Source organism: Henckelia pumila, chromosome 3 (genome assembly GCF_033568475.1).
Source record: "Henckelia pumila isolate YLH828 chromosome 3, ASM3356847v2, whole genome shotgun sequence".
Lineage (NCBI taxonomy): Eukaryota > Viridiplantae > Streptophyta > Magnoliopsida > Lamiales > Gesneriaceae > Henckelia > Henckelia pumila.
The window spans coordinates 22,806,873-22,878,961 of record NC_133122.1 but is presented as its reverse complement, the minus strand read 5'-3'; the positions used below and the strand labels follow the sequence as shown (position 1 = coordinate 22,878,961).

At 33.0% G+C, this 72,089-nt stretch overlaps 6 protein-coding genes across 11 annotated transcripts; 3 read left to right on the top strand and 3 right to left on the bottom strand.

Moving 5' to 3' along the window:
* Positions 1 to 601: 601 nt before the first annotated feature.
* On the bottom strand, positions 602 to 10,204 carry LOC140892192 (protein STRICTOSIDINE SYNTHASE-LIKE 4-like). The gene is made up of 6 exons (XM_073300999.1): positions 9,975 to 10,204; positions 2,797 to 3,009; positions 2,613 to 2,680; positions 1,863 to 2,099; positions 1,637 to 1,769; positions 602 to 1,043 (listed from the first exon to the last, which is right to left on the bottom strand). The coding sequence occupies exons 1-6, from the start codon at positions 10,152 to 10,154 to the stop codon at positions 768 to 770; spliced, it is 1,107 nt and encodes a 368-aa protein (XP_073157100.1). The 5' UTR covers positions 10,155 to 10,204; the 3' UTR covers positions 602 to 767.
* A 2,025-nt stretch (positions 10,205 to 12,229) lies between these two features.
* LOC140890945 (purple acid phosphatase 5-like) lies at positions 12,230 to 14,530 on the bottom strand. Its single transcript, XM_073299122.1, has 8 exons — positions 14,355 to 14,530; positions 14,056 to 14,262; positions 13,863 to 13,974; positions 13,549 to 13,775; positions 13,271 to 13,409; positions 12,935 to 13,155; positions 12,692 to 12,813; positions 12,230 to 12,594 (listed from the first exon to the last, which is right to left on the bottom strand). The coding sequence occupies exons 1-8, from the start codon at positions 14,517 to 14,519 to the stop codon at positions 12,390 to 12,392; spliced, it is 1,398 nt and encodes a 465-aa protein (XP_073155223.1). The 5' UTR covers positions 14,520 to 14,530; the 3' UTR covers positions 12,230 to 12,389.
* A 16,520-nt stretch (positions 14,531 to 31,050) lies between these two features.
* LOC140892418 (guanine nucleotide-binding protein subunit gamma 3-like) lies at positions 31,051 to 34,170 on the top strand. Of its 2 annotated transcripts, XM_073301295.1 has the most exons (6): positions 31,051 to 31,491; positions 31,764 to 32,013; positions 33,178 to 33,230; positions 33,398 to 33,442; positions 33,625 to 33,675; positions 33,757 to 34,170. In XM_073301295.1, the coding sequence occupies exons 2-6, from the start codon at positions 31,882 to 31,884 to the stop codon at positions 34,061 to 34,063; spliced, it is 588 nt and encodes a 195-aa protein (XP_073157396.1). In that variant the 5' UTR covers positions 31,051 to 31,491; positions 31,764 to 31,881; the 3' UTR covers positions 34,064 to 34,170. The 2 variants fall into 2 exon arrangements, with proteins under 2 accessions (XP_073157396.1, XP_073157397.1); XM_073301296.1 differs by lacking the exons at positions 31,051 to 31,491; positions 33,398 to 33,442 and having other exon boundaries at positions 31,720 to 32,013.
* Positions 34,171 to 34,268: 98 nt separating this feature from the next.
* LOC140887016 (subtilisin-like protease SBT1.8) lies at positions 34,269 to 38,017 on the bottom strand. The gene is made up of 2 exons (XM_073294010.1): positions 36,299 to 38,017; positions 34,269 to 35,162 (listed from the first exon to the last, which is right to left on the bottom strand). The coding sequence occupies exons 1-2, from the start codon at positions 37,911 to 37,913 to the stop codon at positions 34,498 to 34,500; spliced, it is 2,280 nt and encodes a 759-aa protein (XP_073150111.1). The 5' UTR covers positions 37,914 to 38,017; the 3' UTR covers positions 34,269 to 34,497.
* Positions 38,018 to 54,369: 16,352 nt separating this feature from the next.
* LOC140890549 (uncharacterized) lies at positions 54,370 to 59,447 on the top strand. Its single transcript, XM_073298418.1, has 5 exons — positions 54,370 to 54,548; positions 55,406 to 58,026; positions 58,119 to 58,227; positions 58,338 to 59,027; positions 59,234 to 59,447. The coding sequence occupies exons 2-4, from the start codon at positions 56,696 to 56,698 to the stop codon at positions 58,878 to 58,880; spliced, it is 1,983 nt and encodes a 660-aa protein (XP_073154519.1). The 5' UTR covers positions 54,370 to 54,548; positions 55,406 to 56,695; the 3' UTR covers positions 58,881 to 59,027; positions 59,234 to 59,447.
* Positions 59,448 to 62,187: 2,740 nt separating this feature from the next.
* Positions 62,188 to 65,120, top strand: LOC140892755 (uncharacterized). Of its 5 annotated transcripts, XM_073301736.1 has the most exons (9): positions 62,282 to 62,303; positions 62,684 to 62,750; positions 63,011 to 63,153; positions 63,251 to 63,495; positions 63,562 to 63,765; positions 63,837 to 63,929; positions 64,259 to 64,344; positions 64,411 to 64,819; positions 64,894 to 65,120. In XM_073301736.1, exons 5-9 carry the CDS (start codon positions 63,601 to 63,603, stop codon positions 64,978 to 64,980), a joined length of 840 nt encoding a protein of 279 aa, XP_073157837.1. In that variant the 5' UTR covers positions 62,282 to 62,303; positions 62,684 to 62,750; positions 63,011 to 63,153; positions 63,251 to 63,495; positions 63,562 to 63,600; the 3' UTR covers positions 64,981 to 65,120. The 5 variants fall into 5 exon arrangements, with proteins under 5 accessions (XP_073157839.1, XP_073157838.1, XP_073157837.1 ...); XM_073301737.1 differs by lacking the exon at positions 63,011 to 63,153 and having other exon boundaries at positions 62,252 to 62,303; XM_073301735.1 differs by lacking the exon at positions 62,282 to 62,303 and having other exon boundaries at positions 62,336 to 62,750.
* Positions 65,121 to 72,089: the final 6,969 nt, after the last annotated feature.

The window sequence follows — 72,089 nt, the reverse complement described above, 5'->3', positions numbered from 1 at the left end:
AATTTGGCTGCAAGTTTTTGTTCAAATTCGACAATTCCGTGGACAGGCACAAAGACATATTAGCTATAGTGGTTGATCGTTCCAAAAACCATGCAAACAATTGAAGAAAGAAATAAGCGTTGCAAAAAAGAAAAAATAGAAAAATGCAAAACCATTATTATAACAAAAAAGAGACAGTGTAGAGCCTCCTCCAAAAATCCCCAGCAACAAAGACGTACGAGGGAAAAATGAAGATGATGGATATCAAAGACAATGAATTATTGGGATATTACACAACGAGAATAAAAAAATAACACTGCATCAAAAGATTATATTGTATTTGTCCAAATCAATATCAAGAGAAGACGTGAATAGAAATCTTCTCACGAGAAGAATGTGATATATTTACGTAATATATACGTAGGTTTCATATATTCCTCAATACATTGGAACAACTATTTCAGATTGTATATATGAATCTTGACATATTGATTTTAACTCCATATTATCTCAGTTTGCTTCAATATTAAATGGGTTACACTTAACAAACAATTCAAATTATTTTGAAGTAATTATATTAGATAAAATGTTAGTAAAGAAGATCACTTGTTATTGACAATTTCATGTGCAATGCACGTACATCTTGCTAATATATATAATAAAATACATGCTAACCCCACTCAATTAGTTTGAAACAGAAAGTTTAAATGTAAATTAATTTGTTTTTTCAATGTATATATTTGAGACGATGACATATGGAAATAGAGGAATAATATTTTTTTATAATATCATAGGGAATTTAATGGTAATTTCCCTATGAAATTGGTTTGCAGACTTCCTAAGTAGAGATGGTCTTCAAACTCCAACACAGATGTTACAAAACCCATCACTTTTGCACTTGGATCATCAAAACTCCTCTTCAACTCCTTCCCATTACTTGCTACATTCACCACCGTTGCTTTCTTGTGCACACCAAACACCCACAAATTCCTCACTTTCAGAGAATAAATCACGCGTTTTACGACTCTCGAACCGTGCAGGAATTTCAGCCCAGGAGGAGCTAACTGCATCATGACCAACATATATAAATTTTTTCAACAAAAGAAAAAGAAAAATGGTTTCACTCCGGTGAAAGTTAGCGAAATCGATTCAAAACTAACATAGAAAATCATGGTGAGATTCTATGCAACACCAGAGTATTGTGATCTCATTTAAAAACAAGCATGTGAATTGTGATGATGTGAAGACCCATCAGTAAATTTTTTTTTTTCAAGTGAGATATTCGTTTGGACATTTCGTTTAAGCTGTGTTTCTCCTTACATAACATAAAATCATCCGAAAATCACATACATTTCATGTCATAATCTTTTATTGAAAACTAACATTGAAAATCATGGTGAGATTCTACGCTACACCTGGGAGGAAAAATAACTCCCAGTGTTTATGCAAATGTTTAGGCAAATATCTCATTTAAAAACAAGTACTGCGCGCATGAGTGAGGCCCATCAGTACTTCTTTTGGTTTCCAAGTGAGATACTAGATGTCTAGAACAATATCTTGTATGAATACACCGGGAGTGTTTCTCCTGATGTAGCATATATAAAATCATCCGAAAATCACATATATTTCATGTCATAATTTATTGCAAGATGTGTACCTGTAACAAGGCAATCCAAAACGAGCCATCCGGAGAAAGATTAATGTTGTCAGGAGCACCGGGAAGATTATCAATGAAAATCTCTGTTTCTCCTTTTAGATCTCCCTCCAACCAATATTTCAAGCACCTAAATCTGATCCAATAATAATCACATCAACTCACTCGAATCAACCATGGCACGTAAAAGAACGAAATGAACTATAATTTCTAAGAATTTCATACTTACTTCCATGTTTCGCATACGACCAAGAAATCTTGATCTGCAGAGAGGGCAACACCGTTTGCAAAGGCGAGCTTGTCCAGCACGATGGATGTTTCATTCAACTGAGGATCATATTTTAGAACCCTGCCATGAGGCCTTGCTTCAAGCACGTCGAGATGCCACTCGTGAAGGCCGAATTTGGTGCTTGCGTCGCTGAAGTACAGCATGCCGTCGGATGATTCGATCACATCATCTGCCAGCCTTACATGATCAATTGTAGAATCTTGATCAACAATGGTGAATATTATGTTCTTTAGAACAAAGAAAACGACGAAACATATATCTAATTAGGGCCGGTGTGTGTGTTGAGTGCACGTTCAATCCACACAACAAAGATCACTACTATATAATCGGAGTGTATAAATTACATATCCCTATCAAATTCTCATCTCTCATAGCTCGCATCATATATCAGTACAACACTTCCATTATTCATCAATTAATTACATCTCGCAGAAGATTTAATTTATATGGAATTCATGCATATTACATAATCCAATGACTTAAGCTACAACCTAGAAAGATATCAAAATCATGCATAGACTATCAAAAGATATCAAAATTATTGTGCCAAGAAAAACATTATACCGTGCATTAAAAAAAAGACTAAAATCACCAAATCCTTTTAATTTCAAGACAAAATAAAAAGAAGAATAGATCAAACTTTGCTGATCAACAACGAATCAGCCTTCTATGATTTAACATTAATGTTACCTCAACTTGGAACCGTTAAAATGGGACACAAGAACCTTGACACCCTCTTCATTAACCTTAAGCAAACCCTGCATGCATGCCCAAAAACATGCATCATCCCAAGTTTTAATCCGCAAAACAAATTCACAACATAACTAATTATGATATGATACTATCTCTATATATATATATATATTTCACTTACATTCTGTGCATCGCAAACGATAACATCACCGGCCTGCGTTACGGTTAGGCCGAGTAAACCTTCACTCTCAACATGCCACCAATTCTCCCATGTTCCATTCTTGTGCAACCTTTTGATCCAACCATCTCTTGTAGCTGTATAGAGCACACCATCTTTGCCTATCGCGACGTCTTCGGGTTTATCTAGCAATCCTTCTCCTAATTTAATCACTTCCTGTATCAATATCATAACAGTGAGTTAACGATTAATACATGTTCTTGTTCATCGGGTTGATTCACTGGACAGCATGTAGTAGCCCTTGGAAGGTCTAGGAGGGCGATCCTTGAAAATATTTCAATTTCAGCAATTTTACTTCTATATATATGCCTTTGTTTCTTTGCAATTTTGTATTTTCATGTTGTCTATACTCATAATCTTAGTAACGTGTCCTCCGATATTTTACAATTTTAATCTCTTTAATTTATATCGAAATAAGTGCCACATTACAATTGTGCTGAAAAAGAAAAAGAAGTAAAATTACCAAAATAACAATAATGACTGCGGACAATATCATTCCCCTGTTTTGCCCATACGTGATTAACCTAAAAGGGTGCTACAATAATAGTCAATAGTAATCCACATGTAAATATAATAATGGATACTAGAAAAAAGCACGTGCGTAGTGATATCAAGATGCTTTTGGTCAATTCAATCAAACATCATGTTAATGTTTGAATATTTACATTTCAATATTAATATACTATGAAATTTATTATACTCTCGTCAAATATGAATAAAATTTGTAATATTTAGCAAGAGCTTTCTACGATATAATGTGATGAAATCATATTTTATTATAAATAAAAATTATATAATACATATAATTTGTAATTAATCGCTATTTTTTCCACCAAATTTAAATACTAATGATAGTTTCAAGTTATAAAATTGGGGTCATAGAGAGGTATGAGTAATAATTAATATTTTTATAATTTAAAAGTGGTTAAAAATAATCAATATTACATTTGATACATCTATTTCTTAATTGAGGGCAAAAAAAAGACAACGAAACATGTATTTCATTAAAATGATAAATTTTAGAATGATGATATAATAAGAATTTAATATGTTAGTGACCATAATTAAAGTTAGATGTATGATAAGCCAAAAAATCAAATATCTTGTAAAAACATTTAACATCTTGAGTACAAAAATGATATAAAGACCTAATTATAAAGAAGCGAAAATAGATATTCTAAAATATTGATTCAATATTAAATGACAAAATACAATGAGAAATCAAAGCATATGATATAATTGTAATAATTAATATTTAGATATAATAATATATGAAATTAGTGTTTATAATTAACATAATTTTTTTAATATAGTTAGTTTTTTTATCTATGTAATTATCATTATTTCATTACATATATTCAACTTCACCTATCTGTTTTCTGTTTTTGTTTTTAATTAAAATTTTTTTTTTCTTTTCATATCACCTACATGTATATAGATTAGGAGGATATTAAAAAAATTATCCTCAATAAATTTGTTTATATTTTGTTCAATTTATTTATTTTTAAAAGATATTATTTTATATTAATTAGTAGTTTCATCGTCACCATCATCCATCATCGTAAGAGTTTTTTTATTATTAATTTAAAAAAATAAATAAATTTCAAAAATACCCTAAACAATGGAAGATTGCAAAACTACTGCAATCCTCAGTTGCAAAGAGAGCACCTTTGACTTGGGGACCTGCAAAAATGCAAGTCCCCAAGTCACTTTCTTTTCTTTTTTTTTAATTTTTTAATTAATTATATAATTAATAAATATTTTTATAAAATCATTATTTAGATAATCTTTATATTTTATATAAATTTTGTACAAGTTTGATTTATGTTCGGATCGAGTTCGGTTTGAAATTTTTTTTAATAGTATTTACGTCAATCCGATTTGAATATAATCGGTTTAATTTTTTTAATTATTAAATTTTTTATTTCTGTTTTTTTAATAATTTTTTTAATTGGACATCAAATCCAAAATTTAAAATTAAAATTTAGAATTTTTTAGAAACAAAATTATATATTAAAAATAAATAAATAATGATTTAATAAAAATATTTATCAATTATATAATTAATTTTAAAAAAAAAGACCCGAATATATATATTCTAATTAACTCATCTATGTTTGTTAATAGAGCTGAAAGACCTCCATAAATCCAAAAAAATTAAAATAAGTCAACAACTGCACTAACCAACTTTGTAATTAAAAGTATAATATAATAAAAAATAATCAAAAATCTGTGTTAACCAATATTTCAATAAATATAACTGATCACAAATAAATTTATTTAATCGGTTTAATTATTTTAACTGCTAATTTTTGTAAAATTAATTATATAATTAATAAATATTTTTATAAAATCATTATTTATTTATAATTGATATAGAATTTTGTTTTTCAAAAAATCTAAATTTTAATTTTAAATTTTGAATTTGATGTTCAACTAAAAAAATTATTAAAGAACAAAAAATAAAAAATTTAACGGCTATAAAAATTAAACCAATTAAATGAATTAATTTGTGATCATTTATATTTATAAAAATATTGGTTAAAACATATTTTTTATTATTTTTTATTTTATATTATATTTTAATTATAAAGTTGGTTAGCATATTTGTTGGTTTATTTTAATTTGTTTGGATTTATGGAGGTCTTTCAGTTCTATTAACAAACTAAAGGAGTTAATTCGGATATATATATTCGGGTCTTCTTTTTTTAATTAATTATATAATTGATAAATATTTTTATTAAATCATTATTTATTTATTATTAATATATAATTTTGTTTCTAAAAAATTCTAAATTTTAATTTTAAATTTTGGATTTGATGTCCAACTAAAAAAATTATTAAGGAAACGAAAATAAAAAAATTAATGGTTAAAAAAATTAAACCAATTATATTCGGATCTGATTGACGTAAAATACTATTAAAATTTTTTTCAAACCGAACTCGATCCGAACATAAATCAAACTTTTACAAAATTTATATTAAATATAAAGATTATCTAAATAATGATTTTATAAAAATATTTATTAAATATATAATTAATTGAAAAATTTTAAAAAAAAGAAAAAACAGTGACTTGGGGACTTGCAAGGTCCCCAAATCAAAGGTGCTAGCAGCAGCGGACGCTGCATTTCTCTGCATCGTACGCTCTTTGTAACGGAGGATTGTAGTAGTTTTTATTTTTTTAAATTAATAATAAAAAAAACCCTCATCGTAAATAATTTTTTTAAGCTTTAATATATATCAAAGTCATGATCATAAATTGGGTTTTTTTATTTTTAATTTGTAACGGAGGATTGTAGTAGTTTTTATTTTTTTAAATTAATAATAAAAAAAAACCCTTATCGTAAATAATTTTTTTAAGCTTTATAATATATCAAAGTCATGATCATAAGTTGGGTTTTTTTTATTTTTAATAAAAAAAAATAAAACAAATTCAAAAATAATGCATCTCACAGCGGATTGCAGCTGCAAATATTTGCAGCGTCCGCTTATGCTGCCAGCGAACGCTGCCAGCATAAGCACATGGGGACTTGCAATTTTTGCACGTCCCCATTTGCAACCCCCTCCCCCTTTTTTTGTTTTTTTGTTTTCTGTTAAATTAATTATATAATTAATTATATTTTGTAAAATTATTATTTATTTAGTATCATTATGATAAATTTTTTTTCAAAAATCTGAATTTTAGTTCTAATTTTCGAATTTGATGATCGGGCTAAAAAATTATTAAGAAAACAAAACAAAAAATTTACGGTTAAAAAAATTAAATTGATTAAATAATTTTTTGATCAGATATATTTATAAAAAAATTATTTAATCTAAATAAAAATATTTTCATTAATTTTATTTTATTTTTAAAATATAAATTTTATTTTTAACTTAAATTTGGGTAGCAAAGTTATATATTTATTTTAATTTATTTTTTTATTTGTAAATGTCTCTCGGTTCTGTGGATAAATTTAGAGGAGTTGATTCAAATTTATTTGAGACAAATTTATGCAAAAATGCTAATAAAAAAATTTCAACCCAAATTCGAGCCGAAAAGAAATCATATCAAAAATTGTAAACTTCAACCGATCCGAACATATCCGAATTAATCCTTTAGATTTATCCATAGAACTAAAAAGACTTGCAGAGATCCAAACAAATTAAAATAAATAAATAACTCCGCTAATAAATTTTTTAATATAACAATAAAATTTATATTAAAAATATGATATAAAATAAATTTATCTAAATATGTTTATTTAGGTTAACTAATTTTTCTAATCACAAAGTCCTCATATACAACATTTTCTTTTTTTTTTTTTAGTTTTTAGTTTTTTAAATAAATTATATAATTAATAATATTTTGTAAAACCATTATTTATTTATTATTGATATAATAATTTTTTTTATCAAACCTAGAGGATTAATTCGGATATATTCGGGTCGGTTGGATTTTACAATTTTTTATATGATTTCTTTTCGGCTCGAATTCGGGTTGAAATTTTTTTATTAGCATTTTTGCATAAATTTGTCTCAAATAAATTTGAATCAACTCCTCTAAATTTATCCACAGAACCGAGAGACATTTACAAATCCAAACAAATTAAAATAAATATATAACTTTGCTACCCAAATTTAAGTTAAAAATAAAATTTATATTTTAAAAATAAAATAAATTTAATGAAAATATGTTTATTTAGATTAAATATTTTTTTATAAATATATCTGATCAAAAAAATTATTTAATTAATTTAATTTTTTTAACCGTAAATTTTTTATTTTATTTTCTTAATAATTTTTTAGCCTGATCATCAAATTCGAAAATTAGAACTAAAATTAAGATTTTTTAAAAATAATTATCATAATGATACTAAATAAATAATAATTTTACAAAATATAATTAATTATATAATTAATTTAAAAGCAAAAAAAAAAACAAAAAAAAAGGGGGGAGGGTCTTATGCTGGCAGCGTCCGCATGCTCTATTAACCACAGTGGATTGCAGTAGTTTTGCAATCCACTGTGGCATGCATTATTTTTGAATTTGTTTTATTTTTTAAAATTAAAAATAAAAAAAAACCCTCATAAGTTCTATTCTCATTCATTGAAATTAGTGCAATTATTGGGAAGGAGATTATTGGAATGCAATAATTGTCCTTATTTGATAGAGCGATCGAATCATGACGTTTGGGCTGCTGTGCGATTTAAAATATTTGAATTGCACAATTACTATCAACTATAGCTTTCGGTACTACAACAAGTACTCGGTCCTACAATTTTTTTAATTAAATTTATTTAAATTAATTTAGCCTATTTGTAAACAAATAAACACTAAAAAATAAATAATAAATTAAAGTCAGTGAAATATTAAGATGTAAAACATCTATCAATTAAATAATTAATTATATATATATATATATATATTTGATATTATGAGCACTCATGATATGCACTTATGTGTGCACCGCTGACGTAGCTTTCTCTACATTTAATAGGTGAACGCTACATCAGCAGGTGCTCACAATATCAAATGTGTAAGGAGGTATGCGTAAAATCATTTTTACATTTTTCCATCCAATTTAAAATGTGTAAAACAATTAAAAGAAAATAAGCTAATGAAAAAATTAATTAAAACTACTCTTATTTAATTTCATTATTAATTTAAATAAAAAATTATATTTAATTTTTAGCATATCATTGCTCAAAATTTTTATGTTGTGTAACAGTCAGCCATCAGATTTGATTCATTTAGTAGTCAATGATCATTTGGGTTTTTTTCACCTTTCAAAAGTAAAACTATTTATACATTAAAATTTTTTTTTATCTAACTTAAATTTTAATAATAATTTAAATCAATTGAATAATTAATTATATACATATAACATAGTAAAAAGGTATGTGGAAAATCATTTTTATATTAAATTTTTTCATTAAATTTAAAATGTGAAAAAAGTAAATGAAAATAGGCTAATGAAAAAAATAATTAAAAAAATCTCTTAATTAATCTCATTAAATATTTAATTTTTAGCATTATTGCTTCTCAAATTTTGTTATGTGTGCAACGTCCATACATCCAGTTTGTGTCATTTAGTAGTCAATGATCTTTTGAAAAAATTTTCACCTTATAAAAATATTAGTCAAATGTTATGTGTGAAATTTTATATTATATAATATATATAATTTATCAATAATTAATTTTGATGTAATAATTTAATATAAATGAGAAGTTAAATCCATCTTCATTACTCATCATGCAATAAATCACTTCTTAAGGTTTGACTAAATTTTTAATCTTTTTTTGCCCTTGTTTTTTTACATCATTTTTTCATAATTGCCCATAGATATTTTTTGATTCCTACACAATTTGAGGGCAAAGTAATAAATTCACAATGAAAAAACTTTGCTCCTCATTCATACTTTTATAATAGAAATAGATTATTAGAAATTAAAATTATTTTTAAATTTGTGTCTAATTATAAATTTTATTTCCATATTAGGATAATGAAAAGTGTTTGAGAGATCTTCTAAGAAGCACTTTTCATTTTTTTTTTTTACAAAATTTTGAAATTTTGTAAATTTTGTTAAGAAAAAACGGAGAAGTACTTCCTAAAGATCTTTCAAACACTACTTTAGAATTAAAGGATAGTGAGAAGTTTTTAGCGACAAGTTTTTTCAAGAACTTGAATTAATAAATATATTGGAAGGACTATAAATCTGGACATTCATTAAAATTATCAAATATAATTTTTCTAAGAGATTTAGCTATGATAATACGGTGAAGATAGTAATAGTATTGGTGCACAGAAATCATGCGTCGTTGTATGTGGATATAATATATATTATTCGAAATTAAAATTGTTTTCGTAAATTTGAATTTAATAATAAATTTTATTTCCGTGTTAGGACTTTAGGATAATGAGACATCGATTGGAATAATGAGACATGAGAAGTTTTTAAATGAAAAAAATCACTTTTTTGGACTTTAATTAATAAATAAATATATTGAAAGAATGGTAAGAATAAAGTTGAATTACCAAATATAGTTTGTTTTAGGTGATTTAACTATTATTATTATATATAATATATATCGTAAATATGTTGCATAATGAAAAAGTAGTGGATGCTTAAATTACCTGTAATTTGCTATTGGATTGAACTGGTAAAACAGAAGACTCTGGAGGAAATTCAAGAACTTGAGGAGATATCGGGGAGAAGAAGATAACTTGAAGGGAAACTGCCATTAAACAACCTAGTACGATGCTTGAGCATGTTTTCCAGTGATTTCTTGGGGCTCTGGCCTCATCAGAATCCATTCGATTTCTGGGTTTTGTGTAATTTCTTGCGAGCACTCGAAGAGCTTAACTGATTTGAGAAGATAAGAAAATTAATTATGGGACGAGAAAATAACTTGGAAAGATTACATTTGGTCACGGGTCATTGTCATACTTAAATTTTGTCTGTTTTCATAAAGTCTTGGAAACAGTGCCATGGTAAGGTAGTGTTTGGAAGGGCTTCTAGGAAGCGGTTCTCAGCTTTTTCTTAACAAAATTTTGAAAAATGGTAGTGTTTGGAAGGGCTTTTAGGAAGCGGTTCTCAGCTTTTCCTTAACAAAATTTTGAAAAATTGAAAATTTTGATAAGAAAAAGCTGAAAAGTACTTTCTAAAAGCTCTCCCAAACACTACCTAAATCTGTATTATCCCATTTTACAAAAGTCTTGCATCGAATTAATCTGTGGCCTGATTGAGTTAGAATGACGGGTTAAGTAAACTCTTCTCTTATGATGATTTGGTGAGAAATTAATATTGGGATTTATCTTATGCCGAATGCTGAATTAACGTTTTATTTGTATCTATGTGTGTGTAACCATCTCGAAAAATTATATGTAAGCTCTATTGTATGTCAATGAATCGATGCTTTGATGTCATTTTCTTGGATATAATTGTTGGAAATTTATTTAAATTAAATTTTTGAATAAAAATTATGGTTCATAAATGTGAGAGTGTCCTTTGGCTTTCCACATTCTTGAATTAATTTGAAACGTTTGGCTCTTCACATTCTTGAGTTAATTACAAAATTAATTGAGTTAATTAATTTTATGACTCTTTGTATAAATAGTGTGCTCATTTTTCAATACACACACAATATTCAAGATCTCACTCAAGTACTATTCTCTTGCATTTCATATTGTTAGCTTTTTATTTGGCATCCGTTAAGTTTTGATGATAAAGTGAAGGTACGATTCAAGTTCGTCGGAGTTGTGAATTTGTGCCTAATTTGCTACTGGTTTTTTCGTTGTATCCTGGGAAAAATTTGTTTTAAGAAAACTGTACTTAGCTACACGCCTCGATTTGCTTTACAGTTTTCTTATTATTTATCATTTGTTTTACTCTTTCTTTGCTGCTTAATCAGTTGTTTATTATTGTTTATTATCTAAGTACTCGTTATACTGTTGTATTGTACTACAATTATAATTGTTCTTAGGCTACGTTTACTTTGAATGATGGGATTGAACAATGATAGATTAAAGTATGATTATTAATATAATTTGATATGATAGGATGAATTAATTTTGGGATTGAAATGATAATTAAGAACAAATTACGATTTCACCCTTTAGCTATCATAATAATCATATGTTCGGCAAAGAAGGTGGAAGATAAAAAAGAAGGACATAATTGATTTTTTTCATTCTCTCACTCCATAATATTTATAATCTCATTAAAAATTTAGGACTAAAAATCATCTCTCAATCCTATCATTACCTAAAGATTTATACCATTTTTCAATTTTGCAAGTAAACATAGGATTAGTTGGTATTATCTATATTATCCTTCATTTATCAAGGCAAGTAAACGCAGCCTTAGTATATTATTTCTGTTCAAGGCAAGTAAACGCAGTCTTAGTATATTATTTCTGTTCAATTCACGTTTAGCATTTTGACAAAGAATAAGTTGGAAACCAATCATTCAAATATTGGATGGTTATTGCTAACAAACTCTTTTTTTAGCTAGACACTATTTTATGGGACGATGATCACCGAATCATCTCACTTGAAAACAATATATGTATGGTACATCGGTACGTTTTTTGTTTTCAAATGAGGTGATCGATCGGTAATTTCATACGAATATATCGAAGATATTTCTTTTGGTGTAGCATACATTTTAGCGATTTCTCGACCCAATTTCATTTTCTACCCCCAAATTTGACCTTGGGATTATCACCTATGTGCTTAAATTCACAGCGTAACATTATCATATCAAAAATTTCATAAGTCTATGCGGTATTTTGTAATAAGAGAAACACAGGAGATCAAATAGATGAAAAAAGAGAATATATAACTCTAATAGCAATACTAAGTTCCAAATTTTTAGACATGCATGAACACTGTAATTTTGCCCGATAAAGTACTCATTGAAACGAAAGTATATAACGCATCCCATAATATTGCAGAAACTTCAAGTTTAGCTAGAAAACTTGGCTGAAATAAATGACAGCAAAAAAGAAAGAAAACAGCTATACAATTCCATAAAGTTTTATTTCTTCCTTAAACCAAGCTTGAGCTGGAGCTAGGCTCATCGTGTGGGTACCAATATCTATTGTAAAACCACGTCGAATCCGCTACGGTAGGCTCGTTATCTTGGTTACGATGCCAAGTATAGAACGCATGAGTCCGGTTCTTTAATTCAAGAATCGCGTGTCCGAAACTTGCTTCGCGGAAGGCTGAGTAACTCGGCTGTGGATCCCCGAAGCTGCATATTGTATAGCGAATGTTAACAAAAAAAAAAAAAGAGCAAGTTAAAGAAAGAGGAGCTAATTATAAAAAGAACATATGTAAGATAGTCTCACTCATCGGCTACGCCTTCGATGTTTCCACCATCACCAATGGTTATATACACTGGAGCAGAAGAGTCCTTAACTGGTGCACTTAGTCCATTTGTTATGTTGTATTGAACATTCGATATCCGTTCCTTTTAAGCACGAAAAAAAAAACGACATGTATAGATCAAGAAAATGGCATGTACTGTTTAATTGGAAGTGTACACATATATATGTTGAATCTTTATTAAAGTTTGTAACTCTAAACCTTACCGAGCGTTCATAGGAGTGGACATGTCCAGAAAACACGAGATCGACTTTGTTTTCGACGAACCATGACTCGAACATAACTCTGATGCTCTCTCCTTCCATATAGTGATAGTTATTACTATTGTACATGGGGGAGTGAAGCAGCACAATCAGCCATGGAGTTTCTGATCTGTTAACTTTTGGGAATTCTCGTTCGAGCCAATTGTATTGAGGGGTATATTTACCTTATAAAATCAATAAACGAACAATAATTCAGCTAGTATCTAAATTATTTCCAAAAGGGTTTTCTATAGGAGCTTAAGATGATACACTATAAACAGAGAAGGCGAATTTTCTTACCGTAAGCCGAGTAAGAAGATAAGACAATTATGTATGCTGATGCACGTTTTATCGAGTACCAAAGGGGAGACGTGCTTTTGGATGCCTTGTAAGGAACGTGATACCTGTGCATATAAGGCTTGAATGGAGTATTTTCCTCCTGCAAAACATAGCCAAATCACATTAAAAGACGTTGCGAATTTATAAATCGACAGAGCTTGATCTTGAAGAAATAGCCTCCAATACAAGTCACGTTATGTTAAAAGTGATTACTCGGAGCATAAAAACAGAAGCCTCACAATCTCAGGGGCGTGGTCGATTTCGTGATTGCCTGCAGTCCATATCCACGGCTGGTAGGCGGTACTCTTCTCCACGAAACGGCCCCATATATCCCACTTGACATTGTCGTGGAAGGGATAATGATCTGCATATGAAAGATCACCAACAAAGAGCACTGCTTTCCCTTTTGGATTGGATACATAATGCTCAAACGTCTGATTCGAGTCGTAAGTTTGTCCCAAATCCCCTAAGTTGATATAAACAAACAGAGTGAATCTTGGACAATTGTGCATTTAATTTACTAGTTAGAATTGAATTCTTGAACGATTCTCACCCATAACACCGAATGTGTAAGGGACATCAGGCCCTACTTTAGGAGGAGTTGTGAATGAAAATTTCCGGGCCGCGTTGTGCTTACCGAGTTCATAGATATACCTCGTGTCATACTACACATTGGGACGAAAAAAATCACGCGAAAAAGCATCACGAAATTAAACGAAAACAACAAATGAAGATAATTATCTCACCTTAAGCTTTCGAAGAGTGGCATGATGAATGAAACCAGAAGTGTAGTTATAGTATCGATAACTCGTGACCGCAGCATGAACCTTGTGCCTGTGCCTCTCTTCCCCCTCTGCCTCCCAATACGTGACCACATTCGGATCCTTGTGCAAAGGCGTAACCCAAGAAATGATCACCCCTCTCCCCTCATGATCCCCCTGTGTTATATGAACCTGCAACATATCCACCAACACCGCGAATCGACGTCGAAATTTCCCCAAAAAAAAAACCAAATATTTTCGGCATATCAACTGCAACAGCTAACCTGTTCGGGTGCATTGAATATTGCAGGTGAAGGGAAGTGCTCCGGCGGCATATCAACGGATGCGTGCGGTTTTCGCACGTACTTGCTGGTGATTCCGGCGTTGCATGTTGCGGAAAAATGGAGCCATATACAAAGAATTGAGAGTATCCATGTTGCAGAAGCCATTGGAGTTGAGAAGTGGCTTGTTACAGTGCTAGTAGATTTTATAGGAGATGGGAGGATTTATAGAGTCTAGTTTGTTAACTGTTGGGATTCGGATAACAAGCCAATCTCGAATATTCCTAGATCCCTTCTCTTATTATTATCATTATTTTTTTAGATTTAGTTTACTCTTCGAATGATTTGATTGATTAACATTAATTTATTTCGATAATGGGATTGTTTTAATACATTTTGAATACCATATGGATGCATATAAAAAAAAAACTCATATCTAAAGTATGACATCAAGTAGAAAATAATCTAAAGTATGAAATCAAGTAGAAAATAAATAACTATAATAAGATTGTTCCATTAAATGTAATCTTTTCGACGGGTAAAGGGGACAGATTTTTTAATAGAAAAATGTTAAATATACGTCTGTACATATTTGTTAAGGAAAGTTTTTAATTAATAATAAAATATATAAATCAAAGTGTGCATTTAGGTGTACAAAATTATACAATGTACATGCTAGTGCTACTGCTGATTAAAGAAAATGTTTTTTTTTCACTCTATTAAGTTTTAAAGTTTGGATTTTGTATATTAAATTTTAATTTTCAAATATTGTAGTCTTATTGTTGACTTGATATATATATAACTTTACTTGTTATATTTATGCGTTTTTCGCATTCAATTTACTCTTCGGTAAGTTTCTAACAAACAAGAGGAACATAATTTGGTTCAACGGAAATAACCAACATTACAATAGGAACATGTATATAAAAAAAACTATTCATACTTTTTGGAATATATATATAGGTATCAAAATTATCATGTATTGAACAAATTATAAATTTCAAGGCTTTTAATTCAATAAATCTTATCCCATAGCTCCGTATGCAACTTCAGCATATATCTGTGTTACACAAACTACGTAAATTAACTCTTACATAAGTAATTAATTATTGTATTGAAAACAAAATAAAGGATTAAAACAAAATAATCGAACATAACTTCATTCCAAATATTTAAATTTATACTAGCTTTTCTTGCACATGATATAGATATATACATATCTCTCTCTCTTTTTTTTTCAAAACGTAATTTTTTTATTTTAGTTAATCTCCATAGTGTTTTGAGTACTGACATGATAAATTAAATATTTAAAATTTAAAATTAAGATAAAAAAATATTTAGTAATTAAAAAATTTTTAAATATTATTTTAAGGACTGACATAATTTTAATGAATTAAGTATTCAAAAATTTAGATTAAGATAAAATAATATTAATTACAAATTTTAAAACATATAAGATATGATAATTACATATAAATTACAAATAAGTTAGTAAATATTTACTCCTTAATATTATTAACATTATATAGATGAAGACATAATTGGTATTTTATTTAGGATTGATCGAATTAATTGAAAATTATTTATTATATAGTACGGATTTTTAATTAAATAGTAAGATTCTTCAAAATCTCATATAAAGAATCAAATATGGAATGTAGAGAATAAATACATGCATCTACAAATCCATCCGCATCATAATTTTTAAAATAGAAAATCAAATTATTAATAAATCCTAAGACGAATTGTGCAATATTTTCCATGACAACCAATAGATCTGTAGTGACCCTGCATGGAATCGCCTATTAACTGGCAACTAATAACATGCATTAAATTTAATACAGCAAAATACTTAACAGAGTAAAACATTCGGAAACATAATCCATAAATTATGTATCAGCTTAGTAAAATATATTCAGGCTTAATACTGTAGTGATACAACTATATCGAAAAACTTAAAAGTAAACATTATACAACTATATCGAATCCTGCTGTATAATTAACTCTTCAAGGCTCCTGCTCCCTAGTTCTGCCTTGAACTACCAGCTTCGTCCATCCTGCGACCTGCCCCGTCGAATAGAGTGTCCAAGATAACAACTCGGACGTGAGCGCTAACGCCCAATACATAAACATGAGTAAACATATGTATATAATGCATGCAACATGATGACATGTAAAGGGTCATCTGAAAAGTTATGCTCAGTACCAACTCACTGCCTGCATGCGAGACACGTCGAGTTCGGACCGTTCGATCGTCACTTCGGGTCGTCCGAAGTGTCCTAAATCCGACACTTGTCAAAATTCATGGCTGAGTAATCCTGTCTGCTTGGCATAGGCGAAGTTCGGGCCGTCCGATCCTAGTTCGGATATATCGTCCGAACTTGCCTTAAGTCCGAAGTCAACAAGCCATCTTTGGAGCTCCCGAGTTGCTGAGTTCGGATCGTCCGAATCCTCTTCGGACCGTCCGAACTGCCTCAAATAATGACAATCAAATTCTTAGTTTTGAAGTCCGATTAAGCCTCGAAATTGGTTAATTACTAACTCTTAATCATGTTTAACATATTATTATCTTAAAATAAATTCTGGGTTACTACATCCTCCCCACCTTTAAACATTTCGTCCGCGAAATAAAATCTAAAGACAAATTAAGATAATAATATGAAACATACAACCATGTTTTATTACAACAACTGTAATTACATCTGTACATGGTAATCAAAAGTACAAAGCAAACAACTCAGGATATTCCGCTCGCATATGACTCTCGGTTTCCCAAGTTGCTTCTTCAACGCCTCGACGTTGCCACTGTACCATCACAAGTGGTATAGTCTTGTTCTGAAGAACTTTCTCCTTCCTGTCTAGGATACGGAGTGGTCGTTCAACCAAAGACAGATCTGGCTCTAGCTGAACATCAGTAGACTGAATAACATGAGATTCATCAGCTATATACTGTCGAAGTAACGACACATGAAAAACATCATGTATATTGGAAAGATAAGGCGGTAACGCCAAACGATAAGCAACATCTCCGATCTTCTCCAGTATCTGAAAAGACCCAATAAAACGAGGTGACAACTTGCCTTTCACACCGAATCTCATCACCTTCCTGAAAGGTGATACTCGTAGGAACACATATTCATCAGGCTCGAACTGAAGTGGCCTGCGGTGAATATTAGCGTAACTGGCTTGCCGATCTTGAGCAGCTTTGATCCTCCGCTTGATCAAATCTACCTTGTCTACAATCTGCTGCACCAACTCAGGACCCTCGACTTGTCGTTCCCCGACTTCATCCCAGAATAACGGAGTAAGACATCGTCGACCATATAATGCCTCGAAAGGTGTCATATCAATACTACGATGATAACTGTTATTGTAGGCAAATTCGATCAAAGGTAACTGATCCTGCCAAGATAAGCCAAAATCCATGACAAAAGAACGTAGCATATCCTCCAACGTACAAATTGTCCGCTCTGACTGCCTGTCAGTCTCCGGATGATATGCAGTGCTCAAACTCAGAGTGGTACCCAACGCCTGCTGAAAACTATCCCAAAAACGTGAGGTAAATTGCGGGTCTCTATCACTAACTATGCTCACTGGAATCCCATGTAATCGCACTATCTCCTGGATGTATAAGCGTGTTATGCGATCATAAGAATACTCCCGGTTGTAAGGAATGAAATATGCTGATTTCGTCAAACGGTCAACGACAACCCAGATAGCATCACTCTGACGTGAAGTCATAGGCAAGTGGGTGACAAAATCCATAATCACGTTCTCCCACTTCCATTTGGGAATCTCAAGATTCTGCAGTAATTCACCTGGTCGTCGGTGTTCAGCCTTGACCTGTTGACAAACCAAATATCTTGAAACAAATTGATATACACTCCGCTTCATCCCTTTCCACCAGAATCTGGTTCGCAAGTCCTTATGCATTTTCATTCTTCCAGGATGAACTGACAATCGACTCCTGTGAGCTTGAAAAAGAATATCATTCCTGAGCTCCGCAACATCAGGCACAACCACTCGATTCGATAAGCACAATAAACCATCTGCCTGATAATGGAATCCAGATGTATTAACCCCATTGGCTAGACGTGCCAAACGCTGAGTCTTAATATCAGACATCTGAGCATCTCTGATCCGAGAATACAATGCTGGCTTAGATAGAATAGTATACAACCGAATCTCATTCCCCCCTTTCTTGTGCTTGAGCGTAAAACTCAATGAACAGCACTCTTGAACCAAATGAGATATTTAACTAGTCTGAAGTGCAAAAAGTCTCACCTGCCGACTCAAGGCATCAGCAGTAAGATTAGCAGAACCTGGATGATATTTGATTTCACAATCATAATCCTTCAAGAGATCCATCCAGCGTCTCTGTCGCATATTCAACTCCTCCTGAGTGAATAAATATTTCAGACTCTTGTGATCCGTGAATATATAAAATTTCTCGCCATAAAGATAATGTCTCCAAATCTTGAGCGCAAATACAATTGCGGCAAACTCGAGATCATGCACTGGATAATTATTCTCATGCGTCTTTAATTGTCGAGAAGCATAGACAATAACATGTCCATGTTGTGTCAGAACACATCCTAACCCCTGACCAGAGGCATCAGTATAGACCACATAACCTCCCGATCCAGAAGGTAGAGCTAGCACAGGTGCAGTAGTAAGACGTCTACGCAGCTCGTGAAATGACTCCTCACAATCCGAGGACCAAATGAAGGTAATATCTTTACGAGTAAGCTGAGTCAAAGGCCTGGCCAACTGTGCAAAATTTTTGATGAACCGATGGTAATAACCCGTTAGACCCAATAAACTTCGAATCTCAGCAACTGTCGTCGGACGAGACCAGTTCAGCACTGCCTCTATATTACTAGGATCAACAGATATTCCTTCACTAGAAATCACATGACCAAGAAATACTACCTGATCAAGCCAAAATTCACACTTGCTCAATTTTTCATACAGCTGCTTCTCTCGCAACGTCTGCAAAACAATCCTCAGATGTTGTGCATGCTCATCCTTGTCACGAGAATAGACAAGAATATCATCAATGAAGACGATGACAAATCTATCCAGATATTCTTGAAATACCTGATTTATCAGATTCATAAAGACTGCCGGTGCATTCATCAAACCGAATGGCATAACCAGAAATTCATAATGCCCGTATCTGGTCCTAAAAGCAGTCGTAGAAATATCTGAGTCTCGTACCCGCATCTGGTGGTATCCAGATCTCATATCTATCTTAGAGTAGACAGAATTACCCTGTAATTGATCGAACATATCATCAATTCGCGGCAAAGGATACTTATTCTTGATGGTGACACGATTCAGCTGTCTGTAATCAATACATAATTGCATCGATCCATCCTTCTTCTTGACAAATAACACAGGTGCTCCCCATGGAGAAACACTCGGACGAATATATCCCTTATAAAGCAGGTCCTGCAACTGCTGTTTCAATTCCCTCATCTCTGACGGTGCCAGACGATAAGGTGCTCTGGATATAGGCGTAGTTCCTGGTACTAGATCAATACCAAATTCAACCTCTCGAACCGAAGGAAAACCAGGAATCTCATCAAGGAATACATCAGGAAACTCGCTGACAACCGATAGCAGATCAATACCCGGACTACTCGTGGACATATCAACTACATAAATGAGGTAGCCCTCCCCACCTGACTCTAAGACATGACATACCTTCAGATCCGATACAAGTGGCATCGGAGGTCGCGCACCCTCACCATAAAAGTACCAGCTATCACCCTCAACAGGATGAAACTGTACCATACGCTGATAACAATCCACAGTAGCGTGATACAAAGTCAGCATATCTATTCCCAAAATACAATCAAAATCTGCCATTGCTAGAATCATTAGATTAGCAGACAACACGTGACCCTCAAACTCTAGAAAGCAACCCATCACTAGACGCTTAGTTACTACCTCCTGCTCCAGGGGAGTAGATACAACTAAATCCATATCTAATGATATATAAGGTAATCTATGTCTCTTAACAAAACGGCTAGAAATAAAGGAATGTGATGCTCCAGTATCAATTAAAACAAGTGCAGGAATACCACATAATGAAAAGGTACCTGCCAACATGCGATCGCTTCCCTCAGTAGCCTGATCCTGAGACAGAGCAAACACCTGCCCTTGAGTCTGTGGACGGTAACCAGAAGAACTCTGTGGTGCTGGCTGCTGATGTGAAAAAGTATAAGCCTGAGATCCAACCTGTGATTCCGATCCACTAGCAGAACCCATACGCTGAGGACAATCTCTCCGCAAATGTCCCTGCTCACCAAAAATATAACAAGCACCAGTAGCCTTCCGACATGAAGCTGCAGGATGCTTCCCATCACAGTGACTACAAAACTCCTCCTTCTTCTTCTTCTTCCCGAAATGGAATGTACCTCGTGATCCACAAGAACTAGACGAAGTAGTAGTAGTAGAAGAAGAAGACATAGGTCCATATTGCACAACAGATTGAGCCCTAGGCCCAAGAGATCCACTAGGCTGTCCTGGATTCATCAACTGTGCCCGCCTATTGCTGTTCTCCACTTGACGACAACGGTTCACCAAAGTCTCATAAGATGTCGGATCATCACAGACAACAACTTGTGAGTATATATCTTGATTCAGGCCTTGCAAAAAGATATCATACTTCGATGCATCACTGTCACTGATATGAGGACTGAAAGGTAGCAGATCAAGAAATCGTTTTTGATATTGATCAATAGTCATTGATCCTTGCCTCAGAGTCAACAACTCCATAGATCGTGCTTGAAAAACAACTAGAAGAAAATACAGTTTTTGAAACTGCTGACAGAAATCCTCCCAAGTCACTTGTCATCTCTCAGTACGTGCCTGAGTAGCTTTGGCATCCCACCATAAGCGTGCTCGACCCTCTAGAACAAATTCTAGAACTTCCAGTTTCTGCTCTTCAGTGCACTCGAAAGCTCGAAAAGCACTCTCGAGTTTGGACATCCAACCTCTCGCTTGTTTAGGATTTTTGCCACCCAATAAAGCTTTCGGTCTTACTTGCATAAACTTATTGATAGAGTAACGACGTCTACCCTCATGAGGACGATGTCGATCCTCATGATGATGGCAATGGTGACGATGATGACCACCTCCCTGGCCAACACTACTGTGACTCTCGTCGGCCATATCCTGAAAATAATTGCACATTAATATCCCAAATGCGCAATAATTACTTAAGACTAAACTAAATTCCAAGTATTAATCCCAAAATCTAAGCATGCTCTGATACCAAAAATGTAGTGATCCTGCATGGAATCACCTACTAACTGACAACTAATAGCATGCATTAAATTTAATACAGCAAAATACTTAACAGAGTAAAACGTGCGGAAACATAATCCATAAATTATGTATCATCTTAGTAAAATATATCCAGACTTAATACTTGTAGTGATACAACCATATCGAAAAACTTAAAAGTAAACATTATACAGCTATATCGAATCCTGCTGTATAATTAACTCCTCAAGGCTCCTGCTCCCTAGTCCTGCCTTGAACTACCAGCTCCGTCCATCCTGCGACTTGTCCCGTGGAATAGGGTGTCCAAGATAACAACTAGGACGTGAGCGCTAATGCCCAGTACATAAACATGAGTAAACATATGTATATAATGCATGCAACATGATGATTGATAAAGGATCATCTGAAAATTCATGCTCAGTACCGGCGCCACATGAGTGCTGCCACCGCGCGGATCAACCTCTGGGTGCAACCACACTCGTCTGGTACACCAGAGTAGTCAGACATATATGTTCCCGCCGTCGCGGTACTCTCAGTGACAGACTATCGAGTATAGAACTGAGCGGCTCTATAATCAGGTATATCAAGGTATAGGCTCAACGTGTACATGCACATGACATATGAATATGGAAAACGGTAAATCATATATCATGCCATATAATAATTCCAAATAAATGCAACATATAAACATGTATACTCGCTGGCAATCTCAGTCAATGTGTACGTACCTCTAGGCTAGTTCAAATAAAGTAGGATCCTCGGTTCCAAGCCTATATTCAAAAGTTCACCGTATCACTACACAAATTCTATAAGCCTTAACTAAGCTAATAAGTACTCCCAAAACTTAAATAGATTCTCGGATCATACCTTCGTCCATAGATAGCCCTTTGGAGTCGCTAGTCCCAGATGACTATAACCACACCTTGGTTATTCCAGAACCTCTATTATAACCGATAGGGCCCTCAAGTGTATAAATCATACTATATAACTGAAGAAGGAAACTCGGGAATTCGTAATTCAAAATGAACTCCGGAGACCCCTATTTATAGGCCAAGACCCGACCTAGGTTCGGATCCTCCGAACTCGAGTTCGGATCGTTCGATCCAACTCACTGCCTGCATGCGAGACACGTTGAGTTCGGACCGTCCGATCGTCACTTCGGGCCATCCGAAGTGTCCTAAATCCGACACTTGTCAAAATTCATGGCTGAGTAATCCTGCCTGCTTGGCATAGGCGAAGTTCGGGCCGTCCGATCCTAGTTCGGATATATCGTCCGAACTTGCCTTAACTCCGAAGTCAACAAGCCATCTTCGGAGCTCCCGAGTTGCTGAGTTCGGATCGTCCGAAGTCCTCTTCGGACCGTTCGAACTGGCTCAAATAATGACAATCAAATTCTTAGTTTTGAAGTCCGAATAAGCATCGAAATTGATTAATTAATAACCCTTAATCATGTTTAATATATTATTATCTTAAAATAAATTCTGAGTTACTACAAAATCTTACCATCACAATAACAAAATATGATATGCATGAAATAAATTTATCTATGAATCCAACCGCATCCTTGGTATAATAGAAAATCCAATTATTATTAAATACTAAGATGAATTGTTCATTTTTCAAAAATCAAATTATTATTAAATACTAAGATGAATTGTTCATTTTTCACGACAACCAACATAGACAATTGTCATGCACAAGTCCCAAGAAAAAAATCAATTGCAATTGGATTTGATACATACAATCATTTGCTGCAAAAACAAAAAATTTGATCCAATTCATCCAGATTTTTCGATTCAGTGTATTCTTAGTAATGACATTTTACTTTGTTCATTGAAATAGTTCACTTTATCAATTTACGATATTGTGGCATCCAAATTATCAAGTCTCTCATTGAGGTCAATAGATTTTAATAATTTTTCTTCTCACCTCAGTGGATGATGGATGATGGATGATGAATGATGAATAGAGGTTTATTGAAAGTTCTTCTTCCCGAAATCATCCAAACTTTTTAAACATATCTCATTATCAGCTATTAAATTCACGTCGATCTCTTCTATTCTTGAATCTTGTAGGGGGTGGATTTTTGGTATACCGTATCAAAAATATTAGTATGAAAAAAATTCATACTGATACCGATATCAAAATTCTGAAATTTTGGTATGGAAAAAATCCCTTTTGATACCGTATATAAATACCGAAAAAAAATTCGATATACCAAAAAAATGTTTATATGTCAAAAAAATTTCGGTACGATATCCCAAAAAATCGATATTTTGGCTCGGTATCCCAGTCCTTTCACCACTTGATTCTCTTCATTCTCTCGCACATCGACATGTCTTACCCTTGAACTTTAAACCGTCTTACTATTTGCAAGCAGAAAATAGCAACAATCGGAAGAGAGAGAGGCTTACGTGTAGCAAAACTTGGAAGCTTAAAATCAAATCAAAGAAAAGTATAAGTTCTTCCTTTAGAGATGTCTTCATGATATTCTTGCCACCAAATATGTAATCTGTTCAAGAAACATATCATTGTTGATCCTATTTGCTAATGTTGTGGGGAGGACATTGATAATTTGGAACACCTGTTATTTGATTGCATTAGAGCCAAGAGGGTGTAGAAACTTGCTCCATTGCATTGGGATGGTCTCCATGCAATTTCAAACATTCATTCATGGTGGAAAATGGTTAGCTCTATCTAAAATGCACATCACTATGCTGATATATTACATGCTCCAGTTTATATTTTATGGTGGCTTTGGAAAACTCGAAATTTATGGCTATTTGAAAAACAGTGGAACTCCAAACTCGATATTGTTTCCAAATATATCGTTGAATGGATTGAATTTTCTGAACAATCATTAAATGTTGAAGGTTCTAACTGCCATGCTTCATTTCTTAAGCTCTATCTATTTTGCCTTGTGATGTTCTTTGGAGGCTGCTCAGGTAGGATAAGTTTGTTTTTATTAGTATCATACAGTTGCATCTGCTTGTGTTGGTCTCCTTCTGGGGACTAGCCTTAGTTCAGTAGAAGGGTTTTCTCTTAGGCCGGCCAGTAATATTTGATTTTGTCCAATGATCTATTGTTTAGTTTTAGTCAGAGTTGTAGTTTTGTATATTTTCGGGATTATTCTGATATCCCTTTTTCTCCCTTGGTTTTGTTATAAATCAGATGGGACTCTGGGTCAGTCGACCTTGTACATTGCTCTCCTTTTGATTTATGATATTGAACTATAGTTCTTGAAAAAAAAAACTCCCCTTAACCCCTATAAATACCCCTCAAATACTCAAAAATAAATAATTTTATTATAGCATTATCATATATATTAAAACTATTTTATCATTTTAAATTTTTGTTTATAACTGTTGGAATTGGACCATATATATAGTAGGGTGATGTTACATGTACACGTTGGGTTACACGTTACACTTGACATTACATAAATATCCTTGATGTATTTTGGAAAGAATTTTTTCAAATAAATCAGAGGGATAATTTTGTAATGTCAAGTGTAACGTGTAACCCAACGTGTAACCTTGCATATACATGTAGCATTTCCCTATATAGTAACTGATAAACCACTCATGTTATAACGTTTCTTTCCTTATTTAATATCAACGTTAAAGAGTAAATTGAGTTTTGTTTTTCGAAACAAGATCAAGTAGTAAAAAACAAAAAAAACAAAAAAATAAAAAAATAAAGCTAGTAATGTTCATATAATATATATCACAACCACCACATCACATTCATCATCACAAAAATTATTGTACTACGTACATACATACTCTTCATTTGAATAATTTATTAGTACGACGATTCGGAATCTCTGCGTCACCTCTTCCACCTGCGGTGGTGATGGTGGTTGGCGGCGGGAGGGTTGTCGGAGAATTCGCCTTAGTACATTGACCTATACACACCACGAGACAAGCGAATTTGTTACCACCACATTTCTTCAAGCAATCCGAATAACAGCTCGCGTTAGCTGAAACGATGAGTACCATCACGATGGCTATCACGACTTCAATTCTTGTGCCTATCTTCATTGCCATTTCAAGTGTGTGGATTTGGAGTATGCCTTTGATCAATGAGTATTGGGATTATATTAATAAGAAAAAGGGTCAACGTATTTAAGATTACACGCGTCCAAATGAAATATGATTGTTTGTGATATCAAAATCTCAAATACAATAATTGTGTATTTATAAGTGATAGTACACACCTGATAAAAGAGAATAAGATTGCATCGTTTGATGTTTGGATTTTTCGTTCTATCAGTTCATGTATTTGGATTTTGATATTTATTATAAAGGTAGATCTCCTTTTAAGACAGGTCAACTGATACATACCTTGAGTGAAAGAATACCTTTGATATAAAAGTAATATTTTTTATTGAGTTTTTTCGCATCAAACTTGCACCCTGTGAAGTATTGAAAATAACATTTCTCTCATGTGAAAATTTAATAGACATATCCACCCCTAATCTTTTATAAAATTTGCATGGTTTACCCTTTAATTGTGATTTGGTGAATACGCGTATTTCTTGCATGCATTTTCTTGACAATATAAAGCATGTAATACAAATATACCCCTATATTATTATAATAATTTTTAGATTTGTTAAACTACAAACTTATATCATAATAAATTTAATTATAAAAACTTTATTAAACATTTTTCACTTTATTATTATTTTTAATTTTTTCACATTATTAAATTTTTAATTTTCAATATTATTTTTATTTATTAATTTTTATTGCTAGTAATATTATTAATTTATTTCGATATCATTTTTTATTTCAAAAAGGAAAAAAATATCTAAAAAAATTAATTATCAAGTGGTTTAAGTAAATGTTTCAAATAAATATCTAAAAAATTAAAGAATAATTATAAAGCCGATGGTAATTCTCTCGTTCTATATTTTTATGATATTTTAAATTTTAAAAAATAATCTTATATAAATCCAATATTAAATTTAGGAGCAAAAAAGAAAGATACTCAGTCAGATAATCATTTTATCTAAGCAATGTTAATCTAGTAAAATGACAACTAATTTGATCATTCTTTGTTTTTGAGACAAGTGTGCAAATATTATAAAAGGTTAAGTATGTGTATGTTTATTAAATTTTCACATGGAAAAATCTTGTATTTTCAATAATTTATATGGTTGTTTGGTGTAAAAAAATTTCTTTTTTTTTAAATCGACACCTCTCACAAAATTAACTTGTGAGACGATCACACAACAATTTTCATATTATTACAATCATATGCTACTGAATTTATAATATTATCTATTACTATTTAATAAATCAATAGGGCGGTACATTGGTATAGTAATTACATTTTGGTATTTTTATGTGAACTTTCAAAAATAACTATATCCAATAAATAAATAAATAAACTATTTAGCAATTTTAATTTATTTTCATACAACTTTTTCACTATTTCATACTTCATGTCTGACATGTTTTAATTTCAAAATTCAAAAACTAACTCTCACATATGTTATGCTTGAGATTAGTTTCTTATTTTTTTTAAAAAAAATTTAATAACTTTTATACATAAATTATTTGTTAATACGATAATTTGATAAACACACATATTGCGTGTGCAAGATACTAGTATGTATAATGCATTAATCTCATTTGGATTAATGGTTTATTTCTCGAGTGTCATCAAAACTAGAGGTGTCAAAACAGGCAAGCAGGGCAGGCCGATCCACAACCCGTCGCAACCCACCATTAGGCGGGTCGGTCCACTTTTTAGGCGAATTGGGAAAACACCAATCCAAACCACATATTTTAATTGGCGGGACGGGTCAACCTGATGGGCCCACGTGTAAATTGACAGGTTTTTGCGGGCCAACCCGCAACCCACCACTAGGGGAGGCCCTGAGGTAGGGCGCGTCGGGCGACCGCTCAGGGCCCCACCTTGAGACGGGCCCTCAATTATTTTTAAATTAATATTTATATTAATACTTATATAATTTTAGTTATAAATAAAAAAATTATATGACAAAATAAAAAAATTGATTTTATGTTTTTATAGCAAAATTTTTGCTTTATCAGTTATATCACCACAAACTGTCGTACACATTAATTTTTTTAATTTTATCTTCTCTCCTCCTGCGGTCCTGCAAACAATTTACTCTAAATACGAAATTTATCACAAACCTCCATTTGTTTATAGGTAGGCATATCGTTAATTTTTTTTACTTATTATACAATTAATGATAATTACTCAGATTGCAACTTTGAAATTGTAACATTTTTTTACATTTTATTCATTTACTAATTACTAATTGATTGTTGCATAGTTATTTTATTAATTCAAATTACACTAATTTATTATTCTCCTATATATGTTTATTTTGTTCGTTTTCGAGTTCATTATTTAGTATTATTTTTGTATTGCATATGAGTTTAGTTAACATAGTTTTATTCTTGCACAATTATTCATCGTACGTATGACTTTAAGTCAAAAAATGCGAGAAGGATGCATTTTAAATATTATTGATTGTTGAATAAGTTATTTTAAAAATTTATGTAGAACGTCTGTGGCGTGTAACTTCTTTAATTACATATTATCGTTTACTTTGCAGCCGTATGTGTTAAAGAAAGATAAAAATTTATCGATGATAAATATTACTCTTTATGTAAAAAAAAATTATTTTCATCGCAACCGTATCATTTTTTGACTTTTTGTTATTTATGTTATGAACAAATATTGTTTAATATATGTAGGAAGGATCGAACTTTCGTCTTTTTACCAAAAATTATAACTAGTGTAACATTGAAATTCAAATCTTTTAAACCGCATAGTAGCGCAAGTGTCATGGTTCGATCGCTCTACCCAACAGAGATAATTATTGTGTATTAACAATCTATCTCCCAATAATTGTAATCCTTGTAATCAAGGAGAATCGAACTCATAACCTTGGCTCTGATATCAATTGTAAGATCGAGCGTTTACCGTTTTATCAAAAGCTTTAGTTGATGATAATTGTGCAACTCAAATCTTTTAAATCGCATAACAACTCAATTGTCATGGTTCGATCGCTCTATCCAGTAGGAAAAATTATTGGACACCAACAATATATATACATGAAAACCTGCAACCGCTACTCTTCCATGCGATCTAGGTTTAAGATAGACTGTAATTCTTTAAATTATGCTAACCAGGTAAATCGTACTGAACAAACCTATGCGATAGACTCGCTCAAGAAGGTGTTAATAGGAGAAAACAAACGCCTAACTATTTGTCATGAGATCATTTACTTCGTCAACTTGGACGTCACTCCGTAGAGGCTTAAGGAGTTTTATAATTGTTTAACTTTAGATGTCTCATTATAAATAAGAAAGTAATACTTTTATATACTAATCGAAAACGCATAAGCTTTGCGTAAACATACTATATATGGTACAAAAAATTTAAGGATATATATTTATAAATATTTATATTATATTAAAAATTAAATAGTTTATATATTATTTGCATAGTTTTTAAACAATTAAAGAGACAAGTATAGTACAGAAATCAAGGTGAGAGAAATGAGGGATAAGTTAAAGAGATATTTGTGCATGGAACTTTTAAAAACACTTCACCAATATAACAAATTTAGGTATATACTTAAAAATACTTGAACAAAAAATTGTTGACGAAATATACTATTAATTTTTTTTTATAATATAAAATTTTTACTTGTAAAGTTTTATCATTTAAAAAATTTTCTGTCGTTTTTTTATGGATGAATTATTAAAAATTTTGGCATTCTAATTTCTTTATAATTTTGTATAATTTATTTTAAACTAATTAGATTTTAAAATTTTTAAAATTTTATTTGTAATAATTTAAGATTATTCTAAAATATAATTTTAATGTGCATCGAATAGAACAAGTGTTTTGGTGCTATTATTTTGTGAGAAAAGTAAAAACACTATATACACGTATATTTTAATTAATTAATAATTAATGTTTAGAAGAAAAAAATCTCCCCTCCAAATAAATCCTAGTTTCGTCCTGAGCGTATAGTAGACCCAATTATCTAAAAGAGATCATATCTTTATTTTCACATAAATTAATAATATAAAAAAATGATGTGACATACTATTTGATTATTAGATCTTTCTTAAGAAATTACAAGTTACTGTCACCTCTTAGCACATAGGACTTATCCTGTACAATTTAATTAGTCAATGTGATTTAAAAGTTATGGTGTTAGCTTGATATTCAATTACATTAAAAAACAACGATTACATATTATCACGTCATTTACAAAAAAAAATAAATAAAACTGAAAAAACTACCGTCGTCTCTCTGATTGGCCTTTTTTTTTCCGCTTGATTGTGTCAACAAGCATTTTGTATTATTTGTGGTGCAGTCTGTATGCATTATTTTCCAAACTTTGTATTGATTGCTCTTTTGAGCTGTTAAATTAAATAGAAATAAAAAAAATTCTTTTATCTTATGCATTTATGGTCTCGATTTTTGTCCACTTTCTATGCTTTGACATATTCTCGCTTGTAGGATCCACCATGTCCTTTGTATCACAATCCATGCAGCTTTATTCAAACGCATATTTAATGAAGAGTAACAAGTCTTTGTGGGTTTTGTGAATTGTGACTACAGTTTTACTAATTTATATTATTGACCCTGTTGATAAAAAAAAATAATATATAATATTTTTTTTATAAAGAGAGTTGATTAGAATTTCATATCACAAAATCGACCAAAGTTCATAGAAGTTTTTTGTATTTCATCAATTACTTCAATTTATATTGATTGATTAGGAAACTATTATCCGTGAATCTACATCTTGGCTCGATTTGGAAAACCAACTAAATTGTAATATATATGATGGAATGCAAACCAAAATTCACAAACATAACCTGAGACGAATAAATGAAAACACTAAATTAACTAGCAGTACTAGTCAACTTTGTGTTATGGTGTTTTTATTTTCCTCATTATCGAGCAATAACAACAATAAAACTAACATTATAGTACAATGTTGAAGTAAAGCTTAGAGTAAATAATTGAAAGATTTAAATCTGAAAAAAAAAAAAACAAAGAAACTTGAATAGCCATAAACATCAATTGGGCCAAAGAAAATAGTTAAACAAATTAAATTTACCTCGAAGTTAAATAATCTTATCAATTTCTAATTTAGTCAGTTTATATATATTTTTTCAATTAAAAATGAACATAACCAAGGGGATCTTGGTCTGGAATCATAATCGAATGTGGGGTTACAAACGTCACTCATCTTTAATAGGCGTAAATTTTTTATATTATAAAATTCTGACTTCGATTAGATTTTTCTGTTTTTGTCGATAGGGGAAATTTTAATATAAAACTCGTTACTATATATGCTTAGATTTTATTATTTATTTTGAGATCGGAAAAATTGTTACAACAGAGTCACGAAGCTTGTCAGTCATCATCAGATGTAGTATTTGTCATTTAAGACTTGGATTACTGGATCAGATTAGACACATGAACAAGTAGAAGTTAAAAATATATAGTTGTTATAATTGAGTTTCAAACTAAACACAAAGACATTGTTGTTTAATTAGATAAGATAGATGAACTATTGTGGGTCGAGTTTCTGCTTCTGCCATTACCTGTACATGTCTGACTGCAACACCTTCAATACATTTTACACACACACCAGCACACTGCAACTGTGTGAGAAGAAAGTGACGTTTGCACTTTACTTGGACTTCTCAACTTCGTTTAAAGCTTCGGGTTTCTGCCTCAACCTTTCGCCAATCACAAACTCCTTGCAGCCCTTCTCTATTACAGCTTCAAGAAAATTAGCACACTTTTTTTTTTTTTCCTGCCGAGGGTACTTCTCGCCATATTATGCCACACTTTTTATGCCCTGAATTCATATTATAGTGAGCTAGAAAAAGTTTGTTTTTTTTTTGTTTCAACTGTTTCCTCTGTGCGTGTGTGTTAAGTGTATACGTGTGATGTAGAGTAGTATCTGTGCGTGTGTGTGTTAAGTGTAGCTTTTGTTCTGGCTTATATATGTCAATGTCGGAGCGCAGTAGTAATTATTTCTTCTGTCTTTTTCGTCTTCATTTGATGCTTAATTTTCTTTTATATATGCCTCAGTTCCGATATTGTTCATCTCTCTTTGGACCTTTGTTGTGATTCTTTCCAAGACTACGTACTGATAGTGGCCAACATGAGGAAGTTACATTGAGATATATATATACACGGCGGTGGAGAAATGGAGGGTTTGAGGGGAAACGGGCTGCCGCCGCCGAGGCCTAAGTCGCCGCCGGAGTACCCGGATTTGTATGGGAAGCGGCGGGAGCTGGCCAAGATTCAGATGCTGGAGAGGGAAATTGGGTTTCTCGAGGTTAGTACGTTTCTTGGCCTAATAGTGATGACATATGTTGCTTCATGCTTAAATTCTACCAAGTCACCGAAGAAACACACACTGTTTTTGAACGAGATGTTCATCCCAACGTTGGTACGAAGACAAAAGAAGAAAATTTTGATGAATCTTACTTGTTTGTAATGTATAATATTATAATATAATCAGCTATGAATCAGATGGTTTGGTTTGAGAATGAATGGAAGTTTGAAAGCAGGACAAATGGGAGTGAATCCTATTATGGGAAGAAAACGAGTGCGAATTCTGGTCAAAATTTGTTGGTACCTTCTGTTATGATATTGACAGTTAATTATTTGGAAAGAGAGAGGACGCTGTCATTTTGAATGTTATGGAAAGCTTGCCTTGTAAAATAATGCTTTTTTGGCTCTCTAAATAGCTCATGTTTTGGGAAAATAAATCTTGTCAAATTTGATATATATTAGTCCAATCTTTTCATTTTTCTTTTTCAGTATTGTTTTTTCCTTGGATCTTACTCGCCAGTGCGCACACATGAGTATTAATTTGACTGATTTTTATTCATAAAACATGTCAAATTTACTCATATTTATAATATGGAGTTATATTTTTTTGCATAATAAGCAATACATTATAATGTATGACTCAATTAGAAGATTCGTCTTACAAAATTTACTTTTGAAACGATCTCACTAGAGTTTTTGTTTTTGAACTAACGTCGACCTAATGTGTAAATGTGACCAACATTGCGAAAAAAAAAAAAGAAATTAAAATTGAAATGTGTATTAAAATTGAAATCTGATACACCAAAATCGTAAAGGGACGAAAATGTCTAAAATTGTGTAATATCTCTCTGCGCATTGAATAATGATATTTGCATTTTTGCCCTTCTTTGTATTTCTCAAGATATTTTGGCAATTCGTAATGATTTCACATATTATGTTTTAGTTTTTTTTTTTAGACATTTGATGGATTTGAAGTTGGTTTGTTCGGCTATCCACTGGACAATAAATAACAAATCTCAGCTAGCAATATTTTAAGTCATTAGAGTGGATTTCAAATTTAACTCGATATGAAAATCAAATTTTAGTTATCTCCGTATGCTCCTCTTTGCATAGATATGAAGAAACTACAATCTTTTTGTTTAATGTGAATTTTTGGGCAAAACAGGAAGAGTTGAAGTCTGCCGATGGGTTTCAACAAGCTTCAAGATCCTGTAAAGAGTATGTTATTTATTCTCCGTACCCATGATTTTCCAGTATCTAAACTTCATACTATTTGAAAAAAATGCTTGTTATTGTGTCAACATTGATCTTGTTATCGATGTTATTCTTGCAACCATCTTGATCCGGGTCCGGAGTTAAACGATTTGTCTTTTTCGACCTGGCAGGGTTGCGGAATTCATCACATCAAATGCAGATCCTCTGATGCCTTCGTAAGAATAGAAGCCATCAATTCAGGGGCTGCCCAAATTATTTTATGTGTGCTGTTTCTAAAACTACAAGTTTTCGTTCCAAAGTTTACTCGGTCGCTCGACCTTGCCCCACCCGAGCTCTTGCATGATAGTCATGTTGTTTACATTTTATATGTTTCTTAGCTATGTGTTTTAATCTACAGGAGCAGAACCATGGAAATTCGTAGACCTCATGGCTTCCGGAAATGGCTCTGGTACTTTATTTTCTTTAAATGTGTGTGCTTATCCCGTTTGAGCTCAAGTCATTAATGCTCATAAAATTCGTTTTCACGCAGTGGAGTATCTTGTTTCAATGTGTCTGGGATCTGCACAACCGATCCCGAGATACCACCGTGCTGCAAGTGTCCTTGCAGCGGCCTATGTGTGAGCTGCCGAGTTCCTAAATTCGCCTGTGGCTCCTGCTCGAATACAAGAGGACGCCTTAACAAGTCCAAGAGCTGCTGGAACTGCTGTATTCCCAAGTTTCCTTCAGGCATAACTTGCTCTTGCTCAAGTGTTAAGTGTATGTATCCCAAGTGTCCTGAGGTGTATTTGTGTACTTGTTACAAAAACTGCTGCTACCCTAGCTACTTTTGCTATTGAATTTCGTCGAAATCCTGTAATGCAGAAGTTTCAGTTTCTTGAATCTTTTACCTTTAGAACCAGCAACGCTTGATCTGAGATGCACGACGAGCCGAAAATTTGATTTTAGGGATGTATTTGAAGGGATGGGAAAACTTATGGATCCTTTAGGGAGAAAAATTTGCAATTTTAAGACAAAACATCATCTTCGTGAAACTTTCCACCATTTATAATCAGGATCCTTATGAATTTGATTCTTGATAATGACAGTCAAAAAGAAAACATGAACTTTAAAATTTAAATATTATGTTTGAAGCCTAATTCAGTAAATTAAAAAGCATCACAACTATGCCACTCAACTGTTTAACTTCACCAATACACAAGAAGCCTTTGCAGAACGCAAATTCTGTGTCTGAAGATTGTGCAAAAGGGTGGTAATGAAAAATCACACAACCTCATAATCGCGTCCAAGAGAAAGCAACGGGGCTCTTCACTAGGTGCAGCGAGTTGCTCCAAGAAATGGACCCGAATGCACTTCGAGCCAGCGGGTTTATGCCCTTCTGCGACACGAACGTGACCGTGTACCTTTGCTTATCACCCACGTTCCGAAAAACAAGAGTCGATGGCTTCACTGTAACCGAAACCATAGAAGGTGCATCGACCGAAACTGTGTAAGCAGAACCTGCAGCTCCCACATTGGTCAGTTCCCTGGTGTATCGGACCACCCTCGACTTCCTAAACAACACCGAGAAGGAGGGATAGTTGAGCTGGCCAGGGTCACGGAATTTCCTGGCACAAGTGACGTTCGGACGCCTTTCAAATATCTGCACCATCGAAACAGAGTAATCCAAGGAACAGAGGAATGATACGTAATCTTCCGGGGTGGCATCGTATACTAGCCCTGGAGATAGGGCCTTGTGGGGGTCAACATGACCGGCTCCATACGCCCACGGAGTGGAAAGCGAGTAGTCGGCTGCATCTCGGAGTGGGGAGTTGGTGTTGTCGAGTGTGTAGGCCGTTGTCATCAGAGAGGATTTGATGGCACTCGGGCTCCAGTCCGGATGCGCCGCTTTCAATAATGCAGCTAGTCCACTTATGTGGGGGCAAGACATGGATGTACCTGCCCAATATCATCACCTTTACTATTTACCAATTCCGAAATATAGCGAATCATATGCACATTTCATTCTTAACTCATTCAATCGTCGAATTGGGGCGAGGCGGTGAGATAACTGGAGGTGGGGGATGAGTTGGTTGGCTCAAAAACAAATAGGTGAGCAAAAGTGCAAAACTAAAAAAAATTATATTATACAGAGAGGGTGTATAATCAATCACCTTTGCAAACATCATGTGAAAGCTCTACTATTTTCTTAATTGGAATGTCTTTTAGCAGAAAGCGACCAACACAAAGGACCATCCTTTTCAAAAATCCACCAACACCCCTTTACAGCTCATTCTACTCTATCATTTAGATTCTTTATCCCCTAGTGTCCAACGACCCACAAATTATTTGTTTATATTTTTGTTACTTTATCATCCACATTGCTAATTATTATTATTATTATGATAATTCAAAATCTAAAGTTACATCTATCCATAAGTACCTGTCCAAGGAATAATTATATCAATTCATAATTCAAAACAGAGCCAACCCACAATCTTTCCCAGCATGCCCAACCCCATGAAGTGGCTCAAAAAGGGCTTCTTTTTAACAATCTTTGGAATGATAAATTATTGCACGCACTTTAGGAATGAATGTGAACACTATTTTTTCAAGAAAGTATATGTCACGAGCTTTTCATAACCTAAACACTAAAAAAAATTGGCATGAATTAAGGTTGTAAAAAACATGAAGCATAGTGACACGTTTGAGGTCAAGCATTATTGTACGGCTTTTTTCCGCCTTTCACGGAATTATTGTTGTTTACTCACAGAACTTATGTTACTCTTGGATCATAATTACACCATATCATCTTAAGATTCACTGTTGATTTTCCGTGTTTTCAAATTTTAAACATATATATATATATTGAAATAGATGAAGACAAAAGGGGATATTATGTATTCAAAATTAAAAAAAAATGAAAATATATGTAGTAAGAAAATACATGTATTTAACGAAAAATTCCAACCTACCTCATTTTTTTTATAATCTCGAAATTTTTAATGAGTAATTTATGCAATAACACGAAAAAAAAAGTAGTAGTAAGACATGAAAAATATTTGAAAAGTAGCCGTTAAAGAATTGATTCTCACCAGACATGATGTTGAACATGGTCTTCCTCTTGTCCTTCTCAAGTCCGGTGGGCCCCACGGCCTGTGACCAGCCTGCCAAGATATTCACGCCAGGCCCGATCACATCTGGCTTCAGGATCTCCGGAGTCACCATGTTTGGCCCCCTCGAGCTAAACGCCGCCACCACCGGCGACGGCTTCACGTCCACCACCGTCCCCCCGAAGCTCAGCAACGCCCTCGGATTCCTCTCCGTCTGCACGTACAGCCTCATCAAGTCGCCCACTTTCCTCCCCACCGCCATCGCCGGCAACAAGTGGCTGTCCGCCACCAACTCCTCCCCGCTCGCCGCCGTGTTCGCCAGTATCATTCCGATCCCACCCGCGTCTCTCACCACCGCACCCTTTTCCACCCGAGCGTTGATCCCTCTGTCGCAAAGCACCACCTTCCCCCGCACCATTGATCCGTCCAAAGACCCAGGCAAGCACAAGTTGCTGGAGCCATTGCTGCCTTTATCGTAGACCAATTCGACTAAATCATCCCCCATTCCTCCTCCACTGTACAAAGACACCCCTGTGTATTTCTGGCCATTGCCGAAAGTGGCGAAAGCTGGGAAATCCCTGTCAATTGTGCCAGCTCCAACAGTCATGATCCATGGCGCAACATTCGCAAGAGAAGCTTTCGTAGGCCCGCTGTTTCCTGCCGAGCACGAGACTAAAATTCCCTTCTCCATGGCTGCGAAAGCACCAATAGCAATGGTGTCGCGGAAGTAAGTTGCAGATCCACCGCCCAGAGAGAGAGACAGCACATCCACCCCATCGAGGATAGCACGTTCCATTGCAGCAAGTATGTCGGAACCGAGACAACCCGATTGCCAGCACACTTTGTAAGTCGCCAATCGGGCATGAGTCGCCATCCCGCGGGCATTTCCTCTAGCATAACCCAAAAGGCTAGCGTTCTCCACCTGAGACCCGCCTGCCGTGCTCGCCGTATGTGTACCGTGGCCATCTTTATCCCGCGGGGACGGAGATTCCTTCACCCCGGCTGACATGTCGTAACCTTTGGAGAAGAATCGGGCACCGATTAACTTCTTGTTACAATGGATTTTAGGATTGAAATCAGCCGCCGCCTCGCACTCACCTCGCCACCTCGCTGGCACATCGGACATTGCCACATCGCTGAAAGATTTAGATTCCGGCCACACCCCGGTATCGAGAACCCCGATGATAACATCCTGCGACGCCTGATTCAGTTCCTGCAAACTGTGCCCAGCCCACGTCCCGAACTCAGTTTCCAAACCCAGAAACTCCGGAGTACGCGTGGTGTGAAGAGTGTAAATCTCATCTTCAAAAACTCCAAGCACCGAATCCGACTGACTCAGGAACTGCGCCTCCTCCGCCGAAAGCGCGGCGGCGAAACCGTGATAAGCGGAGTCGTAGACGTACAGGAGCGAATCTGGGTCGCCGGAAGTGAGCGTCTGTAAATGGTCCGCGTACCATTCACCGTGCGTGGCATACCATGCGGGCTTCTGGTAGTGCTTCATGTGGACAATGTAGGTTTTCTTGGAGGATGCTAAAAGGATGCATGATTGAAGAACAACGGCAATGGCGGAGAACCAAATTAAAGGCGGAGACGCCATTTTTACAGAATCAAAGAGATGAAATGCTGGTGTACATGTATATGGTTGAGTTTGAGGTTTGGTAGAGACAGTCGGAAGAGACTGTCAGAGGATGCAAGAAGAAGGTGGACTGGTGTCGGGAATATAAACAGAAACCGGGTTGTAATAAGGCCTTAATTTCCCATTATTTACGAGAATGCCACTGCTAAGTGCTAAGTGAAATGCTTGGTGCTAACTTATCCGCGTGAGTGGTGTGGGTGGTTTTTTTTGGTGTCGTGCGGTGGAAATTATTGAGTGGATCCGGTGCACGTGAGAAGTAGGTCTATGTAACTTCAGATTTAATCATAACCGTAGATTTTAAGTTTTTTTTATAATTTCCAGAATTGGGTTGCGACAGAAAAATGAATTACGAAATAAAATTTTGTCCATGGGTGCAAGGAGAAAGCTAGGGATGCAAACGAATCGAACATGTTCGTGAGTTTTACGAGTCTGCTTGATAAATATTTGATTCGTATTCGAGCTTATCGAACTTGAGCCGAATTCAAACATGTTCGAACTTTTTTTCGAGCCGAGCTCGAGGCATAATTACTCTATTCGATAGTTCGCGAACCTTAATATTTAATTAATATAATATAATTATATAATAAATATATATATATTTCGAACTTTTTTGAACTTTTCGAGCTTTTCGAACCATAATATCCATATAGTTCACGAATAGGTTCGAATATTTCGAACCGAACTCGAACTCGAACTTCATTTCGAGCCGAGCTGGAGCCAAAATATTTGAAATTATCGAACTTCGAATCGAGCTCGAACTCGAATATACTCTTATCGAGCCGAATTCGAGCCTTAAAATTTTATCATTATTCGGCTCGATTCGATTCGTTTGCACCCCTAGGAAATGACACATTTTAATTCGTAAACCAACGATTTCAATTCCCACTCACGAGTATTAAATTTTCGTTCATGTTGGGTGGGTGGAATAATGTTGAATTTATGGATTTAATGTGTATTTTTGTTGATTGGATAAATAACATCATAAATTTCAACATTTATATGTTTATATCATATTTAATTTTGATGTTAATCAAGATTAATTTCAAGCTCATTATCATTCAAGATCTCACTCTACTTTGTGTTATTGAGAGCATCTCCAAGGCTGCGCGTTTTGGCGCAGCTTTCCATCTCCAATGGGGGGCGCTATTTGTTGCGCCAAAATAGCGCACCCCACATTTTGCACCAAATTTGGCGCAGACTTTTTTATTTTTTTTTATAATTTTTTTAATACCTTTTATTTGTTTTGTTTATATTTATAAGTAATGATTTAATATTTATTTTATTATTTTAATAATTAAATATTAGAAAAATTTATGTTTATAATTATTTAATTTAATCAATAAGTATTTAATTATTAATTATTTAAATAAATATTAAAGAATTATTTATAAATAATTTCATTTATATAATAATAGATAAATCATAAACTTAAATTTTATTAATAATATTTATTAACAATAAAATATTATTTTATAATAAAAATATTAATTATATAATTTGTAAAAATATTTTTTAACAATAAAATATTTTTTATAATAAAAATATTAATTAAAGATAAAAATATATTGATATGTAAAATAAAAGGAATATTCCGAGAATATTTTTTTCGGTGTAAGATTTGATGTAAATGAGTTGGAGATGAATGTTGTATTTGGTGCAGAAATTGCACTATTTTAGTGCAAAACTTGCACCAAAATGGTGTTTGGGTTGGAGATGGCCTGATGTATAAATAAGTAATGTATGTGTTTAAGATTTGATATGTTGTTTTACTGTTAACAATAAAAACTAGCTAGAACCGTCTATGACATGTAGTTCATCTGACACCTAGGTCTCTAATATGACACGAGGTCTCGAGTTTGAGACCCAATTGTGACAATCTCCTTCCCCAAATAAAAATAAAAATAAAAATAAAAACTAGAACCGAAGTTCATTGATTTCAAATCCATATCTCCAAACGCAACCTTATATTATTATGTATCTTATATTTTAATATAAATTATAATTTCATGTGAAATATTTTTTTAATATAGTATAATTATTTTTGGTACAATTTTTCCGTCTCTAAAATTTGTGATGAATTTGGTTTTGGGAAAGATTTTAATGATAAGTTTTAGTGACATTTATGTTGTGTGATTTTTTTTTTATTTTTTTTTATGTTGTGTGTATTTTTTTTTACTGGTAAATTTGTAAATTTATTAATAATAATCGTCTATTATAAGTCGAACCAACCAAGAAAAAAAATCTTCATTCAACCAAATAAACGGTGAAGGAGAAACAGAAGCAAAACCAGCAATGACATGAGCTACTCTATTAGCCAATCTAAAAACATGAAAGAACTTTGAAACCACCGGTTGTTCAATCTTCGCCCAATAGCTTTCAAGCAAATTCCTTCGCATCCAAGATGCTCTTGCTCAGCCGTGACTGCTTGCACTGTCAAGAGAGAATCAGATACAATGTGCACACATCAATGAAATTATTTTCATATAGCAAGTTTACCCCTTCTTGAATAGCCAATAACTCTCCATTGACTACTGATATCGGTTGATTTATCTGTGTTTCAAATATCAACAACAGTATTCCTTGATTATCGCAAACCACGCCACCCACACTAAATTTATTTGAATTTTTATTCACAGATTCATCAACATTAAGTTTGAGACCGCCTAAATCCGGCGGCTTTATGTTGTGTGTATTTGAACTTCAATATATTTATTATTGAAATTGTATAACTTGATAGAAAGTACATTTCAAATCCATTTAATTTTTTTCATCCAAATAATTCAAATAATTTGAAATTCATCACACAAATTAACCTTAATTTTTTTTATATTACTAGTATTTAAACTCACGCGTTGCGTGATTTTTACTGTCAATTTTTTAATTAAAAATAAAAATAATAATAAATAGTGAAATAAAATAATGACATTTTTGTTAAGAAAATATCCATAAAAGTGCAAAAAAATATAGTAGAAATGACATTTTCGTAAATAAATAGTTATCAATCGAAAAAATAAAATGATGTTTTGATAATTAAATATACACTAAATGACAAAATTAAAAGGGTCTAGTCATACTAACGTATCAACTCCTCAACTTTAATAAAATAGAATAAAATAGAATAGAATAGAATAGATAGAATAGATTATGATTTTCTTGTGATAATATGATAAATATATAAGTATGATATTTTATTATATAAAAATTTTAAAAATAATACGATTTAAAATTAACCATATAAATAATTGTTTTTCAAAAATTGGAGAAAAATAAAATATTAAAGGTAAATATCAATGTTTTAAAAATTAGTAGACGGTAGACCGACAGTCACCCATCACTTAATTTGAAATAATAATTACTTTAACATTATTATATTTTACACAAAAACTTATTATACATATATTATATATATTAAAATTTAATATATAGGAAGATTTAACTGTAATATAGTATAGTAAGTAATAGAATAGTAGTAACAATAAATATAGAGGTGATCACGGTATTGTTTTATGGGTTTTCTATTTTCAAAAAAATTAAATCGAATTGTCATATAAGGTCGAGTAGTGTTTTTTGGAAAAATAATTGTGGTTTAACAAGTAGAATTACTTTTATGATTTTGAGTGATTTCAAACGATTACGTGGTCGGTTTGTGGTTTTTTAAATAAAAAATATTATAATATATATTTAAATTGATTCGAAAACAATAACATTATAGTTTCATTCAAATACAAAATATGGCTCATGGATTTATACAAAAACAAAAATTGATAAAATAATAACCAAAATTCTAAACTAAGTTAATAACTGATCACACCAATATACTCAAAAAAAGAAAAAGAAAAAGAAAAATTGACATCACACTATGTTGTATTTTTTAAAAAATAAATATGTTGTATTATTTATTTTTTTTAATTTCAAACTTCAAACAAAACATTTGTGGTGAAAAAAATAAATATTCTAACAAATAAAAGACTAATTTTTTAAGAGTATTTAACAAGAAGATGAGTTTTCTTTCTAGGAAGAATAATTTTGAAGACAATTGAGATATAGTGAATGACTACTGAGTATGTTTTTTACAAATTATTATATATCTTATGTCAAATACTATTTGCAGCATTTGGTTGATAGGATAATGAGGGATTCTTGCGAATATTCCAGCGTTTCTCTCGTTTTTTACCATTCCTATGATAACCTGGGGCCCGTGATAAAGGAACTATTCACTCTTTTATCCACATTATTATCACATTTACCAAACGCATACACCTTACTAACATAGTACTACATATCCTTATCTGATACATTAATTACCCTATCTTAATCTTAACATTATTTATCTCATCACACGTACCAAGTAAAGCATATGAGTCTATGACAGAGGGTTTAGGCGTACGGTTTGGTACGGTTTTTGACAAAAAAAATACCGAACCATGTATGAGATGCGGCTTATCATTACTATGTTTAATCGCGGTTTTCAAAAAAATACTAAAAACAGTGCAATGTGATTTGGTTGGGAAGTTAGTGTGCTTAATAAAAAAAATTTGATCACCCCTAAATAAGCACAAAGAAATTCAGATTTTTTTTTAAAAAAAATATTGTATGTATGTAATGAGATTGCTACGTGGGAAAAATAAGTCAAGTATTCATCCTATAGGCTATAAGTCGTGGAACTTAGGTAGTTTTTGAAATTGATTTTAGGAAGTTCACTTTTCAAATTTTGTGAAGAAAAAACTTAAAAATACTTTCTAAAAGCAATTTCAAACACTACTTTAGTTCACAATACTTTTTTTTTTTAAATTTATTATGAACATGAATAAGATTGATTTATCTCACAAATAAAGATTAGTGAGATCGCCTCACAAAAAACCTACTGAAAATAATTTATATGACGAATTTTGCGGTTTTCCTTAGTATATGCACAAAGAATTACAAAATTTCCATGATTAACGTACGTGAAAACCCAGTGTAACACGATGTAGCATTTATAAATATAGCTCGATATGGTTTCACGAGACATGAAGCATTCAATATCATTAATTGGTATCCAATTGCATTTACTTGTGTCATCAAAGATTTTCACATTTGAGTATGTTTCTTTATATTTTTAACAAATAATTATTTACAATAGCAAGATTTCCCGTCGAAAAACAATTGAAATTTAGTGCACAAAAAAACCCAAGAAATGTGAGATAAATTAAAATATGTATCAGTTCATCTTGCATCACATAAAGAACCCACCCCCTCGAGTGTTTTTGGCTCCAAAAATTTATTTCACATGCACGAACTAATTGTGACAACTACTTCAAACAAATTCAGTTATAGGTAGGTATTTAAATCCAACAAAAAAATAAATAAAGCCCCCTCGAAGTCTTCTCTCCAAGTGGCATTTCTCCTAATCTCATGACAGCAATAAATGGTTTATTATCTAACTTTGACATTTTCCTTTCGTGTATGTTAACTTTATATCTTGCGATAGGAAATGAAGTACTGAAATTGAAAATACTCCACTATTTCCTCGTTCTTAAATATATAGGTTTATTCCAATATATAGGGTTATCATTATTTAATTCATGAAAGAAATTATTGCACATCTTACCAGAATTTAGATAATAAGGATTAAGGATATGATAGGAAAAAAATGAGAGAGAAGAAATGTTGTCAAACATAGAAACTGAATTATATACCTAGAAATAGAGCCGTCAATTTGGGTTAAGCCCGCCGGGTCGGTCCGGCCCGCCACACAATTTAAGTGGGTTGGGTTGACATTTTTTCAACCCAACAAAAGGTGGGTCTAGATGGGCCAACCCGCCGAGACCCGCGACACGCGCGGGTTGGCCCGCCGTTGGCCTGGGTTGGCCCGTGGGCCTGGAGGATTATTAATTTATTTTTATTTTTATTATGATATATGTATTTTTTAATAAAAGTTATGAATTTTTTTTGTATTAATTATTTTATATAAAATTTACACACATGAAATCAATAATTTAAATTTTTATTAATATATTTCTATTAATATTTATTTATGAAATGATATTTATAATTAATTATAATTTTTTTTATTTATTTTTATTTGTCGTGAGCCAACCCGCGGGCCGGCCTGCCTAACCCGCAACCCACCTTGGGTTGGGTTGGGTAGAGGATTTTCGGCCCGCCATCGACCCGCCAAAAGGTGGGTTTTTTGTGGGCCGGCCCGGCCCGCCATGGGTTGACCCGTTTGACAGCTCTACCTAGAAATCCGATATGGTAATGTAAATTATATATTTGTGAAGGGGAGTGATAAAATTCTTAGATGTGATAAATAAAATTTGACAATATTTTTTTTTCATAAAAACTCTTGTGAGGAGGACTCCCGAGTTTAATTTTGCGAGACGAACATCCTATATGACTTGATCCATGAAAAAATAATAATTTTTATGTCAAAATTATTACTTTTAATTGTAAACATGGGTCGGATCGACTAATTTCAAGAATATATATCCATATGATAATCTCAAAAGAGATCTACATACTCTCTGTCTTAATTAGAAAACAATAATATCTTTTTATAACCTCCATATTAATATCAACTGCATGTATGGGTGTGCAAAACAAGTAACTTCCTCGAGGCATTAAGTATTCCTGCAATTGTAAGATTTATTTTCCCTAGTCCCTTATAATAACTATCAACTAACCACATTCGTACAGAAAAATAATAAAGGTGCTATTAATTATTGACAATTATGAAGAGTAGTTATAATAAATGGTAAACAGTACGTGCATTATTATCCAATACAAAATTAATTCAAATTTAATAATTCAAGTGCTGCATGCTCATTGATAGCAGCAGGCTCAACTTCACGCTCCCACTCAGCCAAATTAATTCGGCTGAGTTACTTCGGCATCAAGAAGCATCCAAGCACTCTAGAGATCACTTGAACTTAACAGAATTATCTGAAAACTCTACTTGTACTTTGTTCCTAACTCTTTACTTTATAGAACACTATAGAATAAGGTACTGAAATAGTCTTTCTCTAGATTGTTCTGGTGACTTGATCTTCATCACAAACTTAGATTGATATTAGTCGTTCATTCGTTGGTTATCAATTGTATAAATATATATGAGTCCTCTTTCATTGCTAACTATCTTTGTAAGAACATTAATTCCAGCACTGCAGAGTCACTTAATCTCGAAATGCTTCATTTTCTCTTGTGCTCTCCCAGCTTACTTTGGCTTTTTTAAAGAAAAAAAAAATCTAAGTACGACGTGGTTTGAGTTTGAAGAATCAACACTTGAAACTCCACTTTGGTTAGAAATAAGGTTTCTTGGTGCTGTCTAATTTGGAGAGAAAATTAAATTATCTATCTATCTATCTATATTCTAATCACTCCACTTTGGTTAGAAATAAGGTTTCTTGGTGCTGTTATATTCTAATCTATCTATCTATCTATCTATCTATCTATCTATATTTTAAATATGTGAGTTTGAAATATGAGTTTACTATTTTGATCTTTTAGTTGTTAATTGTATATAAGGTTATTTATGTCATTCTCTGTGTTAGTTTATAAGAATAATTAATAATATACTTAATATTGAGTATACCAAAGATCATTTTTCATGTTTTTTTCTTGGCTTTTAATTGCAAGATTTTTGTATAAAGTAATATTTTGTTTATTATAAAAATGATATTATTTTACTTAAACTAATTTTTTTTTATTAATTAGAATACATATATTATAGCAAAAATATTGTATACCATTATAACAATGATATTATTTTACTTAAACTAAAATTCTCTTTACCAAAATTGTCTTTTAATTGTTTCTTATTCTTTCTTAAAAATATTTGCATAAAAATGTTGTGAAATGTTAATCTATCTATCTATCTATTCTATTTCTATTATATTCTATTCTATATTATAAATATGTGAGTTTGAAATGTGAGCTTACTATTTTGACCTTTTAGTTGTTAATTGTATATAAGGTTATTTATGTCTTTTTCTATGTTAGTTTATCAGAGTCATTAATAATATATTTAATACTAAGTATACCAAATATCATTTTTCATGTTTTTTCTTTGGCTTTCAATTGCAAGATTTTTGTATAAAGTAATATTTTGTTTATTATAAAAATAATATTATTTTACTTAAACTATTTTTTTAAAAATTAGAATCTATATATTATAGCAAAAATTATTTTATACTATTATAACAATTATATTATTTTACTTAAACTAAAATTCTTTTTATAAAAATTTCTATTTATATATCTATCTATCTATTCTATTCTATTATATTATATTTATATATTATAAATATGTGAGTTTGAAATTCACGCTTACTATTTTGACCTTTTAGTTGTTAATTGTATATAATGTTATTTATGTCCTTCTCTATGTTAGTTTATGTTGGGAAATTTAGTTTTGGTATTTACAAAAAAAAGTCAAACTACTTGAGCAACTACAAAAAGGGCTAAACTGATATTCAGGAAATGATGACGTCACTATGACCAACAGAAACAGTTTACGTTGCCAAACTGAATCACTAAACTGAACCATCAACGACCGCGCTAAAGGGATACAAAGCATTTGACCTCGCTAAACTGAATCCATCAGTTTACCCTTGCCAAACTGATTGCTTCAGGTGTCCACAACAGTTTACTATCGTGCTATTTTCGGATAAGATCATCCGTACTCTGACATCTCTGCAGAAGGTAGTGACGCGATACTAAGGGAATGTCGGCTCCAGAAATCGTTGATGATAGTGAAAAATCCAACGGGAATAATTCAAATCTTATCAGAAGAACAATTCAAACTTATGACCTTTGGCAATCCAAAGGGTATAAATAGAGATCTTGATCAACATCAGAAGGGTAGTGAAAATACGCACTGAAAACTCTGTCATTATTACGAGAACACGAAAAGCTCTTTACGATCAAGATCTGATCAAGGAACTCGAAACACAAGCGTTCAAAAGCATTATTCTGATCATTAAGGGTCGATCTTTGTGCTAAGAATTTCGAGTTACATTTACTCTATTGTTATATCAGCTAGGACTAAAACTAAGGTGTTATACTAGGAGTTCTTGTTTAGGCAGTGTTTAAGTCCTAAACTGGATTGGGTTTGTGCAAATTACTTGTATAAATCAAAGTCTTCTAGTGAAATCCTTCCGAGGTGGAAAAAGGGGTGACGTAGGACTGTTTGAAATCTCCGAACATCCATAAACAACTATTCGTATCATTTCAGTTTACTCATCACCAACACACACCCTAAACTGATATTCACTCAGTGTTTTAAATCTGCAGTTTTACATATTTCCGGACATATTTTGTTTGCCAAATTGCATTTGACACTAAGATGAGCCTCGAACGCATTCCTTAAACTGATTGAGTTCAATATTTCCTACTAAACTACTTGAAAGTATATTCACCCCCCTCTAGACTTTCAACCGATCCTAACAAGTGGTATCAGAGAGGTTATTATCTTACTTTTAAAAGCACTGAACCATAATGACATCATTCAGAAAAATTCCTATGTTCTCCAAAGAAGACTTTGATGACTGAAAAATTCGTATGCAAGCATATCTATCAGCACTAGATGATGACATGTGGTTTGTCATGACTGATGGACCTCTTGCGATCACCAAAGTCAATACTGCTATAACTTTTTCTGGAGGTGGTCCACAGTACATTGAGAAACCAAGAATTGAATGGACTGCTGAAGACAAAAAGAAGGCAAATCTTGATAATGTGGCTAAAGATATCTTGTATAAAACACTTGACAAGAACACCTTTAGCAAAATCAAGACATGCAAAACTGGGAAAGAAATTTGGGAGAAGTTGATTCAACTCTGTGAAGGAAATGAACAGACGAAAGAAAATAAATTGTCTGTCGCCACTCAAAAATTTGACAACATCAAGATGAAACCAGGTGAATCAATGACTGAATTTGATGAGAAAGTAAGCAGCATTGTTATTGAGCTTAATGGATTGGGAAAAACATATCCCAACAGAGAAGTTATTCTCAAGGTAATTCGAGTCCTTTCTAAAGAATGGGATGTAAAGACAATGGCCATGAGAGAATCGAAGGACTTGAATAAATTAGAGCTGCATGACCTGTTTGCAGATTTAGAAGCCTATGAATTCGAGTTGCAGACTCGAGAAGAAGATCAGTCTACCTCACAATTGACCAAGGCCTTGACTGCAGTAAAAATAGAGTCACCAGCTAAATCAGAAGAATCAGCAGAACAACTAAGCAGTGATGCCATGTCTTTGTTTGTGAAGAAGTTCGGCAAATTCATCAGAAGAAACCAAGAAGGATCCCACAGAAGAAATTTTCAAAAGAAAGAGACAGTTGAAGAACCAAGGAGTTGCTTCAACTGTGGGAAAACATGACATTTCATTGCTGATTGTCCCAAACCAAAGAACTTTGACAAAAGGAAAAGTTCAAGGAATGACAGACACACCTCTTGACAGAAACATGAAGCATTGGTTGCAAAGGACAGCAAAACCAAGTGGGCAGAAACAGATAGTGATTCAGAGGAATCAAATTGCTCATCCAGTTCCAGTGATGATGAAGAAAAGGTCAAGTGTCTTATGGCAAATGATCGTGAGCTTCCATCCACTAGTGAACAGGTATTTGATTTCACCTCTGAGGAATTTACCAGAGAGGAACTGATCAAAGCTCTTCATGATATGGCAAATGAGTATCATCAACTGTCCTTAGCATTCGATTAAGTCAGAGCCAAGCAAAAGGATCTGCAAGATACCTCAACTGAACCCTCATGGGAACAATCAGTTGAGATAAACTGTCTTGAAACAGAGATTGCTGTGCTCCGAACTGAGAATGAACAACTCAAGATTGATATCATGAATCTTACAACAGAAAAACATAACATGGATGAATTAGTAAGATCATGGAATAAATCTTCGAGCTTGTTGACAGAAATGAATGATTCACAAAGACCTCTCCATGACAAAACCGGTCTTGGATATGGCAAGACGGTGGAAACTGGTGAATCAAGTACTCTACCCAAATTGAACATGTGCAAAGGAAAATACATAAACTTTGTACGAGCAGTTAGGGAAAATGAAAATGAAAAACCTATCCTGATGACTTGGCAGCAAAAAGAGCAGATGAACAGAAAAAGATTTGGTATTGGCTTCAATCCTCATGAAACTAAGGTAGAAATTGCTAAAAGTCCTAAACAGACTAATGCATATCAATCTAATCCCATGAGAGTATATAGAAGTCGATACCATAATCAACGTCCAGTTCAAAAGCGATATAGAAACCTCAAAGACACTGGAAAAGGCAAACAACATATAGTTTCACAAGCACATCACACTCCACCATCTAGAGCATCTAACTTAGTACGCACCTATATGAACACAGAAACTGGTAAACTGGTTAAAGTATTCCAGATTTGAGTTCCTAAAGGATTAATCCCTCTTGGACCCAAATAGATGTGGGTACCAAAAGTTATTCAAACTTGTGAATGCAGGTAGCAGGTATCAAGGAAAAGGAAGAGGAATCATGGTACTTAGACAACGGATGTTCAAGACACATGACTGGAAATGATAAACTACTGTCTGAACTCGTTAAATACCATGGTCCCACTATCACTTTTGGTGACAACTCAAAGGGTAAGACCGTGGGTAAGGGTAAGATTATCCACGACAACATTATCATTCAAGATGTTCTATTGGTTGATAATCTGAAATATAATTTAATCAGCATTAGTCAAATGTGTGATTATGGGCATTCTGTTGAATTTCAAAAGCTAAACTGCATTGTTAAAGATGCCTCTGGTAACATTATTTTGACAGGAAATAGATATGGAAACACATATAAAGTATGCTGAAACATTCAGTCTAGCAAACCAGTTTGCCTCGTAGCTTCCAATTCTAAGCGCAACTGGATTTGGCACAAGAGATTGAGTCATCTTAACTTCAAAACTATTGCCAGTCTGAGTAAGCTCGAGCTAGTAACAGGCCTGCCTAAAATTGATTTTTCCAAAGACAAAGTTTGCTCAGCTTGTCAATTTGGGAAGCAAATTAGGTCATCTTTTAAAAACAAGGGCTATAACTCATCTTTCCGATGCTTGGAACTGTTTCATATGGACTTATTTGGTCCAATTCTAGTAACAAGTTTAGGGGGAATGAGGTATACTCTTGTCATAATTGATGATTACTCACGTTTTACCTGGGTCATTTTCTTAAAATCAAAAGACCAAACTGCTTCTCAACTAATCAAGATTTTTAAAAGACTTTTTAACGAAAAATCAAGTAATATTGACAGAATCAGAAGTGATAGATGAACTGAATTTGTCAATCAAACTTTATCATCTTTTTAAGAACATTATGGAATCAAACATGAATTCTCAGCAGCTAGAACACCACAACAAAATGGTGTTGCAGAAAGGAGAAATCGTACTCTTAAAGAAGCTGCGAGAACCATGTTAGCTGACTCCAAAGTTTCTCAAAGATTTTGGGCAGAAGCTGTGAACACTGCTTGCTATACTCAGAACAGATCAATGATATGCAATAAATTTTTTAAAACCCCATATGAGGTTTGGAATGGCAGACAACCCAATGTATCATACTTCAAAATTTTTGGGAGCAAATGCTACATTCACAATAATGGTAAAAGTCATCTGACTGCATTTGATGCAAAGTCAGATGAGGGAATATTTCTAGTATACTCCTTAATTAGCAAATCATATTGAGTTTTCAACAAAATAACTCTAAATTTTGAAGAATCAATTCATGTTATTTTTTATGAAGATTTAACTGATGATATTGCAACTAACACTCATCAACTCTCAGATCTATTTCAGGAAATACAGTTAGACAATGATAGTCAGGATGAAAGTGAAAACGAAGTTTCACCACCTATAAGAACACTTCAATCTCCTGAACCTGAACTAGTGGACTTAGTAGTTGAGGATCGTAACATTGATCAACAAATTGATAATCATCAAACCCACACAGTTGAGAATATTGAAGAACAGCATCATGAGACTCAAGATCACCACATTCATTTTGAAGACACAGAGCTTGGTCAAGACAACATGACTAATCAAGATCAGGAAGCACAAGTGATCAGTGGAAATCAGTCTAATACTAGACTCAAATGGTCCAAAAAACATCCACTCAGCTCAGTAATAGGTAATCCTACGACACCACTAAGGACTCGAGGACAAGTGATTAAAGAACTTCTTCATGCAACTTTTATATCCCAAGAAGAGCCAAAGAAAATTGAAGATGCATTGGCTGACAGCTGTTGGATAGAGGCAATGCAAGAAGAACTAAATCAGTTTACTAGAAACTTAGTCTGGGATCTTGTTCCTAGACCAACACATCAGTCAGTTATTGGAACTCGATGGGTCTTCAGAAACAAGCTTAATGAAGAAGGAACTGCAATTAGAAATAAGGCAAGATTAGTAGCTCAAGGATACAGGCAAGAACAATGAATTGACTATGATGAAACTTATGCACCAGTAGCTAGACTGGAAGCCATAAGAATATTTCTTGCGTATGCCTCCTTCAAAAATTTCAAAGTTTATCAAATGGACGTCAAAAGTGCTTTCTTGAATGGAAAAATTCTAGAAGAAGTCTTCGTTGAACAACCACCGGGATTCACAAATCATCAATTTCCATACCATGTGTATCACTTAAACAAAGCCCTTTATGGACTAAAACAGGCTCCTCGAGCTTGTTATGACACCTTAACTAAATTTTTTCTTGAACACGAGTTTACAACAGACACAATTGATAAAACTTTGTTCAAATTCACGAAATGTGATCACAATTTATTAGTTCAAATATATGTTGATGATATTATCTTTGGGTCAACTAACCCCAAATTGTGCACAAGATTTTCGAAGCTAATGCAGGAAAAATTCGAGATGAGCATGATGGGTGAACTGAATTTCTTTCTTGGATTACAAGTCCGTCAAATGGAAAATGGGACATTCATAAGCCAAACTAAGTACACCAAAGAATTAATCAAAAAGTTTGGTATGGAGAACTGCACAGTTGCAACAACTCCCATGAGTGTATCGATTAAGCTTGACAAAGATGAATGGGGAATATCAGTTGATGCAACAATGTATCGAGGTCTAATATGGTCATTACTTTATTTAACAGCCAGTAGACCTGACATTGTTTTTGCATTTTGCTTTTGTGCTAGATTTCAGTCAAATCCTAAGCAGTCCCACTTCGTAGCTGGCAAAAGAATACTAAGGTACCTTAAAGGGACTCAGAATGTTGGTCTGTGGTATGCTAAGCATAACTCCTTCAATCTAGTTTGCTACTCAGATGCTGATTATGCTGGATGTAAACTAGATAGAAAAAGTACAAGTGGATCATGTCAATTCCTTGGGGATAGACTGATCTCATGGTGCAGTAAGAATCAAACATCCATTGAAACCTCTACAACAGAAGCTGAATACTTAGCTTCTGGAAGTTTCTATGCTCAACTGCTTTGGGTTCAACAACAGTTGAGGGATTATGGAATTGAAGAACAAGATTCACCAATCTTCTGTGATAACACCAGCACAATTGCAATTACTTACAACCCCATTCTTCATTCAAGAACAAAGCATATCGAAGTTAGACATTATTTTATCCGAGATCACGCACTCAATAAGAATATCCGACTGGAGCACATATCAACAGAGCAACAAACTGCAGACATCTTCACCAAACCACTCCCAGAGTCTATGTTTTCTTACTTTCGAAATATTTTAGGACTTATTGAATTAAATTAGAAGTAGTTTATCCATTACAAAATGTCTAAACAGTTTAGCATGACCTAAACTGAATTCTTCGCAAAACTATTAAACTGACTCTCCATTGATATTTTATTATAATTGTTTAAGTTACGATAAAACCCCTCTTTTCTGCCTAAGAAGATATAAGCATACATTAAGAGGGAATACTAATAATTCTTTTGCAGTTTATATTTTAGGCTTGTAACAGACATAAAAAATATAAATAACAACATATTCAAACAAAATAGCATATTTTATTAATAAAATCCATTTACAATATCTATTTCAATTTCCACAGCCATTTTCCAAAGGCGAAGATGCTTCTCCAGTGGGACATCTTCCACCTCTTCCAGGCCATGGAAAAGGGTCACCACTCTTAACTTCTTCTTTAAGAGCAGGAGTCGTATGCCCTTACGGCCAAGGACATACGCTGGGTCGTTTATTCCGAGCACTTGTTTATATTTCTCCAGTCGACGTACCTCCTCAGGATCAAGTGCATCTGGACCCCTAAACTGCATCTGAATCAGCTTTGCTCGTAAACGAGCAAACTTCTCCTCGATGAAATCTTCATAAGCAGCTCTCCAATTCTCCATTTCTTTTACTTAATTTAGTGTTTACTTGCACATCTTCATTTTTTTTATATAGACTAACAACCCAGATATCGAAGAGTTTTTAGCATTTATTGCATTTAAAATATTAAGAATATCAAGAGTTTCTTACGTATAACTTTCATAAAATAAAGCACTGTTTATGACAACAAATCTCTGAAATTTGATTGCATGTAATCATTATCTGATAACATGGATTTTCGTGCTTATTATTTTTAATTTACCTTTGTTTACTTAGTAGTTGCATCGACACAGTTCAAGTAAAACAGTTTATGCACAAAACTCAGTTTAAGTAAAAATTCATTTATTAATACTTGAAATTAATAGGATACAATTATACACTTTTTATTTCCCTCATCTTGAGGAATATCTCATAGCTCCAGTTAGTCACCCATGCTCGTAGAGGAGCAACTGAAGGGTCCATTAGCTCATCGGTTGCAATACGAACTAATGTAATATACTCTTTACTGAGCATCATATAGAGAACATTTTTCTCCTTAAAAATGTCTCTGGGCTAAAATGTATCAAGTGTTATCATGTAGTACATTGCCCTCTGAGCTATTTCATTTGCATCCTCATACTTCCTCGGAGGAAACTGAGCATGATGATACATGTGGAGCTCTTTTATCTTCAACCAAACCTTCATCACCTTTTCAAATACCCTCTCCTCGATCTTTTTCTTTTCAATTTCAAAGTAACTCTCTCGACATGCCTCACAAGCCACATAAGGACTTTAAATTACTTTGTGAGCCATGTCATACTTGTGTCGTATTGACCAAGTCATCAATCACTACAAAAAACCAGTGTTTTAGGGCCGGTTTTTTAGGTGCGTTTACTGAACCGCTCTAATAAAATGAAGCAACAAAAGAGGTATCTCAAAATCGATCCTAAAGGGTGAAAGTTTTACAAGCGGGTTTACAACCGATGCAGATGTATACTTGCAGAAACGGCTTTTAAAAACCGCTTCGAATATCATGCCATATTAAAGCGTTTTTTTTTAAACCGATGCTATGTATGTCTTTTGGAGCGGTCAAAGAACCTATCTAAAATTTCAGATATATCAGATCCAACTTTACCAAATATTTAACCCTACGCCTCACAAACACAAGCGATCGTAAATCCTTCGCCTTAATCGCTCAGTAATTCAACCTTCGGAGATCCTTAAAAAAAATTTAACAACCAACTTCGATCCGTGCCGCGCGTTGCTGCCTTCTCTATCACCGAGAATTGTCTCACTTGTACAGGTAATACAAATAGAATCCATCTTCTAATTTCATTAAAAAAAAATTTACAGTTTTGATTCAAAATTTGATGCGAATCAACTTCTATTGCGTGAATTAATCTTTGAAATAAAATTGAGAACTCTTAGTCGCCTCGCCCATTCAGACAATTGAATCGATCTTTAAATTGGATAATGAATAGCGTATTGCATCAATTTATTCAAGATCACAATTGTGGCAATATATGTGTTTTCCAACTAGTAATCAAATTCCAAGTTTATGATGATCACAATTGATTTTTCCCTATACCTGGCGACTTGGATTACTTAAGGATTAAATCATTTTGTTGCTGCCTAGATTTTTAGTCTTAGGATTACAAGTTATTTTTATAATTTAATTAAGCTAGCATAATCAGTAGTTCACTCAAATTATCGAACTTTATCTTATTTCAAAGAAAGATATTCTCGATTCTTTTTAAAATAATTTACAACTTGTTAAAAAATACTTTTTTTTCATTGAAAGTTAATCCTTAATTGATATTTTCAAACTTCCAAAATTGTAATGTTTAATGTTTTCCAAAGCTGAGAAATCTACGTATAGTAGCGTATACATGTTCTATCTAAAACTTTTAGTACTTAAACATATTTATTAAATGAGAAATAAATTTTTGTGAACTCTTTTAAGGAAAATTTCGTCAATTTAGAAACATAGAATGTTAAATAATTTTAGTATAATTATATTTCCATTCAGTAAAGTTAAAAATTATTGTACATTAGTTTATTGTTGATATTTAAAATTCCTTATATGATTTTTTTTCATTATATCATTTAATATTTGATGCATTCATTATATTATTTGAATTAGTAAAAATAATTTATTAGGTTTGAATGGAGAAGGCCTGGATGGATTATCCCCACGACAGTCTTGAGTATCGGGTGGGAGTCCTACACTTTTTACGTTACGCATTTGATGACACAAGTGACGAAGCCACAAAACCGTGTCCTTGTCGCAAGTGCATAAACTCATTGAATCATGATCGTCAGACAGTACACGAACATCTGTTGATAAATGGTATTTTACGAGATTATCGTATTTGGATTTTTCATGGAGAAAAACTTGTTATGCAATCTCAGGACAACATAAGCAACAATCTTCCAGCTTCATCCAGTGAGGTTTTTAGTATGGCTAATTTTGAACCTATGATACAAGATATGCTACGTGAAGCACTTGGGATTCTAGAAGAATCGTTTATGAATAATGAGAACAACACTAGTGCATCAACAAGCCATATAGGGTATGATTCTAATGTAGAAGATTTTTATCGGTTGTTAGATGATTCCAAACAACCTATATATGCTGGATGCACCGAGTTTTCGAAATTGACGTTTCTTGTTGAGTTGTTTCAGTTGAAAGTAAGTGGGAAATGGAGTGATAAATCATTCACGACATTATTGGAGTTTCTTCGTCAAGCACTTCCATCTGAAGCACAAGTACCTAGTTCTTTTTATGAGGCTAAAAAATTAATTTCTAAACTAGGACTTCATTATGAAAAAATACATGCCTGTCCAAATGACTGCATGATTTATTGGGGAGAAAATAAGAATGAACAAGCTTGCAAAGTGTGTAACCTCTCCAAATGGAAGGACTTACGGAAACAAACCAAAAAGTCAAGTAAAGGTGGAAAAAAACGCCTTTTGGTGAAGACTCCAGCCAAGATATTTTGGTATTTTCCTTTAAAACCAAGATTACAACGATTATTCATGTCATCTAAGACAGCTGAAAACATGTAATGGCATTCTAAGAAACGTGTTTTGGATGGAATTATGAGGCATCCGGCTGATTCACAAGCATGGAAGGCATTTGATGAACGACACCGTGACTTTGCATCTGATCCTCAAAATTTACGATTGGGACTCGCTGCTGATGGATTTAATCCTTTTAAAAATCAAAGTGTGTCACACAGTACTTGGCCTATTGTCTTGATGCCTTATAATTTACCACCTTGGGAATCCATGAAAGCTCATTCAATAATTTTATCAACCTTAATTCCAGGTCCAAAAGCACCTGGAAATGATATTGATGTTTACTTGCAACCTTTATTGGCTGAGCTGAAAGATTTGTGAGAAAATGGGATACCGACTTATGATGCTTGCAACAAAGAAATTTTTCAGATGCACGCTGCATTGCTTTGGACAGTTAGTGACTTTCCTGGTTTGGGATGTTTGTTTGGATGGAATACATATGCTAAGAATGCATGCCCAACATATGCTGATAAGACAGATGCATTGTACTTGAAGCATGGAAAGAAGTGGTCATTTAGAGGGCATCGTCGCTTCTTATCTCCAAATGCAAATATTCAAAAAATGGCTAGTTATGGCAAACCAGAGCTACGTGAGTTAGATCTATCTCCATTTTTTGGATCTGATGTTCTTAAAATGACTCTAAACAAAAACATCTTGTTTGGTAAGAGTAATGCATCGAAGCCAACCGCACGGGTAAAAACTGGGTCAATTGAACAAATGTGGCGAAAAAGAAGTATATTTTTTACTCTGCCATATTGGGAGTTTAATTTGATCAGACATAATTTGGATCCCATGCATATTGAAAAAAATGTTTGTGACAATATCCTTGGTACTCTTTTAAATGATCCGTACAAGAGCAAAGATAGTGTTGCTGCGCGCAGAGATTTGAAAATTTTAGAAATTATGAAACAATTATGGCCGCAGAAACAACCAAATGGTACAGATTATTTGCCGGCTGCTTGTTATTCTTTGAGTAAGCCTGAGAAGAAAATATTTTGTTCGGTTCTTAAAGATATTCGTGTCCCTGATAGTGTGTCATCTGATATTTCAAAATGTGTTGATGTTGAACGTGGTAGAATTATGGGATTAAAAAGTCATGATTGTCATGTCATTATGGAATATTTCCTTCCAATTGCTCTTCGTCGAGTGTTGTCGAAAAAAGTAGTTGCACCATTAATCATTTTGTGTGAATATTTCAAGGCAGTGTGTGGAAAGTCCTTACGAGAAGATGAGTTACAGAAAGCTGAAGAAGGGGTTATACTGGCTATGTGTCAATTGGAAAGGATTTTTCCCCCATCATTTTTCACAATAATGGTGCATTTGGTGATACATTTAGCATATGAGGCAAGAGTAGCTGGACCGGTGCATTATCGATGGATGTATCTGATAGAAAGATATCTTGGTAGACTTAAAAATTTTGTTAGAAATAGAGCACGGCCAGAGGCAAACATTGCAGAGGCATATTTGGCAGATGAATGTATTGTATTTTGTTCTCGTTATTTAGAGGGTGGCAATTTGTTCTATGATAATGAATTAAGACACAAAGAGACATCAAATGTTGAGTTCCCATCATTACCAATGTTTCCACAAGTGGGACGACCTACGAAAGGATGCCAAGTAGTCACTTTGGATGCCAAAACTTTAAATCAAGCCCATAGATATATCCTTTCTAACTGTACAATGTTGAACCCATATCGTGAGTAAGTGTAATTTTTTTTAAAAATTTATTTTGTTTATTATTTTTATCATCAATCAAGGTTTCTAACTTCCAGTTCATGTCACCATTGAACAGAGAATTTAAGCAGGAGTTGAAGAGAAGACATAGATACGGTCGTCGTCCAACTAATTCTGAGTTCGATGATTTGGTTCGAATGCAATTTGCGGACTGGTTTGCAAAAAGAGTAAGTAATCTAGGATTATGTGTTTGTACATCACAGGTTCATAGAATAAACATATCAATTTTTTAAGATTTATGTTTGATAATGATTGAAATTATTTATATATATCATAGGTTGATCGAACAAATGAACAAATTGATGACTTAGATCTACGAGCACTTTCATGTGGTCCAAATTCTATAGCATTTCGTTATCATGGGTTCAATGTAAATGGTTTCACATTTCGCACAGTTGAATCTGAACAAAACAAAAAAGTGCAGAATAGCGGGGTCATGGTGCCATCTGCTCATGAGAATGATGATCATGAGTCAACCTATTACGGTCGATTAACTGATGTTATCTCACTTGATTATGGTGGTCGTGGAAGAATTGTTCTTTTTCGATGTGATTGGGTTAACATTACTAATGGAGTGAAAATTGATCCGTTAGGATTCGAAATGGTGAACTTTTCACGCTTGATGCATACAGGAGAACGTGAAGAACATGAACCTTTTATTTTGGCTTCACAAGCTCAAATGGTCTATTATGTGTGTGATCCAAAAGATGAGGACTGGTATTGTGTCATTCGTCACACACCAAGAGATATATACAATATGGGAGATGAAGATGATTTTGATACAACAAATTTCATTCGTAATAATTTTTCTGGTGCGTAATCGCTGTTGGGTGATGTAAATGGAGTAGATATTGAGTTAATAAGAACTGATGTAGAGGGATCGATAGTTGAGGGCATGTCAGTGCTGAACAATGAAACGGATGATGAGAAATTCAGGGTATATTTGTTGTCTTGTTCTTAAAACCAGGTGCGTTGTCTTCTTGTTTTTTTATTTTTTCTAAGAGTACTGGTTCATTAATTTTATGTGTTTCTGTTTTCGTCTGAATACATGCTATTAATCAGAGTATATTTCTTGCATAATTTGGATTACTTGTGTTGTATGGTTGATTTAATTTCGTGTACTATCAGACCAAAGGATTTCCTTCATCAATATTGTTTTGGCGATGTATGCAGATGTCTTTCTCGGAGGAAATGAGTTAGACAAAAGAATTCAAGAGAATGTGACACCACCTACTGCTTGTGATTGGGACATGGCATTTTTGGCATTGATGCAAAGACTGATGGCTCACATTGTCAAGGATCTCAAGTTTGACTTTTTTTCAAAAATAAAAATATGGTGTTGAAAGAGAAGATGTATATGCGTTTGAATAATCTATTGATATATTTAAATAAATTATTTTATTGAAAATATTTATGTCATTTGAGATGATGTTTAAATAAACTTAAATTAAATGATATAATCAGTGCAAACACTTATGTGTGATTTTTATTTTCAAACGACATCACATTCAAATTTGAGATCAATATAATAATAAATCATAAATTCATATTTAATTATGTGTACAATTTGTTTTCAATTTTTTTTGAGGTATATAATATTGAATACATTTTCAAAAAAATTGGAAAATATTTTATAAAAAAGTACAAAAATGGTTATTATATCTGTGATCCCCTTGCATTATAATATGAGGGATTTTTAAAAATGGCCTCCTACAAATATCCATAATAAAATTTGGTCTTAATTCAAGTTAATTTTGTAAACTAACCTTTAATTTTGTCAAGTTTAGACCATTTTTATATTAACATACAAATATATTACTATGATTATATATGAAATTACTATATATTTTATTAGACAACTTTTGTTTCACTTTTATATATATATACATACATACATATATTATTTTATATTGATAATAAAGTTTTCCGTACTTTGACATACTCTGCATAAAGTAGTGTCACGATCCAAGTGATTGTCGACTTCAGAATTTGCCCATGATAGTGACAAATGCAATGTGAGTATTTCAAATTCTCTCAGAAAATTTGAATTTATTACCGTTGGCATCTGAAGACTATAAATACGAGTATTAATCCATCAAAGATCAACTTTTGGCCAAGAACGCTTGATGTGAGAATATCTGAGATTTTCAAGTTTGAAGAAGAAAACTCACTTTAAACACTTGTATTGTCATTCTGATCATTGTAGGATCATCTTTGGACAAGTTGACAAGAGTTTCAAAAATCTGTATTGTATCAGTTTAAGATCAAAACTGAGTTGTATCTAGGAGTTCTTGTTTAGACAGTGTATAAGTCCTAAACAGGATCGTGGTTTTGCAAATTGCTTGTAAATTTCAAAGTCTTTTAGTAATATCCTTCCAAAGAGAAAGAAGTGGTGACGTAGGAGTAATTGAAATTCCGAACATCCATAAACATCACTCGTGTCCTTTTTATCAGTTTATTTACACACCACAAGTCTTGCATTCATCATTCTTTACAACTATTCAGAATCTGCATCTTGACATACTTCCGCACATACATTGTTTGTCAATTTGTATTAGACACCAAGATAAATTTGTTAGTTCAATCAATAAACCGTTTGAATTCATTATTCCTTCATCGAAACTTTTTTTGAGTGTATTCACCTCATCTACACCCTAAATCGATCCTAACATTATAGATATAAATTCAAATTCAAGCATATTGATAGGTAGTAGGTTTTTTGTGAGACGGTCTGGATCTAAATTCACAAGATGGATCAAACCAGTCCATAATTACAATGAAAATAATATTTTTCCATGGGTCAAATCGGTTCGAAGATTTGACTCATAAAATTAACATATGAGATCTTACAGTAGTTTGTGTTTATTATATGGATACAATGGATTGGATCCGCCATCATCTTGTTTAGCATGAAACATAACATTTTTCTTTCTTCTCCAATGTAGAAGAATCAATGTTTTCAAAACAGAATTATCTTCCTGTATATAAATTTTTTTTCCTTAGACACCATCTTTTGTTTTACCACATTGTATTTATGTGATATAGATATTACACTTTTTTTAATATCGAAAATTTAAATTACAGTTTAGTTCCTCGATAATCTTTATATTTGCGATCTTGTTCTTTGATTATAAATAAAATTAATCAAAAACAAAAATATTATACAGATTAATTCAAATTCAAGCATATTGATAGGTAGTAGGTTTTTTGTGAGACGGTCTGGATCTAAATTCACGAGATGGATCAAACCAGTCCATAATTACAGTGAAAATAATATTTTTCCATGGGTCAAATCGGTTCGAAGATTTGACTCATAAAATTAACATATGAGATCTTACAGTAGTTTGTGTTTATTATATGGATACAATGGATTGGATCCGCCATCATCTTGTTTAGCATGAAACATAACATTTTTCTTTCTTCTCCAATGTAGAAGAATCAATGTTTTCAAAACAGAATTATCTTCCTGTATATAAATTTTTTTTCCTTAGACACCATCTTTTGTTTTACCACATTGTATTTATGTGATATAGATATTACACTTTTTTTAATATCGAAATTTTAAATTACAGTTTAGTTCCTCGATAATCTTTATATTTGCGATCTTGTTCTTTGATTATAAATAAAATTAATCAAAAACAAAAATATTATACAAACACGCAACATGTGCTTAATATACTAGTTATTATTATTAAATGAAAGATAATTTTTTTTTACATAATGTAAATTGACTGCGCTAATAATCCAAAGACAAAAACTTATATAAGACCATCACACACGAGTCAATTTTGCGAGACGAATATTTTATTTGTGTCACCCATGAAAAAATTATTATTTTTTCATGTCAAAATTTATATTACTTTTTATTATCAATATGAGTAGGGTTGACGCATCTCACGAATAAAAATCCGTTAGATTTATCCATGAAACCGTCTCACTAGATACCAACTCAATTCAAAAAATAATTCTAAATATTTCAACTTTTGTAAAAAAAATAAAATCCCTACGGCCTGCACAAGCACAATTCTAATTACAAAATTTGCTTCATTTGGATTCTAATCTCAAGATTTTACCAAAATTGACACTAAAATATCACGCCATGGAAGGCTCCATTTTTTTACCGCATTATTTTTTTAATCTTTTTCGCAATTCCCGCTTTTAATTCCAGACCCGCCTCTCTAATTCATTCATATATATCGATTCATCAACTCATCTCATTTCACCCATCGCAAGGTTCTTGGAGGTAATTTCTTAATTGAGGTATATATATACTTTTTTAATCTGGTTTCGTGGAGTACTGAGATGTTGAAATATGATAGTGAATTTTGATATTACAGAAATCAGTCTACACATGTTTCATAATTCTCTATTTATCTCCTCCTGTTCATGTGTCGTTGTTCTTGTTTCGTATTGGTTATTCGGTCATGCTACGTGTATATCTTTTTGGCTATTAAAATGTTGATTTGTTTCTAATTATTGCTGATTTGATTTTTGGTTTTCTTTCTTTGCCATATTGTTGTGAATCTTGTGAAGTGCATAAATTTTTTGCTTCAATACGTTTCTTGATTGAAAAGCACATTTGGAATTCCGAATTTCCACAATTTAAATATATATAATCTGTAGGTTGAGTATGTGCTCATACTTTTTTTTTTTCTCGGATGTCATGTTCATCGTCTCAGCCTCAATTAAGGTACTTGATTACATATAATCTAATTCCACCTTTTGTGCATATCATGCCCATTTGGGATGACAGAATACACAAATGATTTCTTCGTTTTGCTTATTTTCTTGGTTCATCATTGGGTTTTTTCTTCAAGATTTTCTGTTTATGTGGGAGGTTTGTGATAATATTTTAAAAAACATCACCCCTTTGTTGTCTATTGCTTGTAGGAATTCACTCACTTTGAAAATGGTGAACAAAAGAATTCAAAAGTTACTTCAAAATACCAGAGGACGATCTAGAAGAGAAGAATCTGGTAATAGAAGATTAAATGATGAAAATGAATCACAAAATGTAACACCGCCGCACTTTACATCGGAAACATCAAATGTTGAATCAGAGTTACAACATGATGTTGAGCATAATGAGGAAGGTTGGAATTCTTCTTTCGTTTTTCGGTATGAATAACCAAGTAAACTTAATTTTTTTAATTTAATGAACTGATATTATGTTTTAAATACTTTTTTTAGGTTTATCTCAAAGGAGCCAAAACACACGTGGCAGGAGAGTTATGAGGGATGTTCATTCATTAGGTCCCAATGACTTATTGGTTGTAAGATTTAATGAAAGGGGCCAACCTTATGGAGAAATGCAACCCACACTTTCAAATTATTTGGGAACGATTGCTCGGAATGGAAACTTGTTGCCCCTTACTTTTCTAGACTGGAGGAAAATACCTAAGAATCGTTTGGAACTTGCATGAGGATCTGCAATTGTAAGTTGAGAAGATTTCTGTTCCAAACTTGAATTTGAAAATAATATAATTGTTTAATGTTTGTAGAAACGTTTTTATATCCCTACTCGCCACAAAAATATTGTGATGCAAATCATGGGAGCTGCATGGAGGCGATGGAGGACCGAAGTCAAGGCAACATCTTATGATCCAAATATTCCTTTAGAAGAGCTCTTGCAAATTCGTCCCGTCCCTCATAAGCTGAAACCTGAGGTTTGGGAAACCTTATGCGACTACTGGAAGAAGAATGAGGTAATAATAAATTTATTATTTTTAATGTATATCCGCGTGTGTATAATGCATTTTTTGTACACTTGTTGCAGAGAACTTCAAAAATTAATAGAGAAAATGCTCATAAAAAGCGAAGAATTCATGCACAAGGACGCATAAATATTCCAACATTGGAAGATAAATTTGTAAGAATTTATATAATTATTATTTTTGCAAGTTGAATACGGTTTTAATTCAGAATTTATTTATTTATATGGAATTTTAATTATTGATTAGCGTGAATAGAAATAATAGATGTTATTTAAGTTTGATAGTGCAATTTGTTGATTAGTTTCAGGAGAATGGCGTTAAACCTACTCGTATTGAAATTTTAGAATTAAGTTGTCGTAGTAAAAAGAAAGGAGGTGCTCCTATTGATGATGAAGCAATACGACACGAGGTAAGAATTTTGTTTCAATTTTTTTTAAAATGACTTCTCAATATTTTGTAATGTTTTTGAAAATTTTATTGTCAGGCTTTGTTGAATGAGGTTGTGCAGCGCCTTCTCCAAGACATGCCGGAGGGAACAGATCCAAGACAAGTGCATGAGCAAGCATTTTGGTAATGCACACATTTTATTTTTGCTAAATTTATAAATTTTATTATACTACTTATTTTTTTATGTAGCGAGGTGTTTGGGCCAGAGCATTCTGGGCGAGTTCGATGTTTAGGAGCTGGTGCACTGCCTAGCCAAGTTTTTCCTGAGCAATATAAGCGTAGCCATTGCCAAGGATATGACACTGCTTCGGATGTTACTGAAAAGTTCAATGAAATGGAAGACAAATTAAAGGAAATGGAAGACAGGGAGGCAGAGCGAGAAACACAATGGAAGGAAGAAATAGATGCAAAAGAAGCAGAGCGAGAAGCGCGATTTCAAGCAGAAATGAAAGCACGTGAAACAGAAAGACAAGCTGAGATGGAGCAATCGATGAGGAGGATGCATGAACAACAATTCCAAAATTTTACCCGTATTATGCAAAGTATGATGGTTGGAACTGCTGGGGGATCTCAAGGGCCCGAAACATTACCGAGACAGGTATTAGCATGTTTAATGAGTTATTAAACATTATTTATATAAATGCATTACGTAAAATCCACTTTCTTTTGTAGATGGCAAGTGTGATGGCAGAAATCATGCAACAATATATGGGTAATTCATCAGATTCTCAAGAGAATATCCGTAAATCTCTTCCATGAGAGAAACCGAATAGTGGCCATCAGAATTTGGGAAAAGGATGCTTTGATTATATTAGGGCTTGAAATAAATAATATGTTTTTTTAGTTGAATGATATGTTATTTTGGTTGATAATTATTTTTCTCAAGGATTATTTACTGATTTTTTTACTGATGGAATGTCATTGTTTTTTTTATCTATTTATTTATTATGTTGAGTTATGGAATGATTTCTTTAAAAAAGAAACATGTAAATGTTTTTTTTAAAAAAAATATATTTACGATGTTGAGTTGATTTGATGAAAATAAAAATTTTTAATTACAAAATTTTTGGAATAAATAATCAATGCTTTGAATGGAAAGCTAATGTAGTGATTGGTTGGTTAGGTCTCATGATTTGTAGGAGCGGATGTTAAACCATTCCGAAATTACAACATTTAAGTGTGGTAAAAAAAACCACTTCGGAATATGACTTTTAAGAACAGTTACAAAACCGATCTCAATGCAAACATATAGAAGCGGTAAAGATAAGCGCTCTTGCAGCCCACATTTAGGAACATTTATAATCCGCTCCTGATACGAGAACATAGAAGCGGTTATATGAAACACTTCTAAATTTCACTTTCAGCAGCGGAAAATAAACCGTGGCAATATCTATGTTCCACAACCGGTTGGTAAACCGATTCAACATACTTACTTTCACAATCGTTTAATAATCGTTCCTAAAATAGAGATTTAGGATCAGTTCCCCTAAACGCTCCAATTGAGAATATATTAGAGCGGCTTATAACCGGCGTAAAAACCAACTTTTTAGAGCGGTTATGACAACATTTACCACCGCTTTAATCTACCTCTTTAGTTGGTCCTAGCAACGTTGGCAACAAGTGCGCTTGTCAAGCCGTTGCAATTTTTGTAGGAGCGGTTGGGAACCACTCCTATAAGTCAAATAAGCCGCTCCAATAGCTTCTTTTTTTTGTAGTGAATTTTACAACAGCTAAGTTCATCAATAACCCTAAATCCATTCTAACTTCTCTTACGACTGCCTCATTGATTCACAGGAACCATTTCAAATGGCCACTTCATCTGCAGTTTACATTCTCAATGCTCTCGCTGTCGATTTTGAATCACTATATGAAATGGATAAACTAGGGATATCCAAGGTTTGCACTGCTCTGGAACAATCTGGACTTCGGCCTTTTTTGGATATCAAAAACTTGAACATCTATCAAACAGACTTGCTGTTATTATATCACAATTGCACACTTAAGGATGATGGAGTACTGTTACTGTCTCTCGGCGGACACTCCAATCAAATCAGTGAAGAATTTTTTGCCAACACCTTCAGTTTACCTAATTCAGGTAATACTGACTTCAATATTATATCAAATACTGATATCACTGAGATGCAAAGCACATTTTCTGGCTCAAGCCAACCAATTTCTCTGTCTGGATTCAAAAGAGACTTAAATCCTGAATATCAAATGTTGGCTGATATTGTGGCCAAGAGTATTTTGGCAAAAAGAGGGTCCTTCGCCAAATTAACTGTTGGAAAGTTCAAAGTAATGACTGCCATCATGAAAGGAGTGAAGATCAACTGGAGTAATATCCTCTTTAACATATTTGTCCAAATGATGACACCCACCAAGCAATCTTCAGGATATATACTACAAGCTAGTCAACTTCTTGAAACTCTAGGAATTACTCTTCAAGCATCTTCCAATTGCACAAGCTTAGAATTTTGAATGTTGAGTATCTGGCAAATTTTCAGTCCAGAGAATCAACTGACTTAACTAATGCAAAGACACAAAAAACACCAGTGAAGAGACAAGTCAAAAGAAGAGAAATTCGGTGATATATGACAGTGATGACACTGATAGTGAAGAAGTAGTTAAACTGCCTCAAACCAAGCGTACAAGAACTCTACAAGCAAAGGCTGTCACATCCCCATCTAAACTGATCATTTCTGTGGTTCCTAAACCAGCTAATATGACCTCAACTGAAGATGCACATCTTGTTGATAAAACAGCTGAGGAGTTAAAAATCAAAACTGATCCGAAGGAAAAGCATCCTATGATGGTTGAACCACTCCAGAGTCTTCAACCATCTCTAGAAACTCCAACACATGAAGACTTGGGAAAGGAGGTTAAAACTCAGAAAGCCCCTCTGCAAGTTATCTCACAAATTGTAGTCCTGCCTCCAGAAATCCCAATTGGTGGTTTATCTTCAAAAAAAATTGTTGAGTATACTCACTCAGGATTGGACTTAGTAGCAGAAAGCTCTCAAATAGAATCCTCCTCAGATCCTGATAGACCATCCAATGATATTCAACTACAAATTGACTTAACCATGGATGAGGTATTTGAATATGCTGAGAAGCGTACTGCTGAAATCTTTGATACTTGGCATCAATACAGGACCTCTACATTGGCCAAACATCTCACCGAAAAGAATGAGCTGTCAAAATCTGTCAAACTTGAAGAAATTGTACTGAGAGTTGTCAAGACTGCCAATATTCAAGATGCATTGATTAGAAGAAAGTACTTCTATGATCTCTTAAGGATTAAGAAACTGGGAGAAATTGTTGATGAATTTCAAAGCAATTACGATCCACGTGCCAGAACTTCTTATGAAGACAGAGCCATATTCACTCAACTGCAAACTGATCTCATCAATATACAAACAGAAGTAAAATTCTGGGAGACTGATCAAACGTTGGAAATTCCAGAGGTCTTTGTTTGGAAGAATCACAAATCACACTCCACTTCTAAATCCAAACACAAGAAAAGCAAGAAAAGTCATACTTCCACTGAATCCTCCAACTATTCAATTGATCAAGTGTTTGAAGAACTTCAAAGAGAAACTTCAGTTGCCCCCAATACAACAGATACATCCATTGAGCAGCAGCTGCATATATCAGAAACTGAAAACACACTACCTGAGCTTCAACTTATGAATGTTGATGAAGTCATCTCTCATATTGAAACAGAAGATCGTTCAACTCCTTTATTAACAGCATCATCCATGGAAGAAAGTGTGCCACCAATATCTCTCCAGGAGGAACTTGAAGAACCTCAACCGATCACTGTGGAAGAACCATAATCTCAAATTTTTGACCACATAGACGAGACACTCATCTTTTCTCAGAAGGAAATCACAAAACCACTCTTGTCTCAAGCAGTTGAGTCATCCTTCTCACCTCTCACCGAACAAGTTCTAACAGAATCCAAGGAAGTCTCTCAAACGTTGGAAATCCCATCACAACTTGATGACACACCTGCCCCAACCAAACCCAGTGATGAAGAAACACTTCAGACAACCAACTCAACTGATGATTCATTAGTCACACCAATTCTTCTTGAAGATAAACAGCTGCAAGAACCAGTACATGAATCATCCCCACATGTACAAATCATCAATGATTCATCTCCTCCTGACAAAGCTATTGAGACTGAAACTCTATTTCAAACTCTAGCAATGATTGTTCATATAGCTCCTGAATCATCAACTCATCAGGACAAAGGAAAATAAAAGGTTGAAATGATCGCAGCTACACCTCCATCACCTCCTAAAGGACAGAAGCAAGATTTTACCAAAGAATATCTCTCATTCACTGACAAAGGACTCCCATCTCCAACTTCCACGACTGATGATGATTGGTATCAAACACTTTATCAGATTGAGAACTCGGTCTATGCCATATCAAAGACTGTCACTAGTCTCAAAGAAAATCAACAAACAACAACTAGCAATATCTCTTTTCTGAGACAATCAAGGAATGTTGAGCTCGGTAAACTTCAAGAAAAGCTTGCACTTTTGGATAAAATCCTAGTAGATTCAAATCAACTGACTAGCTCTCTGTCTCAACTGCAAAACTCTCATCAGTCCTTGGAGACAAAAGTTGACAACTTGAATGGATTTGTTCAATCCTTTCACAATTAAGTTCAATCCAATTTTCAAGGAATTTCTCGACAACTCAACACTCTGGCAAGCTTATCTCAGAATATTCTGCGAAATCAACATGAATCTCAAGCTCTACAGCGTAATACCTCAGCAACTCATCAACAATCTCGTAGTTCATCATTTCACAGATCTTATTCCGATCGAAGATAGTTTATCTTTTGTCACATCAAGATTATTATATTATATACTCTTGTATCTCTCCTTCCGGATCTATACTTTTCAGTTTATCAAAAAGGGGGAAGATATCGTAATTGAAACTGACTTTGTATAACAATGAATAGCAGCTTATCATGATGACAATATATATCAGTTTATCATATAATAAATTGCAATGTTTTGATAAACACCAAAAAGGGGGAAATTGTTGGAAAATTTAGTTTTGATATTTACAAAAGAAAGCCAAACTACTAAAGCAACTACAAAAAGGGCTAAACTGATATTCAGAAAATGATGACATCACTATGACCAACAAAAACAGTTTACGTTGCCAAACTGAATCACTAAACTGAACCATCAACGACCGCGCTAAAGGGATACAAAGCAGTTGACCTCGCTAAACTGAATCCATTAGTTTACCCTTGCCAAACTGATTGCTTCAGGGATACAAAGCAGTTTACCTCGCTAAACTGAATCCATCAGTTTACCCTTGCCAAACTGATTGCTTCAGGTGTCCACAACAGTTTACTATAGTGCTATTTCTGGATAAGATCATCCGTACTCTGACATCTTTGCAGAAGGTAGTGCCGCGATACTAAGAGAATGTCGGCTCCAGAAATCGTTGATTATAGTGACAAATCTAACGGGAATAATTCAAATCTTATGAGAAGGACAATTCAAACTTATGACCGTTGGCAATCCAAAGAATATAAATAGAGATCTTGATCAACATCAGAAGGGTAGTGAAAATACACACTGAAAACTCTGTTATTCTTACGAGAACACAAAAAGCTCTTTACGATCAAGATCTGATCAAGGAACTCGAAACACAAACGTTCAAAAGCATTATTCTGATCATTGAAGGGTCGATTTTTGTGCTAAGAATTTCGAGTTACATTTACTCTATTGTTATATCAGTCAAGGACTGAAACTAAGGTGTTATACTAGGAGTTCTTGTTTAGGCAGTGTTTAAGTCCTAAACTGGATTGAGTTTGTGCAAATTACTTGTATAAATCAAAGTCTTCTAGTGAAATCCTTTCGAGGTAGAAGAAGGGGTGACATAGGAGTATTTAAAATCTCCGAACATCCATAAAAAACTACTCGTATCATTTCAGTTTACTCATCACCAACACACACCCTAAACTGATATTCACTCAGTGTTTTAAATCTGCAGTTTGACATATTTCCGCACATATTTTGTTTGCCAAACTGCATTTGACACTAAAATAAGCCTCGAACTCGTTCCTTAAACTGATTGAGTTCAATATTTCCTACTAAACTGCTTGAAAGTATATTCACCCCCTCTAGACTTTCAATCGATCCTAACAGTTTATAAGAGTCATTAATAATATGTGAGTTTGAAATGTGAGCTTATTATTTTGACATTTTAGTTGTTAATTGTATATAAGGTTATTTATGTCCTTTTCTATGTTAGTTTATAAAAGTCATTAATAATATACTTAATACTGAGTATACCAAATATCATTTTTCATGTTTTTTCCTTGGCTTCCAATTGCAAGATTTTTGTATAAAGTAATATTTTGTTTATTATAAAAATAATATTATTTTACTTAAACTAATTTTTTTATTAATTAGAATCTATATATTATAGCAAAAATTATTGTATACTATTATAACAATGATATTATTTTACTTAAACTAAAATTCTCTTTATCAAAATTCTCTTTTAATTGTTTCTTATTCTTTCTTAAAAATATTTGCATAAAAATGTTGGGAAATGTTAATCTATCTATCTATCTATCTATCTATCTATCTATCTATCTTATAAACATGTGAGTTTGAAATGTGAGCTTACTATTTTGACCTTTTATTGTTAATTGTATATAAGGTTATTTATGTCCTTCTCTATGTTAGTTTATAAGAGTCATTAATAATTTACTTAATACTGAGTATACCAAAGATTATTTTTCATGTTTTTTTCTTGGCTTCTAATTTCAAGATTTTTGTATAAAGTAATATTTTTTTTATTATAAAAATAATATTATTTTACTTAAACTATTTTTTTTATTAATTAGAATCTATATATTATAGCAAAAATTATTGTATACTATTATAACAATGATATTATTTTACTTAAACTAAAATTCTCTTTATCAAAATTGTCTTTTAATTGTTTCTTATTCTTTCTTAAAAATATTTGCATAAAAATTTTGTGAAATGTTAAAAAAAATATTAGTGCCAGAGAATATTTACAAAAAAATATCTAGTTCTAGTTCTCATCAAATATATTTATTTGTACAAAGTAACTCATTCAATTTACACGTAATGGTAGTAGTTACATTAAATTTATTTTTATTGAAAGACCTTTTATTGTTAATTGTATATAAGGTTATTTATGTCCTTCTCTATGTTAGTTTATAAGAATCATTAATAATTTACTTAATACTGAGTATACCAAAGATTATTTTTCATGTTTTTCCTTGGCTTCTAATTGCAAGATTTTTGTATAAAGTAATATTTTTTTATTATAAAAATGATATTATTTTACTTAAACTAATTTTTTTTATTAATTAGAATCTATATATTATAGCAAAAACTATTGTATACTATTATAACAATGATATTATTTTACTTAAACTAAAATTCTCTTTATCAAAATTGTTTTTAATTGTTTCTTATTCTTTCTTAAAAATATTTGCATAAAAATTTTGTGAAATGTTAAAAAAAATTTTAGTGTAATGCCCGAAATTATTTAATTTTAATTCGAGAATATTTAATTTGGGAATATTTGGAGTTTTGATTTAAATTCTAATATTCTTAAATTATTTAGGATTGAAATTGAATGAAATGAGAAATTGAGGACTGAATTGCAATTATTGAAGTCTTGAGGGGCTAAAGTGCAAAATCCTTATTCTTAGTTGGACACATGTTATGTTTCTTAGCATGCACGTGTGATACAACACATTTCTATCAGATTTTTCAGAGAAGGAAACCGATGGAATGAACAAGGAAAGCTTCAACATTTTTTTTCATCTTGTAATTACAATATCTTGAG

Bases quoted from the DNA above. Each gene is read 5' to 3' on its own strand.
- LOC140892192 (XM_073300999.1), bottom strand. From the start codon at position 10,154: ATGGATTCTGATGAGGCCAGAGCCCCAAGAAATCACTGGAAAACATGC. The intron at 3,010-9,974 runs GTAATTTAAGCA...ATATTGATACAG, and splicing joins AATCCAATAGCAAATTACAG to GAAGTGATTAAATTAGGAGA. The intron at 1,770-1,862 runs GTAAGTATGAAA...TTATTGGATCAG, and splicing joins GTCGTATGCGAAACATGGAA to ATTTAGGTGCTTGAAATATT.
- LOC140890945 (XM_073299122.1), bottom strand. From the start codon at position 14,519: ATGGCTTCTGCAACATGGATACTCTCAATTCTTTGTATATGGCTCCAT. The intron at 13,776-13,862 runs GTGAGAATCGTT...ATATCAACTTAG, and splicing joins TTACACATTCGGTGTTATGG to GGGATTTGGGACAAACTTAC. The intron at 12,595-12,691 runs GTGAGACTATCT...TACAATATGCAG, and splicing joins ATCGAAGGCGTAGCCGATGA to CTTCGGGGATCCACAGCCGA.
- LOC140892418 (XM_073301295.1), top strand. From the start codon at position 31,882: ATGGAGGGTTTGAGGGGAAACGGGCTGCCGCCGCCGAGGCCTAAGTCG. The intron at 33,231-33,397 runs GTATGTTATTTA...TCGACCTGGCAG, and splicing joins GCTTCAAGATCCTGTAAAGA to GGTTGCGGAATTCATCACAT. The intron at 33,676-33,756 runs GTACTTTATTTT...GTTTTCACGCAG, and splicing joins GGCTTCCGGAAATGGCTCTG to TGGAGTATCTTGTTTCAATG.
- LOC140887016 (XM_073294010.1), bottom strand. From the start codon at position 37,913: ATGGCGTCTCCGCCTTTAATTTGGTTCTCCGCCATTGCCGTTGTTCTT. The intron at 35,163-36,298 runs GTGAGAATCAAT...GATATTGGGCAG, and splicing joins CATGTTCAACATCATGTCTG to GTACATCCATGTCTTGCCCC.
- LOC140890549 (XM_073298418.1), top strand. From the start codon at position 56,696: ATGCACGCTGCATTGCTTTGGACAGTTAGTGACTTTCCTGGTTTGGGA. The intron at 58,027-58,118 runs GTAAGTGTAATT...ACCATTGAACAG, and splicing joins ATGTTGAACCCATATCGTGA to AGAATTTAAGCAGGAGTTGA. The intron at 58,228-58,337 runs GTAAGTAATCTA...TATATATCATAG, and splicing joins CGGACTGGTTTGCAAAAAGA to GTTGATCGAACAAATGAACA.
- LOC140892755 (XM_073301738.1), top strand. From the start codon at position 63,601: ATGCAAATCATGGGAGCTGCATGGAGGCGATGGAGGACCGAAGTCAAG. The intron at 63,766-63,836 runs GTAATAATAAAT...CACTTGTTGCAG, and splicing joins ACTACTGGAAGAAGAATGAG to AGAACTTCAAAAATTAATAG. The intron at 63,930-64,258 runs GTAAGAATTTAT...TTTTATTGTCAG, and splicing joins CAACATTGGAAGATAAATTT to GCTTTGTTGAATGAGGTTGT.